Source organism: Rhinichthys klamathensis, unplaced genomic scaffold (assembly GCF_029890125.1).
Source record: "Rhinichthys klamathensis goyatoka isolate OS25496 unplaced genomic scaffold, OSU_Roscu_1.1 h1tg000015l_1, whole genome shotgun sequence".
In the NCBI taxonomy this organism is placed as follows: domain Eukaryota; kingdom Metazoa; phylum Chordata; class Actinopteri; order Cypriniformes; family Leuciscidae; genus Rhinichthys; species Rhinichthys klamathensis.
In genome coordinates, this window is record NW_026606567.1 from 3,394,837 (window position 1) to 3,465,214 (window position 70,378).

The window sequence follows — 70,378 nt, forward strand, 5'->3', positions numbered from 1 at the left end:
TTTCAAGAGCAAACATAATCACCCCATATCATCACAATATTAATGAACCCACTAAGCAAAATTATGTCCAAAAGACATATTTTCAACGTCTTTGTCACAAAGACGTACATTGAAAAGACGTCCACTGAGGAGCCAGAATGAAAGTTTTTACGACTTTTTTTTAGGTGTTCTGTAATGAACGTTCACGGAAGCTCCATTCAAGGTTGAAAACTAGTTCAGATGTGGACAATGTGGACAATTTTCAACATCATTTAAGGTCTCATTTGGACAATTTATACTTATTCTAGACCAAATAAACACTCTCAGGATATATTAAATTAAAACTCACATTTATTTCAATGTAATTGCCATGTGTAATTGCAAAGCAATTCACAGACAGTGAAGTTTATTTGCATGATTTTTGGACAAACACGCACTGACACCTTTAGACAGTTTAGCATCTGTAATTTATACATATTTGGATCGTGAGAGAAATCAGATTCGAACCAGGGACCTTAAGCTGCTGCCCTAAGTAGACAGTAATGATTTCATGATTTTTGGACAAACACACACTGTCTGTGAGTTGCTTTGCAATTAGAAATTACGTTGAAATAAACATGAGTTTTAATTTAATGCATCCTGAAAGTGTTTATTTGGTCCAGAAACAGTTTAAATTGTCTAAATGAGACATTAAATTACATAAAATATGTCCACATCTGAACTAGTTTTTAACCTTGTATGGAGGTTCCCTGAACGTCTATTGGACTTACAGAACACGTATAATCTGATCAAATTGTAATTGAATCTATTCTGAAGTTTGTCTTACCTGGATGTGAAGCTCGAAGACCCCAGGTAACAAAAGTGCTTGGGTATCTAAAGACCGGGAAAATATTAGATGTTAGAAATAAGGTTAAAAAATCAGTTGTAAATGTAACTTCTTTAAGTAATAGGTTAGAAATAGTTAAAAAATCTAGACCAAAAATCTGTCATTAATTGACTATGCAGCATTAAAATAACGTGGATCAAATCTCTAAAATCAGACAGACTACTAAACATACATCTCTACAGTCTAATCTGTGCATCTGCTTTAGCAATGCAAAAGTATAATAACATAATCTCTGAGTCCTGTCAGACACACAACACACAAAACAAAGTGTTGTCCATAAAACATCACATCTTACTTTCCCTTATTTGCCCGCACAACTATTGCCTGAAGGCTCGAAATTGCGACCGTTCGCAATACGATCCCGAAGTTTAATCTGTGGAATCTCTAACTATATAACTGAGGGCATTTGTGCAACTAATTATTACATACGTAACTTGTATGTGTACAACACTGCTTTAAACACTGCTGTTGTCTGCCGATCGACCACACTGTGCAGCCATCTTAGCTTACCATGTGTGCAGGATAGCTAGCTATACAATTTGCAAACCTAACCTCAGCTCCCTAGTGGAGTAAGCGATTTTGCGTGACTTTAGTTTACATCACCAGTCATTCGGCTAAATTTGCTCAACTTACCGTGTTAATCAGACCTTGAAATTCAGATCCGCTGCAGCGACCAAACAGTTGAAGTCCAGAGGAAGATATTGCATCTGCCTGGAGTCCCCGCCAGTGAAAAAGGGATAATGCCAACTTATAAAATTTAAAATATTTACGTTTGATGAACACACCTGTCACATCAACAGCTGCTCAAATAAATTGTGCATTGTCAACTCACTTTTATAACATTTATTGTACACAACAACCACATTCAAATAACTACCCAAATAAATTGCATGGGTTTTATTTAAAATATATTGTTATATAAAAACTGATATATTTTAAGTAAAGAGGAAGTATTTTGATACTTTTTTGTATAAAACCAATAAAATAAACTAGATTATAAATATTTAAAATATATAAAACCTACTTTGTGGGTGTAGCACTTTTTACAGTGTGCTTGCTTTGATATTTCGTTATCAAATGATAATCTGACGTTTTTAATTGTGGCAAACTGTCCAAACTCGTTTTGGGGCCTGTGCGTGTAAGACCGACGGGCCACATCCTCTGCTCAGCATCTAAATGACTGTCAGTCACACTCAACTGCAAAGTCTCGTCTTGCAAAGGGAAAAACCTGAAGAAAAAAAACTGCAGCACAAACAGTCAGTGCTCTATAAGCACTGGAAGTCTTTGTTTAGAGCCGGTGGGTTTACTCACAGCATTATCTGGGATATTTTATGCAAAGACATAAACATAATGCTCCAGGTTTACGTAAGCTAGGAGTTCCCCTCCGTCTGGACATAAGTCCTTTTTTTTTCCCTCTCAAGACTGACATTTGCATTGACAACTGCGAGACGCTGTAAGGAACTGGAACGATTCTGTTGACTGGTTACGATGCTGTAAATGTTCCTTCATAAATGTTTAGAGGGCAAAGAGTTTGAAGAGAATGCAAAGTGACATGTTACAACTGGAAAATATGTTTCTGCTTTTAAAAACTCCAAACCGATGAAGAGCTGTAGGAAAGATCGCCGTAATAGACTGCCATGAGGTGAAATGAAGAGCAAGACTGATTTTTATTTTATTTTTTGGTAGAGAAACATAACTTATTCTCGGATGCATCTCCACTAGAACGGATCTCAATAATGTCTCAAACAGAGTTTACATTTGCCAAGAATCTGAATTAAAAAGATATTAAACATTTCAATTCTTCCAAGGCCAAATTATCCAAAATAAATGCAGTCTACAACTCTTGCTCCGTGTCAATAAGCGTCTCACTTGTGTGTATTTTAGGAAAAACATCTGAGATGAAGCTTATATTGAAATAAAACTAGTTTTTAAATAGTTTTTCCTCTAAAAAATAAAGCAAACCCTTAAAACAGTAAGAATATCCAACTGAGCAAACGAGAGAAACTAGATCTCCACAGGTTCTGCCTGATTTTTGTCACTCCTAAAATTTTACTCTAGATGAGACACAAGATTTTGAACAGAGCAACATACTTAGCTTTGGCACTCGGCGGGGACTGCACGTCTTTCTGACCTCATTTCAAGCTGTCATTGAAAAGCTATTTTTATAAGTCCACAGGAAGCCCAGTCACCCAGACGCTTGCAGAAGGAGGGGCCGTCGCACTGACCACGGACTTCATGACAAAATATTAGGTGCCCTTGGAAGAGATACACACACACACACACACACACACGCACAAGCACTTAACATGTTAAGTTCAGTCAAAACTTGAAATGTCATCATTTACTCACTTTCAAACCTGCTTGACTTTCTCTCTTCGTTGGAAAACCAAAGAATAACTTTATAAGTTTCAAAAAGAACAAAAAAGTCTCTGCAGTTTCTAGCTGAAATTACCACTAGTGGCAGTAAAACACCAGCAACTGCTATTCCTTTTCGCACAAATTATGCATAGGCCTACACAAGCAGATTATTGATTAATAAAGACTTATTTTCATGCAGTTTCTTGCATAATAGCTACTGTTATGACCTCAAAACACTTTTACCATAGTGGATGATTTGTAAATAATACATTTTAATGTTTCAATCACATAACTAGAACCGTATGACTTTTTTGATGTAATAAACTTGCTCGGTAGCTTACCTGATAGGCTACAGCATTTCACTTCTAAACGGCTCAAAGACTTGTAGCAGCAAGCTAAAATGGCACTGTTGCTTCAGCAAATGTGTTTTTTAAACCGATGTTTGCGTTTGATAATACTTCCGGTTAGATTTATGATAGGTTAGTCCAGATGGTATGTTATTTTAACCGCTAAGCGCCACTCACCAGACATTTGATTTACCAACTGACGTGATATGTAACGTTAGGCTACAACAAACGTACGTTCGCCAGACGCAAATTCACGGACGTGCATTACATTTTTTTTCAGGGGGGTACAAATGAGATAAACCTAATTTCCTAATTGCTTAATATGATCTATTATGAATTATGATTATCAATTATGAATTGAATATGTATGATACAAATGATAATGATCGATAGTAGCCTACATAATGTACTGACGCTTACAATTTGTGCTATTTATTAACTGTTATTAATTAACAGTTTAATTATATTCACGTTCATCTGTTTTGGATAATTCTTAACTTGCTTTTAGCGCCACTCACTGGGAATTTCACCAAACAACGTGGTAAAGCATTGCACGATTCAGCTACATCGGTTTCGGATGAATTTAACGAGTTTTTAGCGACACTCACTGGCCATTTCATTTTTAAAGCCGCGAAACGTGCGAGAAGCAATGTAATAAAGCAATGTAATATCATTTTGCAGAAGTGTCGCCACATACATGTGTTTGGCTTCAGGACGCTTGCGCACACTTCTCTTGTGCTTTTCTGTTCTTTTGAGAGTTAGGCATCATGTAGGCCTACAATGCGTTCACTGTGGAAAAGAACAGCGCTGACATTCTCCTTAAAGGTCCACAGAAGAAGAAAAAGAAAGTCCTAAGGGTCTGGATTGAACAACATAAGGGTGAGTAGGTAAAATTGTGAGAAAACTTTCATTTTTGGCCGAACTCTCCCTCTTTTCTTTTCTTTTCTTTTTTTTTTTTTTTTTTCCCTGGCTGTTTGCAATCTGTCTGCTGTGTTGTTTGCCGTTCTCACAGAGCCTGGCTCGTGCATGATGTGTTAGGACAGATATAGAAGTGTAGGACCCAACCTCAGACAGAATGACATAATCCCGGACCCTCCTCTTCTGCTGGCCAGGGGAATTCCTGGCAGGGTGATTTTTAAACTTAATGACTGAATCACATTGCCAGGGATTTCCAATGGCTCGTGTGAGGGACTCGACTGGGAGACTGCAGGCACGCCAGATATATATATATGCAACGCAAACACACACACACACACACACCTGAACACATGAGATGCTAATCCTGAAGGAATGTGGACCGTCTCGCAAAGACACACACGTTCACGGGTTAGAGGTGACAAAAGTGCAAATTCACGTGCATTTCTACGCAGGTTGAGTGGTGTCAGGACTTAACTCACTTGTGAACACTGCATTGAACTTCTATGTTCACAGTGGTTAAGTTCTGCCATCCTGGAACCGACATCAGCAAGGAAGGACGAGACCTTGAGTGCTGGCAATGCCTTGGTTTATAGCCACTAGTGTCATCAAACTAAATGTATTCACCCTGAGTATTGTGACATCTCATTCACTGCATGTATATAATGTTCCTTAAAGAACTGCATTAAAGATGCACTTAGACTTGATCTTATGAGGTTCATCCCAGAATGACCTGTAACCGGAGTGCCGGTGAATGATAGGCCTAAATCAATCCCACACTGTTGTGACGGACGGGATGTTTTTATCATGTTGGTTGGTATCTTAATCTCAGATGAGATTAAGCAAACGAGCCATAGCCTGAAAATAAAAATACTTGGATAAACATCTTTGTTGGTCTTGGAACAAACTCCCATCAAACTGGGTTTTTTCTTATTTTCATGTGTCGGACCACCTAGCAACGCAACCTATCAAAGCACACAAATGTTCACATTATATCCCATATTTTGACACTTTTTTTCTTTCTTTTTTTCACCAATCCATATTTTTCTAAAGTGCTTTTTTGTTCATATTTCGTTCAAATTAACTAGATTTTTTTTTATAATATAAAAAAATATATATTTTATATACTAACAGGCCTGTGAAGCTTTTTGACCTTTACTTATTTATTATTTTACAAAGACACAAATAATTTACTAATTATTTAATAAAGACATAAATTATCAAATAAATGTATTTAAATAAAAATATGTTAAAATAAATAAAAATAATTCTGATAAATTTAATGTTGGTGCTTTTTGACAGTTATTATTATGTTATTTATGTAGGTCCTTTTTTAAATCAGCCAGTCAACTTGTGGACCACCAGTGGTAAACTACTGTCCTATCTCTTAGCCTTAACCATTAACTACCCCTCAGAAAGAAAAGGTACAATGCTATCACTGGGGCAGTACCTTACCTAAGGTACAAAAGCGACATTTTTCACCCCTAAATAGTGCCTTATTAGTACTTTAAAAGCACATATTAGTACTTTCAAGTGTGCACCTTTAGTTGTTGTACCTTAGGGTACTGCCCCAGTGACGGCTTTGTACCTTTTCTTCTGAGAGGTAGTTAATGGTTAAGTAAATTTTCTGAGAGTGATAAAGTGAAAAGATTGGCTGAAATGAACATTGTTCCAGGACCAATAAAAGATATTAACCCATGACACGTCTTAATAAAATAACTTTTTTATCGGTGTAGGTGTTTTTATTTTATTTTATATGTGTTTTGTAAGTTTGCACCTGTAAATCCTGTTAGCGGAGCTGAAAAATGTGTGCATTAAATAAAAGAACTCTGAAAATCATCTCTTCAGTATGTGAGTTTTCAAAGCGAAATGGGGCAACTTGTTGCAAGACCCCACATTATTGGCACCAGAATTCGAACTGTCTCATAAATAACACAAGGAATAAACAGCAAAGACATGCTTAATGTCAAAGTTTACCAACAGGGATGTTTAGGGCAGTTGCTAAGTGACCACACATGTCCGAACTGAATCTGAACTCTGGAGGCCCAGTTTCAACTCTTCAAATGTGGCAGAGCAGCCATTTGGAAACTGTTTGTATCCAAGGCCTGAGCGATGCATTAAACGCAAAACAATGGGAAAGAATGGTACAGTGAGTCAACTGTTACCGTATTTCCCGCATCCAGGCCAAAGGATGCCTGCAGCTGTGAAACATGGTGGGGGATCTGTAATCGGCTCACAGAAATCCTTGAGGAATATTCCTGTAGCGACCGATGTTCATGAACGCCATCCTCTCATAATGTTCCCACACACAGCCAGAATTCAAGAGTGATTTGAAGAGCTATGAAAGCAAAGTGTGCATGATATCATTATGTTTTTAGATATTTTCGTAATTGTATCCCCCTCATGTTGAAGCAGATCAATGAGACTGGTTTCATACAATTTCTGCTTGTTTTTCTCCACGGTAAATAATATTGTTGGCACCTTTATGCTAAAATGTTTTTGCTTTTTATATTGGTTTCCCTCATTTGTAAGCCGCTTTGAATAAATGCATCTGCTAACTTATCTCATTACCAATTAAAATACCATAATTACCATAATATGAAAGAATCTTAGTGTGTGTGTATGTATATATAAATGTACAAGTATATACATATTATATATAAACACAAGTACATATAAGTATAAGTATATATTTGATTGTACATTTATATATACATACATACACACACACTAAGATTTTTTCATATTATGGTAATTATGGTATTTTAATATACTTATATTGCTTATATACTTATATATATATATATATATATATATATATATATATATATATATATGGAAAGAGAAACACAAGAACTACATGTAATTATGAATATATTTATGATTAAACATTATATATATATATATATATATATATATATATACAAACTATATAAATAACCATATATATGTATATGTACATGTAGTTCTTGTGTTTCTCTTTCCTTCAGTGATTTTCTGCTTATCATCAGGTGTCTTCAATAATGCTCAATCATCACTCATAAATATTGTTTAATTTATTTTGTTTAATTATATTTAATATTATTTTATGCATACAATTATTAACATAAATGTACATCATGAAAATAGTCGTATACAGCATTTTACTTGCGTTTATTTAAATACACAAACATTACTGAATTGCAGTACTGAGAATCTAATGGGACTCAAAAGTAAAATGTTTGGATACATTATTGTAACGAGAATTTGGGGGTAAAATGTGGTTAATTGTCATTCAAATAGTTTATGTAATATCATTTATCTCGATCCAAAATATCATTTTTATTCTTATTTTGGGGTAATGTGACGTGTTGTCGCGCCCTTCATCCTGCATGAGTCATAAATACTATTAATAAGGTTGTTGTGAAGGTTTCATTCTCCATTTCTTTATCTTAGTTTCGAATGATGTGTGTGCGCTGGTCTCTCTCTCTCTCTCTCTCTCTCTCTCTCTCTCTCTCTCTCTCTCTCTCTCTCTCTCTCTCTCTCTCTCTCTCTCTCTCTCTCTCTCTCTCTCTCTCTCTCTCTCTCTCTCTCTCTCTCTCTCTCTCTTTCTCTCTGTGTCTCTCTCTCTCTCAGTCTCTGTGTCTCAGTATCTGTCCGTCAGTGGTCTGGTCTCCTGTGCCTGCTGTGCTGATAATCAGTGTATGGCTGCAGCTGGCTCAGTTCAGCAGGAACAGGAGCCTGGTCTTCTCTCTGTGGCCTTCTCCAACACACACACACACACACACACACACACACACACACACACACACACACACACACACACACACACACACACACACACACACACACACACACACACACACACACACAGAGGACTGTTCTCCACAGCACAACAGGTATGACCATGCAAAATACATATCCACACAAATTTACTGTTCATAGTGATAAAAACATTTAATATCCACATTTTGCCTAGCCGGGTATGATAATAATTAAATAATGTTAAACAATATACATTCATTCATTGCTGATATGTACTGTATTGTCTATTTCAACACTATAAAATAAAATACTTTTCAAAAATCTGTCTAGTACGTGTCTTTTTTCGCTGAAATAAGAAATTGTAATTTATATTTTATAATATTAAAATAATTATTAGAAAAGATTGATTTGTTATAAATATAATATATAAAAATGTATTTATATAGGCTAGTAATTTATGTAAAATATTTCAATTATGAGACAAATGTGGCTGCCATGGTTCAACTTTTTTATTTTTTGTGAAATAAGAAATGATAATAAAGTTATTAATTATATTAAAAATATGCATTTATATTTTATCAGGTAAAAAAAATTCAGATGTAGCCTATTATATTAGCTATAATAATAGAAAACTTTCATTTTTTCAACGTTAAAATAAAACAAATATTTTAAGGTTGAGAGAAATTAAGTTTTCTATATATATAATGTAAAATGTATAAACTGTAAATATTGTTCAATATAATTATTGTACAACCAATTATGAGATTACTTTTTTTAAAATAACTAAGAAATTGTAACACAGTTAATAATATAGGCCTATGATTAAATTATTGAATTGGAAATACATTTGTATTTAATCTGATGTAGTTAACAAAAGGAGTTAAATCGGCTAAATAACGCAAATATATATTAAAAAAATATATATCAAGATTAATTGAGGAAAAATATATAGGCTACCATAAAGAGAAAATGAACACCTTTGATGCTCCAGTCCATGCAGTCCCTGTACTAGAAGTGACAAAAATATCAGCTAAAAGACTTAGCATTAGCCAGCAGAATATGATATAAACACTGCTCTAACACGCAGAGCCAGTCAGCTCGTTCTCAGGGACACACCTTGTGATCACGTGATCTTCCAGAATATCCCATAACGGCTCTATGGATGTACAATAACTGCGGCTCTGTCCCAACACCAAGTGAGCTGCCTACGGAGGCGGTATTTTAAGGCATCATAAGTGCACTCCCGACATGAATATTGTTCCAGAAATCGACATATGTCTTGTAAAGGCAAACGGCTGCATCACATAGGCTATTGCAAAATCCATGTTTGCTTTTTTCAGAGGTCTGAAGAAAAAACCCAGACAACTGTTTGTGAAACTAGTTTTGGCAGGCTATTTGCATTGCAGGGTATGTCATGTTTCCTTTTAGTCTATACTAAGAAGAGAATGTCGTAAGTGTTATTTTTCAGATAACTTGGTTCTCAGCACCTGTCCCTTTCGTTTGCTCATCGTTTATCTTATGCTTCTGTCATGTTATGATTCTCTGTCAAAATCCCCAAACGGTAAACAGTGAAATAATGTGAACGACTTTATGTCTTTTTTTTTTTTTTTTTCTAATCTAGCTGCGACCGAAGGGCAAAAACAATTGGAAAACTACAGCAAGTGACCATGGAAACCAAAATACATCCCATACAATACAAATATACAGACATTTCAATGTTTGATCGCCAAACCACAAGAGGAACTTGGTCTGAGTTGGTTTAGAAATCAATTCTGAGAATAATCCTTATAGAGAGCAGATGCAGAGATGACGTTAACGGACAGTACCTGATGTGTCTTCCTTTTATACAGTACAAACAAAAAAGCTGTTACAACCATTCATTTATTGAGTACATATAAGATTTTGTGAAATTATTAAAATTAATTAAAAAATCTAATAAAAAACCCATTCATAATATATGAATAGCTTATATATATATACTGTGTATATATATTATACTTATTATATATTTTTTGCTATATTGATTAATAAAAATAAATAAATAAAAAACAATAAATTTTAATTACATAGATACATTACATACATTACAAAAAAATATTTTTACATGTATATATATATATATATATAATCTTTTTAATGAAAGATAGATAGATAGATAGATAGATAGATAGATAGATAGATAGATAGATAGATATCTGTATATAATATTTTTTTAAATAAATAAAACAATGATATGTAGCCTATAGCCTATATTTATGTTTTTCATCTTTTTAATGAATACATTTGTATGTGTTAAAATGTATACACACATATTTTTAAGAATACTTAACTAGTTTGTGTTTATTTAAAAAATATATATTTAAAAAATATTTTACCTTTTTGCAGGTGGTAATAAATAAAAGGAAAAATAATATTGTTTTCTATTATGCATTCTGTTATGGGTTGTATGTGGCCATATGGTGTTTTCATGTTTTCCTTTAAGTTTAGTGTTTGTGCATGTAGGCTATGAGATCTGCAAAGTTACAAAGCTCAAAGTCACCCACAAAAATATATTCTAATATCTAAAAGAGAAGATCCAGATCTAAAACGCCTCGATTTAATTCTCCAACACCGACCTAGGGGGGAAATATTAGCATAATGCCGTCCAAATATGCAAATAAAGAAGGCGTGGCTTCCGCTGTATTGTTGTTGAGCTGTGTTTCTATGCGGAAGCAAAAGCACTTTATTTGGCCTTCCAAAAGTGGACGCAATTAGGAATCTGATGTTAAGATGTATTTACAACACTGTTCCAGAACAATAGGTACAAGTACAACCCAAATGTTAAAATGTTTTATGGAGGACAGTTTCCTGAACCTGGGGGAGTATGCCTACATCGTATCTGGAAGGTATGAGTTTCAAATTAAAAACTTACACTGTGAAACATTCTGCTGAAGTAACGCTTGAAAAGTTTCGATCATCAGCATTTTCAGAATCTGACTCGGGTTTGAACTGATATGACAAAACTGATGACATTATTAACTGTCTTTATAATTACTTTGAAAGCTGAAGCTCGCGATTATGGTAAGAGTTGTTAAATTTATGACCAACATTTTTGTCCAATCACAACGCACCGGGTCAGCTGGCCAATCAGAGCACACTGCGCTTTCCGGAAGGAGGAGCTTTGTAGAAACCGGCACGTTTTAGAAAGACTGTGAATAGAGGAGCTGCAATAAAGTACAGTAAGTGACAAATAATGTAATTTTGAGCATTAACTCATGTTAATTCTATTACACCCAACACACAAAATAATAATCTTTGAAAATATCACAATATGACCCCGCCTTTACCTATTCCATTAGGCGTTGTTTAGTGATCAAATATAGCTGAATAAGCGAGGCCACGCATTCACGAGAGTCTGTAGTCCAGGTGTGGACACAGTTCTGATGTAAGTCATGTAACGTTAGATCTGCTCCTGCTCATGTGGAGAACAAGAGCGCCGGATGTTTGCTCACACTAAAGCTGTCGCCATGGCTACGAAGATACCCGTCCGTCAGCGCGAGCAGATGCGCGTCATTGTTCGCACTGACATCATCGCACTTCCTGTTTCTAAGATGACAACCAGGGGAACTTCTCTCGTTATTTGCAAGTTAACTAAAGTAGCCTCGCGGTCTCTGCACCACGCGTTCCCATTGAACGCATTTCAGCAGCGTCTTTTTGCTCTCATATTAGGCGAAATGACACCTTTGCAGGTTTGTGATGATGATGAAAGACATGAAGTAATGGGGGGGGGCGGATCACCATGGGAACATAACAGGTAAACAGAGGAGCGTCAGATAAGAGAATGATCTTTGATCAAACCAGCATATTCTCACACTTCATAAACCCACCTAGCTAGGGTATACTCATTGATAATAACCCTGCACTTTATACCTTCCTTCGGTTTATCTACACATTCAGAGTTCAAATAGAATTAGCTGGAAGTGCAGAAAGACGGGTGTCGATTGTTAAATTGGAAGAAATAAATCAATTGTGATATGAATGACATTTAATTAATTAACTTTTACGTGTATTTATTTATTAACTTTATTTATAATAATAATAATATGCAAGAATCCATTCAATCTAAAAAATGTAGGCCTTTCTGCTAAGATAAACTTCAAAAAGGCAAAAGGACTACTAAGGTGGACTTAATATTAAGACAGCTGGTTCACATACTTTTCCATTCAGCCTTTGTGTAAATTTTTCTCCTGATAAATCCTTCCGCACTATAATAAATTGTATAGGGTTAGGAAAAAGCCATGTCTCTAGTGCAACACACAACTCATCTTCTGCTGGACTTTAATAAACACTCATCCAAGTAAAGCAAACACTTAGAGCAGGAGAGCATTTCCAAATGGGTCAATAATGAGGGAAAAAAATGGAAATCCATAACAAGAAGGAACGTTTTACTGGAATTTATTTAGCCTAATGCTGGATAAGATCAGATAAAATTCAGTGTCCTGGCTAGCATACTGAAACAAACAGGAACAAATGAAATATAGGCTTAATATATTGGATCAGGGTCGCATTCGGCGTGAGACTCACGCAGTTGACACTGTTCTCAGGCTCTCACGACACTATTTCAATAAAACAGCTTTTAAACAATATGTCACGTAACATTGTATATTTACCGCAGAAAAGCCATTCTGTGTCCATAAACTCTATATGTGACAGACGTAGGCCAGTAAGAGCTGTGTGTGTGTGTGTGTGTAAACCTCACTCCCCTGGCCTCAAGAAGTGCGCAAGCGACTGATGCTAGAGTTTTAGCATCCTTGTTAGCATGCCCGCCTCCGCCGCCAGAGACACCGGATTGGGTCGAGTAGGACCAGTGACATAAACAGGGTTTGTAGAAGGTGCTTGAAGTACTTGAATTTGACTTTTTAAAATTGAAGTCCTGGAAAACCCTTGAAAACAGCCATATATTTGAAAAGTGCTTGAATTATTGAAAGACAATGTGAAATTAGTGCTTCATTTTATTGATAAAACAATCTTTTCATGCAAAATTGCTCATATAAATATCCAAGTATATGTTAGAGCTTTCGTTCTTCAGAAGAAAAATTAATCATATTGAGAGAAAAAAATCAGTTTGAATAAGAATATCTTTGACTAGTTGAAATGACCAGTCATTGCATTTGCTGCACTTTATTTTTTTTTTACCGTTTTTATTAATTTATTTGTATCTATTTACCTTATTTAGACTTTGAAGGATAATAAAGATATTGTTTGTTAAGTGATATCTCTGATTGTAGTCATTGAAAACCAAAAAAGTAATGCTTGAAAAGTCCTTGAATTTCATTTTACAGTATCTGTACAAAACCTGCATATAGATATCAAGAAATATGCTGTCTAGTTTTTTTTTTACACTATATTATATATATTTTTTACTCTTGTATAATTAAAAAAAATGGTCTTATATGCAGTTGTATACAAATCAGTTGATTTTTAACCTTTATTAACAAGAGAACGATATCACCTTCAGAAAAAGTAACATGTAGCCTACTAGGTTCATGCATATATCCAAATGAATCATATTGAATTTCAAGCTTATGAATCATTATTCCCCTGCAGCAATAATTGTCACTCCAAGCTGAACTCAAGTCGGCAGACCTGTATTGAATTCTGTCTCGAAATTTGTCACTTTGGAATAAAGCGTTTGCTAAATGCATAACTGTGAAAATGAAATGAAAACCATTCTGTCAAACAATATAGATATAAAAACAAGTTCCAGTTTCATGTCGCATCTATTTAGGTACACCTATAAAATTGACTTCCATAAAAACAAGAAACGAAAACATTTGAAAATGACAGGCTTTGCAGGTTTCAGATAGGCACTATTTAGGTCAAGACACAGATTGCTTATATAGTTCAAATGTGCAAAAAGGAATTTAAAACTATGCTAACAAAACCAAGACATTCATTAGGTCATTGACATTTAGGTCAAAACACTTGATTTGCACTTACAACAGCCGAGCAAATACACGCCATTAACATCTCGACTACCGGTTTCCACAGAACAGCTAAAAACAGTATAAATCTCTACAGTTTCTCACTGTAATTACATAAACTGTTTATAAGTGAAATAAATCAAAAGAGCCTCGTGGAAATAAAAATGTACAGAAGTGGATATAGAGAGAGACAGTTGGACTACAGGTAGTGAATCACAACTGCCCTCTGGTGGCAGAACAATAAAGATGCATACATTTCTTAAAGAGATAAATACATGCACAGAATCTTTCTTAAATTATTTAATGTCTTTCAACTTCTCTTCATTCATGTCCATGCATTCTAGCAGCTACATTATAATAACGTAATGTAGATTATGGAATAAATGTACTCTCCAAATCTGAAAATGAAGAGAGGATAAACTTCCAGATAAAATGCAGTACTCAAACAGCACACACAAATGTTGCATGCAAACAACAATGAGGGATGACATACAATAAAACGAACATTGTATCTAGCTACATAATTAAATTAAATAAAAAACTAGAACTAAAAAAAGAAACCACATTTGAACATATTTTACCCTATGATTTAACCAGACTCAACGACAGAAAAGGAGAGAAAACCGTGACATATACAAAATAAACAATGATGCTGTGCTTGTTTAAATGGACAATTAGCCGAGATGTTATTATTTTAAATTGAGCATTCAATCTATCTGTACAGGAACACAAGCTAACAGGAAGACAGTGATGAGGGGTATCGCATTTAAATAGGGTTTTTAAGAGAACAGCACCATCAATCACGCTTCTTTTCCTTGATCAGCCTGTCGGCGTTGTGTGCAAAAGTTTCAGCCACTAAAAGTGGAAAGACTATAGAAGCATCAGCATAAACCTGCACAGAAACACAACAGCACAGTTAACCAGATCAGCATATGTGGCGAGTGTAATAGCTGCATGTATGTGATATTTATAACAAGAGCATGCCAACATATGAGCCTTACCTTTACAGGAGTGGCATCCATGCGGATCTTTCCCCAAGAGACGGCTTCATCGGGCCTGGCGCCGGAATCAGAGCCGTCAAACTCCTGCCCAGTGTTGACAAACACCGCAAAATCTGCTCCATTCCTCTGAGAGACACCAAAAACAGATGAGAGATTTTTATTTCCAATGAGTCGAGATCATTGTGCTTTTTGAGGTTCATATGATTACCATGAGATTAGCGTTGGAGACGTGATGCTTGACGAGGCCTCCTCCGAGAATGATCATCCCCGTGGTCTTGGCAAACACGGCCTTGCTGTTCAACCTCCGAATATCTGACGTACACGACATGAAAATGACAAGTAAGATTTGTAAAATAATCTCCAGATTGCGTTCGCATCACATCTTGGGCGACTCACCCTCCACAATGTCAAGCACTAGTCCGGGGTTCTTATAGGAGTGGAAGTAGATCATATCACCCAATGAGCCGTCAGTGAGGGCGGGGCTAAACACTGGGATGTCATTCTGAAAAAACAATCGTCCAATCAGTAAGATGTCCATTTGAGGAAGGACTGATACAGGTGACTGATGTGTCTGTAATTCAAACATTACCTTATAGGCCCAGTAGTACACCGATTCTGGGTTGTTGATTTCTTTGCCAAGTCTGTGGATCATTTTGGAGGGTGTCCAGTGTGTGCCCTGATGTAAAAACATTTAACAATATTGCATATTCTCACTTACAAGAAAAACTTCAATATGCAAGCCAAATGCAACTAAAATCAATGTATCACCTCTGTTATCAGATCTTTTCCAGCATCATTTGGTCAAAAATGGGCATTTTTACAAATATTTAACCACTCAATTAAATAAAATAAAGTAAAGGAACGTAAAATACAATTATATTAAATTAAATTCACCTTTTGTTCCAGCATAATTTGGTCAAAAATAGCCATTTTTACAAATATTTAACCTCCCAAATATAATAAAATAAAACAAAACCTTTTGTTCCAGCATAATTTGGTCAAAAATAGGCATCTTTACAAATATTTAACCTCCCAATTTAATACTAATAAAAAAAGTAAAGTACGGTAATATAAAATAAAAAATAAAACTTCACCTCTGTTTTTTGTTCCAGCACCATTAGGTCAAAAATAGGTATTTTTACAAATATTTAACCACCCAAATAAAATAAAATAATAAAATAAAATATTTTGTTCCAGCACCATTTGGTCCAAAATAGGCTTTTTAAACAAACACTTAACCACCCAATTTAATACTAATAAATTTTTTTTTCAAAAGTAAAATAAAATAAAAAAAACTTCTCACCTCTGTTTTTTGTTCCAGCACCATTTGGTCCAGAATAGGTACCAGCCAGTCTTCAAACTTACAGTAATTATCATTTGGTACCAGGAGATTACCTATTCTGTGACAAAGTATAATTAAATGTATTAATAATTACATATAAACACCACAATGATCTAATCAGGAGCCGTTTACTCACCTATTAATGCCTTGCTGTCGTAGCTCTTTGCCTTTTAGACTGAAGTCTCCAAGGTAAGTGGGTCCTAAACATTTTATAATGTCTTCTTCAATCCCTCCTGCTGTGCTCACGATCACATCAACCTACAAACACATCAAATAATTCAACATAAAATAGATTATTTTCATTGCATAACAACAGAATAGATGGTGAATACTGAACGAGAAGCGTAATAGTGCTTGTTCACCGGGACGGTCGTACCATTCTGTGCTGTGCGAGGTAGCGAATGGTCTCTCGTACACCGGAGCTTATCAGGTTTGACGTGTAGCCCAGGAAAATAGTGCATCCTGAACGAGTCTGATCCTCGTAGCCCTCGATCTCGTCCTCCACCGGCTCCAGTCTCTTCTCTATCTACTCCGACCACAGACATGAGAAAGAAAAACACTTGGAGTCATGTGTGATTTTAAGAGCTACAATATGAGTTAACAGACACAGGTAGTATACGACATCACACGATGCTCCTTTCAATTACAAAAGCAATTTGTAATTGATAAAACAAGCCCAACAAACAAATTGCATGTTTCTGTAATACTTGAACATTTATTATTAAAGGAGAACTCCGGCGCAAAATGAACCTTTGGTCTAATTACACATTGTTACCTAGTCAACCGTTATCTGAGATTTGTTTTCATGATTATCGAATGTAAATAGTTTTATCTCTAAAAACAGTTTAGCCTATAAAGCTAGTATAACGCAAAGGTTCATTTTGCGCCGGAGTTCTCCTTTAAGTCACACTTATTGGGTTATTATATAGAGGGAATGCATTAACGTCACTTTCCCGCCAGAACACGCCCCCCTCAGCCGGACTGAGTGGCAGAAGAGCTGCTGCATGACTGGAGTTAATAGGGGAAACTGCGAAAACGCGAGTAAAACAAACTATTATCAGTTTAAACTAAAAGTTGGACTCGATATAGTGTTCCTTACAACTTATCAAAGATCCAGGGATCCATGGATATAGACATGCAGCCAGGAATCGTGTTTCCTGACATTTATATGTGCCTGATTTCAACGCCGGGGAAATAAATTAAGAAAATTTGCCTGTAAACGTTTTATATTTATACAATATAGATAGGTCTAAATCCGAGTGATCACTTACATTAATGTTATACTGTATATCATCATATCGTCCAGCCCTAAAACTCAGTGTTTATTTAAAAACATCCAATTATGCAGAATATAGTCTGTTCTGTAGCTTTTTGCAGTCTGTAAAAATATACAGTACCTCAGATTTCTGGTCAAATCTAGTTGTACAGTCAATCGCAAAGCTCTTTCCCGTTTTAGATGTGTTTTGTGTGATTTTCACGGCATTCACGCTGAAAACAAATGCTGCCGCTCAGTCTTTTTGCCACTTGTGGGCGTGACCGCATTCACTCCGGCCGACGGTGACGTCATGCGCATACCCTCTATAATGTTATTTATACCACATTGATAAGCTATTAGTATTTGATGTTCCTTCAAATACGAATATACAGTGGCCCCCGAAAAAGTATTTGGACACTCAGGCAAGTTTATTATTATTCTGAATGTCTTTGTGTAAGATAAACCATTTCACATAGGTTTGAAAAGTTTTAATAAATATTATTAAAATACATACTGTATGTTCTCGTATGCTCAATGCAGAAGTCTCTGATGCTCACCAAGGCTGCATTTATTTGATCAAAAATGCTGTGAAAACAGCAATATTGTGAAATATTACTGCAATTTAAAAATAGCTGATTTTTTTTTTTAAATGTTATTTATTCCTGTGATCAAAGCTGAATTTTCAGCATCATTACTCCAGTCTTCAGTGTCACATGATCCTTCAGAAATCATTCTAATATGATGATTCGATGCTCAAGAAACATTTTAATAAGTGCTTAATATTTTTGTTGAAACTGTGATACATTTTTTTTTTCAGGATTCTTTGATAAATAGACGGTTAAAAAGAACAGCATTTATTTTATATTGAAATCTTTGTAACATTATAAATTTACTGACTAAAATTATGAATTTATTTCTTTCGTTTGAAAACAAACACCAAACTTCTGAATGATAGTGCATCACAGTTTCCACAACAATATTAAGCAGCAATAACGGTTTTCAAAATTGAAAATAATAAGTAAAAACGCCAAATCAGCATATTAGATCTCGGTGTTGTTGTTGTTTTTGGATAAAGTGTTTGAGAGGGGAGCAGCACTGAGCACTCACTCACCATCCTGTTGATCTCCTGCACGGCCTGGCCGAAGCTGCTGGCCTGGAAGCCCGTGGTGAGGAAGGACTGCAGCAGGGCCTGATGGTCCACCCCCTGGTTGAAGTCATAGCCTTTAATCTGGAGCATGTCCTGCGGGAGAGGGATGCTCTCCTTCAACACTGCGTCCCTCGCCACGGAGGGAGCCAGGTGAGCCATGACGAGCAGCCTGGCTGGTAATGATACACAACCAGCTTATATTACTTATACACACTATTACAGAACAGCACAGTTTCACCAGGGTACAGCTAATAACAGCATGTGGTACTGAATGACTACAATAATCATTTACTATGGTATTTATATGGCACTTCAAAGAATACCATGGTACAATTTATATTCTACCACAGAACTTTTCAACAACTCATGCACATGTTATCTACTAAAAACAGTTATAGACCCCTGCAGTGCTAGATCATTGATTTTAACCGGTCAATAATTGACTGTGTTATATAACGCAAATATAAATACATATTCTATTTGTTTCTGTTTATTTGTATGTCTAAAATAATGTTACACTCACCCCAGTGGTTAAGTATGTAACACCCGGTATGTTAATGTAGTTTATCGCTGATCGCACTCACAGCACCGCACATTTGATCAGCCACATGTTCCAAACTACGGCAAGCGCAGCGGTACAAACTAAATGCAAAACGCGAAGTGACTCCATCGAAGTCACATACTTCCCCACTAGTAGGCGAAAAACAGTATGTGACAAACGAAGTATTGCTGAATTCGAAATTTAATATAACTTTACTGTAATATATAACTAACATTTCAATTGAGACATTTGAAATATGCACTATTTTTAATCGATTGCGTAAATGTGAAATTACAGAGTAATTGATAAAATGCAAATGATTGCTCTGCATAGGAGCACACTATTCTACAAACACAATTCACATTTAATATTCTCATACATATCAGGAGGATAAAGCTATGTGCACACAGTTACACACATTTAAGATTTCATGACCACCGAAGTGAAATCAAATACTACTGAACTTTCGTGACATTTCTGGCACTGTTGATGTGACCTCAGAACTCAACCACATCACAGGACCTTTGAAGCTTCCAGCAGAGAGAGAGAGAGAGAGAGAGAGTGTGTGTGTGTGTGTGTTGGAGGATGGAGGGTTTTCATCATCCCACTGAGTTATAAATGCCTCCAAAAACTGGACACCGGCTCTTCCTCACTGAAACAAGAACATTTGAACTACACAACAAGCCAAATGGACTCTTGAGGTAAAATTACAGCTTCGGCCACGATCTCTCAGACAGATATACATTCATAGATGGTTCAAATAATATATGTTATGCTCAGAGATTTTACATGCTTTCCAGCTGGTGCAAGTCTAAGGTTGAGCAGCAGTGATGGACGTATACTGCAGTAATAACGTTCTTCAGGCCAGGAGAACCGTGGAGCAGCTGCGACTGGAGACAGAACTGCAGAGAGTCAAGGTGAGACGCATTCATCACTGATATAAACTACCACACTTCTTACATTCTAGAGTCTATCTTTTATGGTACATGGCTGAAATTACAACATCTTCAAAGCACTATAATATAAAAAATATAATAAACACTTAAAAATAAATGTTCTTTAAGAGCATCTATGGTTTCATGAAGTTTTGCATTGCACCAAAGGTTCTTTACAGTGGAAAACGGTTATTCAGATTCTAAAAATGTATTTAATTATTTACATTAGGGGAAAAAATGGCTCTTCTAAGGCATCACTGTAAAACACCTCCTTTGGAACTTTTAAGAGTGTATAATATAACATTATTATAATATAATAGTAACGTCTGATCTGGGTTTGAGCAGTGATCTTGTTTGATTTGCACTGTTTTCTGTTAGTTCATGTTTCCTTTGTCATAGTTCATTAGTTGCCTTGGTTTTTGATTTGCCCTCATGTGTTACGTCTGTGTCTAGTTAATTATTGTTTAGTGCTTGTGTGTGTGTGTATATATTTATCCTTCATTTTCAGTTCATATTTAGAGTGGTTGTTCTTTTGAGAGTGTATAATATAATCAGTGTTGGGTAAGTTACTCTAAAAAAGTAATTAATTACATTCCTAATTACATCTTCAACAGTGTAACTGTAATTAGATTACTGTACTTATTGCTCTCTCTAAAGTATTTGCATTGCTTATTAAATTAATAATAAATTCCTAAATCCCACATCAACCTTGACCAGTTGAACAACACGACAGACATGAAACGGCTCCTTTAATTTTTTCAAATAATATATACTTGCATAAATTATTCTTCTCCCTATTTAAAGGGGTTACATTAAAAACATACATTTTGAAATTCGACATTAAATTTTGATGTTAAATCCACTAGTTTTAAATAGAATTGTTCTATAGTCTATCCACTATTCAATGCAATCACATCAAAAGAAACTAATTAAATGACAGAACATAAGAGTAATCCATTACTTTACTTTTTCAAGGGAAAGTAATTAAATGACAGTAATTAATGACTTTGTAATGCATTAAACCCAACACTGAATATCACATGATGTAATATAACTGTCTGTGATGTGTAACATATGTTGGCATGTGTGTGTCAGATTTCGGCAGCAGCGGAGCAGATCGTCCAGTACTGTCAGGAACACAGGAGAGCCGATCCACTGCTCACCGGGATCGCAGCGTCCTCCAACCCGTTCAAAGACAAGAAGACATGCGTGCTGCTGTAATCAACAATCTTACTTTTTATTTGCAGTCTTGAAACGACACCTTGAAAAATCAAACTGAATTATACATTTATAAAGCTTTTGGGAAAAAAATAAGCAATCAAACAAAAAAGAGATTTTGATCACAGGACATTCAGTCAGTCACAGAGCAACTTATAACTCTGCAATTATAAATAATTCATAAATATGGACTTTTTTTTAATTAACTCTATTTATTAGTTTGTTATGGTGTTAAAAGTGTTCACTGACAGTGCATTCATTTTAAAGCACAGTGCCTCATTTTTAAGCTGTGCACTGTATACTTGTATAAGTGCGCTGACAAGTATACAAAAACAAATTGAATCACATCTGGTTTTAATAACCGATTTCCTTGTTTGTGCATTACACATCTAGGGAGCTAAACTGATTTATAATGATTCTTGTTTGTACTAATTTAACTTCACTGTATTATACTATGTTGTTAACATCAATTTTGTTGAAATTTCAAGTAATGATCATCACACAAGCAAACTGGAAACAAATATAGTTGTAAGGAAAACAGAGGTGGTGTTCCTGAAATGTTTAGTGTGCTAACGTAGTCCGACCTCTTCACGGAGAACCATGGACAGCTGGGAATGTCAAGTGTTTGTTTCTATAGACATGTATCAGACACCTAAAACATTGGTTTTCATCTTTTTTCCCAATAAAAGCAGCACATGAATGTTGTTCCCTGCATTGAAATGCTTTTTAAACTCTCAGTTTCTGAGCCTCCAAACCTCCACATTCATGTCACCAGAAGCGATGGCCAGCGTTCCTCCTTCAACACTTAACTGGGAAGAGAAAAACGATGAGCCTTTATTTATGCATGGAAGTATAGACATCTGCTAGATAAGAGTAATGGGAATAATCCAACAGAAATATTTGTGACATAAAGGTTGAGATTTACTTCCATTCAAATCATTCAGCTCAGACATATAGAAATGAGTCAACCTTATTCTACAGTATATCTATGTTATAAAGTGGTGTATCTTTGAAAGTGGCTCATCCAATCAGATTTAAAATGCATTTGTGTTTTGAGTCTTTTTTTAAAATTCAAGTGTTACATAATGTGAAGGTTATTTTGCATTGATTCATTCGTATTTTTTGAATAATCAAATTTTTGATGGTTTGCATCCATCAAATTTCAAATAATAACAATCTAATATAATGAGATTAAGTATCATTCATTTGATAAAAATACTTAATTCACTGGATAAGTCACTGGATAACTAAAAATAGGCGAGATCATATCTACTGTAATGTAATAAATAATGAGATCACGAAATCGGAATATTGTGAAAATTGATGAAAATCTCAATATCGAGGTGCAAATTACTAACAAATTGTATTAATGCAGAATAACTGCACAACTCAGGATAATACGCTTAGTGTTTACACGACAACGGCGTACTGAAAAAGGTTTTCCACTGCTTTTGTCACGTGCAGACGGCAACGTTGTCAAAATGATCCTCGTTCACAAGGATCCGCGAGAACGATTAAAAACGCTGTATTATTCATGCCAGGCCACTAGTTGGCGATGTCACTTTGTAAAGAAACACTATGCGCTGATAGACTGAACACGTGATACGCATGTGAAACCGTTTTCAAAAGTTTGTGTTTTCAGGCCCACAAAACGTGTAAATAAACGGCCAAAACGCATTAAAAAGTTTTATGATTTTAGTTGAAAACGGTGTAGCATAAACAGCCCCTAATTTATGTTCTCTATTAGGAACTAAACGTGTGACCTAAATATCCACCAAAAATATGAACAGTATGTACAATAATGTAGAGATAAATAGCATTACCAAGGTTTTTTAATTTTTTTTTTATGTATGCTTTTGAAAGAAGTCTCTTGTTCTAACGAAGGCTGTAAATGTTTGATCAAAAATACAGTAAAAACAGTAAAATTGTGAAATATTTTTGCAATTTACAATAACTGTTATCAATGCGAGTATATTTTAAAATGTAATTTATTCCTGTGATCAAAGCTGAATTTTCAGCATCATTACTCCAGTCTTCAGTGTCACATGATCCCTCAGAAAACATTCTGATATGATTTTTATTATTATTATCAATGTAACATTATAAAAAGTCTTCATTGTCACTTTTGATAATGCATCCTTGCTGAATAAAAGTATTAACAGTAGTGTATAAGATATATGATTTTGGTCAAACTGCCCACCCATATGACCGCTTGAAAGGAATGTACAAAAAAATACAAATAAAATCATGGTTAAATTAGTCATCGTACCCCATTAACTCCTGCCTGATGGTGAAGTGTGCACAGCGTCTGTGGTGGAGCACATGGGAGGTGGATCTGCACAGAATAAGAGATGTGAGCTGCCGATAACCTTAGATAAATGCCAACATGTTGAGCTGTGGGATGCCTCACCTTGATAGTGCGGTCAGAGGAGCACGTGTAGAGAGTGCCAGGAGAAGAGTGGACACCTGTGACCAGTGACCGGTGGATGTTAAAGTGTGATATGGGCGTCAGGCAGCTGTTGTGCAGGGAGAAGGTGTGCACGAGTCCACGGTTATCCCCGGCCCACACCTCACGACCGCGGTGGCACAGCGACAACAGGTAAGTGCTCAGCTGTGGACATGCGAACAGGAACAAGACTGAAACAGCTGCTTGTAGGAGCACGTCATCTTTTATTATTTTATGTTTAGCTTGTGTGTGAATACCTAAGAAAGCTTGTTCCCACCACAGAATAAAAAATAAAAAAGGTAATTGCGACTGTTTTTCTCAGTATATATCTCGCATTTCTGACTTTTTATCTTACAGTTCAGAGAAATAAATTCATAATTGCGAGATAAAAAGTCGCAATTATCTTTTATAATGTTTTATTCTGTGGGGGAAACAAGCGATTCTGAGAAATTATACAATTGCGAGTTTTTATCTCACAATTCTGAGAAAAGATGTCAGACCTGCGTGATATAAACTCGCAATTGCGAGAAAAAAGTCACAATTGTGAGTTTATTTCTCACAATTTTGACCTTATAACACGCAATTGCGACTTTATTTCAAGCAATTCGGACTTTATATCTCGCAATTCTGAGAAATAAAGTCAGAATTGCACGACGTAAACTCGTAATTGCCAGATAAAAAGTCGCAATTATCTTTTATAATGTTTTATTCTGTGGGGGAAACAAGCGATTCTGAGAAATTATACAATTGCGAGTTTTTATCTCACAATTCTGAGAAAAGATGTCAGACCTGCGTGATATAAACTCGCAATTGCGAGAAAAAAGTCACAATTGTGAGTTTATTTCTCACAATTTTGACCTTATAACACGCAATTGCGACTTTATTTCAAGCAATTCGGACTTTATATCTCGCAATTCTGAGAAATAAAGTCAGAATTGCACGACGTAAACTCGTAATTGTGAGATAAAATGTCGCAATTATCTTTTAAAATGTTTTATTCTGTGGCGGAAACAAGCGATTCTGAGAAATTATACAATTGCGAGTTTTTATCTCACAATTCTGAGAAAAGATGTCAGACCTGCGTGATATAAACTCGCAATTGCGAGAAAAAAGTCACAATTGTGAGTTTATTTCTCACAATTTTGACCTTATAACACGCAATTGCGACTTTATTTCAAGCAATTCGGACTTTATATCTCGCAATTCTGAGAAATAAAGTCAGAATTGCACGACGTAAACTCGTAATTGCCAGATAAAAAGTCGCAATTATCTTTTATAATGTTTTATTCTGTGGGGGAAACAAGCGATTCTGAGAAATTATACAATTGCGAGTTTTTATCTCACAATTCTGAGAAAAGATGTCAGACCTGCGTGATATAAACTCGCAATTGCGAGAAAAAAGTCACAATTGTGAGTTTATTTCTCACAATTTTGACCTTATAACACGCAATTGCGACTTTATTTCAAGCAATTCGGACTTTATATCTCGCAATTCTGAGAAATAAAGTCAGAATTGCACGACGTAAACTCGTAATTGTGAGATAAAATGTCGCAATTATCTTTTAAAATGTTTTATTCTGTGGCGGAAACAAGCGATTCTGAGAAATTATACAATTGCGAGTTTTTATCTCACAATTCTGAGAAAAGATGTCAGACCTGCGTGATATAAACTCGCAATTGCGAGAAAAAAGTCACAATTGTGAGTTTATTTCTCACAATTTTGACCTTATAACACGCAATTGCGACTTTATTTCAAGCAATTCGGACTTTATATCTCGCAATTCTGAGAAATAAAGTCAGAATTGCACGACGTAAACTCGTAATTGTGAGATAAAATGTCGCAATTATCTTTTAAAATGTTTTATTCTGTGGCGGAAACAAGCGATTCTGAGAAATTATACAATTGCGAGTTTTTATCTCACAATTCTGAGAAAAGATGTCAGACCTGCGTGATATAAACTCGCAATTGCGAGAAAAAAGTCACAATTGTGAGTTTATTTCTCACAATTTTGACCTTATAACACGCAATTGCGACTTTATTTCAAGCAATTCGGACTTTATATCTCGCAATTCTGAGAAATAAAGTCAGAATTGCACGACGTAAACTCGTAATTGCCAGATAAAAAGTCGCAATTATCTTTTATAATGTTTTATTCTGTGGGGGAAACAAGCGATTCTGAGAAATTATACAATTGCGAGTTTTTATCTCACAATTCTGAGAAAAGATGTCAGACCTGCGTGATATAAACTCGCAATTGCGAGAAAAAAGTCACAATTGTGAGTTTATTTCTCACAATTTTGACCTTATAACACGCAATTGCGACTTTATTTCAAGCAATTCGGACTTTATATCTCGCAATTCTGAGAAATAAAGTCAGAATTGCACGACGTAAACTCGTAATTGTGAGATAAAATGTCGCAATTATCTTTTAAAATGTTTTATTCTGTGGCGGAAACAAGCGATTCTGAGAAATTATACAATTGCGAGTTTTTATCTCACAATTCTGAGAAAAGATGTCAGACCTGCGTGATATAAACTCGCAATTGCGAGAAAAAAGTCACAATTGTGAGTTTATTTCTCACAATTTTGACCTTATAACACGCAATTGCGACTTTATTTCAAGCAATTCGGACTTTATATCTTGCAATTCTGAGAAATAAAGTCAGAATTGCACGACGTAAACTCGTAATTGTGAGATAAAATGTCGCAATTATCTTTTAAAATGTTTTATTCTGTGGCGGAAACAAGCGATTCTGAGAAATTATACAATTGCGAGTTTTTATCTCACAATTCTGAGAAAAGATGTCAGACCTGCGTGATATAAACTCGCAATTGCGAGAAAAAAGTCACAATTGTGAGTTTATTTCTCACAATTTTGACCTTATAACACGGAATTGCGACTTTATTTCAAGCAATTCGGACTTTATATCTCGCAATTCTGAGAAATAAAGTCAGAATTGCACGACGTAAACTCGTAATTGCCAGATAAAAAGTCGCAATTATCTTTTATAATGTTTTATTCTGTGGGGGAAACAAGCGATTCTGAGAAATTATACAATTGCGAGTTTTTATCTCACAATTCTGAGAAAAGATGTCAGACCTGCGTGATATAAACTCGCAATTGCGAGAAAAAAGTCACAATTGTGAGTTTATTTCTCACAATTTTGACCTTATAACACGCAATTGCGACTTTATTTCAAGCAAATCGGACTTTATATCTCGCAATTCTGAGAAATAAAGTCAGAATTGCACGACGTAAACTCGTAATTGTGAGATAAAATGTCGCAATTATCTTTTAAAATGTTTTATTCTGTGGCGGAAACAAGCGATTCTGAGAAATTATACAATTGCGAGTTTTTATCTCACAATTCTGAGAAAAGATGTCAGACCTGCGTGATATAAACTCGCAATTGCGAGAAAAAAGTCACAATTGTGAGTTTATTTCTCACAATTTTGACCTTATAACACGCAATTGCGACTTTATTTCAAGCAATTCGGACTTTATATCTCGCAATTCTGAGAAATAAAGTCAGAATTGCACGACGTAAACTCGTAATTGTGAGATAAAATGTCGCAATTATCTTTTAAAATGTTTTATTCTGTGGCGGAAACAAGCGATTCTGAGAAATTATACAATTGCGAGTTTTTATCTCACAATTCTGAGAAAAGATGTCAGACCTGCGTGATATAAACTCGCAATTGCGAGAAAAAAGTCACAATTGTGAGTTTATTTCTCACAATTTTGACCTTATAACACGCAATTGCGACTTTATTTCAAGCAATTCGGACTTTATATCTCGCAATTCTGAGAAATAAAGTCAGAATTGCACGATGTAAACTCGTAATTGTGAGATAAAATGTCGCAATTATCTTTTAAAATGTTTTATTCTTTGGCGGAAAACCAGTGTCCATAAATACCTGAACCTTCTGCAGGAGCTTGCCCGCCCTGCGGTCGAACAGGGCGACCGTTTTGTCTTTACTGCCTGATAAGATGTACTGGTCATCCGACACCAGGCACAACACAGCATCACTGTGGAGATGAAGACTCTGGACCAATGGATCTGCAGCTGTTACACATAAATAACAGTTGCCAACTAATACAGCTCCAACGGGCACGTGCCGATCACATCACAGTGATTTCACTGGCTTCACAGGAGTCTACGTTTTTGGATAAAGTTTCGTCTGGAACATTTATTATTATTATCAATGTTGAAACTGGTTTGTTAAAACATTTGTTGTAACCTTTTTTTTTTAGAATTCTTTAATGAACAGAAAATTGGAAAAACTTTTTTTTTTTGTATTTTATAAATGTCTTAAGTGTCACTTTTACTTACTAACGCCAAACTTTTGAATGGTAGTTTGATTTTACAGGAAGTGGTTCTTGGAAACGTACCTACCAGTTCATTAAAGTTTGGCCTATATGGTGAACTGGAGTTTTTATTCTGTCATTTGTGAGTATAAAGCGCACAAGCTTTGATTTATTTTTTTAAATAATGCGAATACATTTATACATTTCTAATTGTGGCTTAGTTGTCCAAACATTGCAACAGTAATTTATCACTAAATTCAGGGTTTTAAGCATGAATAATAATTGAAATAAATATTACAAATGTATTTACATCATGTAATGTTGTTATTGTTAACTGAAACTATTCCAAATCATTGTTGGTTACTGAAATAAAGCTAAAATAAAATCTAAATATTAAATGAAAAACTTAATTAAAATATAGAAATATTCCCATGGCAATTAATGAAGCTGAAAAAAAATAAATAAGTCGAAGTACTACAATTACTAAAACGAATAAAAATAAGCTACTTAATATTCAACAATATTATTGATTTGACTTTACTGACGCTGTTGAATGAGAAATGAACTGAGCTGGACGATGACATCACTGTTTTCTCCAAAAGCTGCTTTATAGATGAAATGAACTAATTTAATAATTGATAATCTTTACAACGGAACTGAACAAACGCTGAACAACAGCCGAAATGCATTATTTTCCTGTTATCATCACTGTAAAAATGCTTTGAAAAAAATCTGTATTGTATAAAGCGCTATATAAATAAAGGTGACTTGCCTTAATGAAAATATAAAAAATAAAAGCTAATATCATAAATACAAATAATTTATAAATAGTACTAAAATTCATATGCGATTCATTCCCAGCTAATAAACCATTCACAATAAGACCATGAATGTGCATTAAGAAAACAAAGGGGCTGAACTTTGACTCACCTCGGGTGTCAAAGATGTTCAGTCTCTGATCATGTGACCCGGCCAGCACCGTGTCCCTCTCGCAGGACAGACACAACACAGCCGCTTTGCACTGGATGAGTCCCCGTTCTGCTCCTCCGGCTTCAAGATCCCAGAGCCTCACGGTGCTGTCGAACGAGCCTGACGCCAGCAGAGGTCCGCTGGATGCCAGGCACCACACCCAGCCCCGGTGGGTGCTAATGGTACCCCGTCCCGCTAGAGTGTGCGTTAAGGTGCCTCTGGAGCCGTCTCGAAGGTCCCAGAGGTTCACGTTTCGGTCCCGAGAGCCGGAGGCGCACAACGCCCCTGTTCCACCCAGCAGGAGGACACAGTTCACATCCGCAATGTGGCCAGATGGAAGAATGATGTGCTCCAATGGTGAAGAAGTGCTGGACGACTCAATCAGACTGAGACTATCAGGTGCATTCTGGGATTGAACTTGCATATTTTCATCTCCTGCTTCCGCTGCACCGTTTAAATCGACATCCAGCTGCATCTCTTCCAAGTTCCTCTCAGCTGACGGGACTTCGCCGTTCACCCCGACAACCGCCTCTTCCTGTCTCTCTCCCTCTCCCCGATTCTCCAGCCCTGTCCAGCAGCCAATCAGCTGCTCCATTTCCAAGCAGGCCTGGGACCAATCAAAATCCTCCTTTGGCCCGACTGGGAAAAGTGCTTTGGGACCTGAGAGTTTTTGAGCCCTCAGCTGCCACATCAAGCGATCCTCGCCAACCTTTCCCAACGTCTGACATACCTGAACATAGAAAAAGAGGCAAGCGTGATAATGAGATGTACACTATCATTCAAAAGCTTTCAAACAATCTATAAAAAAATTATACTTTTATTCAGCAAGGATGCATTAATTTGATCAAAAGTGGCAGTAAAGACAATTATAATGTTCAAATAGATTTATACTTTTGAACTTTCTATTCATTAAAGAGTCCTAGGGATTTTTTTTTATCACAGTTTCAACAAAAATACTAAGCAATACTGTTTTCAACATTGATGATGATAATAATAATTGTTTCTTGAGCATCAAATCATCATATTAGACTGATATCTAAAGGATCATGTGACACTGAAGACTGGAGTAATGATGCTGAAAATTCAGATTTGATCACAGGAATAAATTACATTCTACAATATATTCACATAGTGTTATTAAATCGTATTATTAATATTTATAAATGCATTCACAATAGTAAAAACGAATAGGCCCAACAACATGCACATGTACTGAGAGAAGCTTGAATAGGGAAAAAAGTCAGTTTTGGTTTGTAAATGTGTCTTGAATGTGGAAAGGATTACCTGTGGCAGCACATCAATGACACACTGCGCTGGGAGATGTGAGGCGATCTGTGTAACGATCTCCCACGGCAACGACAGGAGGTTTGCCCCATTGCTCGACGGGGAGGGGCTCGTCTCCAAAGCCACGACGGACAGCTCCAAATTCAGTCTGTGGGGCAAAATGTCACAATGCAAGAGTTTACAGCAAAAGGCTGGAATACACGACGCGATTTACAGTCTGGACGAGCCGAAAGTCATAGCCAGTCTGCAGATTTGAGTTGTCATATTCCACAGAAAATCATGTAGACTATCACAGACTATCATACACTACATCATCCAGTCGGAGGAAATCGAACATGTTTGATATTTTGAGCCGATGTTAGAACACAAAATGAGTTTGTTTCTGCGTGAGTCTGCTGTGTTTGTAATGACTCGCAAGTCTGCTAGTGTGTGATCATCAGTTGTTAATAATAATAACTCGTTACATTTATATAGCGCTTTTCTCGGCACTCAAAGCGCTTTACATAGAAGGGGGTGAAATCTCCTCAACCACCACCAATGTGCAGCACCACCTGGATGATGCGACGGCAGACATATTGCGCCAGAACGCCCAACACACACCAGCTTACTGGTGGAGAGGAGACAGTGATGAAGCCAATCAGTATATGGGGATGATTAGGAGGCCATGATGGACAGAGGCCACTGGGCAAATTTGGGATTTTTAAAGACCACAGAGAGTCAGGGCCTCGGTTTAACGTCTCATCCGAAGGACGGTGCTCTTTGACAGTATAGTGTCCCCGTCACTACACTGTGGCGTTAGGACCCACACAGACCACAGGGTGAGCGCCCCCTGCTGGCCTCACTAACACCTCTTCCAGCAGCAACCTGGTTTTCTCAGGAGGTCTCCCAACCAAGTTGTTGAGTGTATGATGCCCAGTTTTTAATCTGTAACTATTTAAAAAGTCAGCCAAGTGTATGATGCCTAGTGATTTAAAATGTCATGAAGTGTATTCCAGCCTTAACTGGTACAGCTCTTTAGAACAAATGTGTGTTTTTATTTTATTTTAAATAAAGTGCTTTGAAAATAAATACATTGAAAGTGCAAACATGCAAAGGCATGAGTATTTTTTCACAATTACACATGCAAACCACAGTAAATTACAATGTATTGTTTATATGTAGCTGAAATATCATTTCATACAGACCTCTGAGATAAGGGGTGTGGGGTGTCATTGGCAGTGGCGGCAGTGGCGGCAGCAGCAGGGCATCTCTCTTTCTTCTTCTCCATCTCTTTCTCCTCATCCTTCTCCTTCTCTTTCTCCTCCAGGGTGTCGTTTAGCCTTGACATCACCTGAAACACAAGAGCATTAAGTGAAGCTGACATCACTTTCTGTTATTCACATTATAATAAACAACTTGATCTGAAAAGATACGTTCTTTAGGCCCATTAATGCTAAATTATTTACTCTGGTTGCCTCTTAAGTTAAAAAATAAATGGTACGGCAAACATGACAACATTACGTTTTTAAGCAATTAACGTATAATTAAAAAAACAGGCTGCTGAAGATAGTGGTATATAAGTTAAAATATATATCGGAAGCAGATTTTTCAAGCAGAAATAAATTAGATGCCAGTTGTGTAATTCGTAAATACTTGCATGTCTAATAAAATAAAAATAGAGAACCGATCGTAATAAATAAATATATAACCTATGGATTGTAATAATCCATATGATTTACTTAAACGTGAGATATAACGGGCACATACCTTATTTTTTAATCAAAAATCTGATTGAAAGGGCAAACGATCAACATTTCTCATCCATCAGGTGTTGTCACGAACTATTGATCATTTTGATATGACTCTGCACAATCATCCGAGTTCAGTCTGCTTTATATCTATGTCCCTTAACGACGTTGTAAGATTTGTGTTAATGAAGAGCATTTATGTTAGAAAAAAAATAAAAAATATAGATGATTGAAACGGCCTTTGGATTAACATTAGATAATATATGACTGACCATAGCTATAACCTGTATGTGACTGGCACATAGACAGTAGGACAGGCACCAGCAGACGCATGTAAACAACACTACCCTCCTCTGGCGCACATCATTTACGTCATCAGTGTTTCCGCGTCGTGCTTCAAAATACATTAAATTATTTCGTTTTTAATAGTAGGCTCTTTCATTTGTATTTTTATTTAATTTTTTTATGTTTTATTAGTATTTATTTTTCGTTCTATTTAATTATTTTGTAATATTCGACAAAAACAAATCCATTAGGCTATTGATTTAAACATTTAATAATATTCAAATTATCCTTAAAAATGTTTTCTGATAAAATACGGAGGAACATGTAGTTTGTTTATTTGTTTAGGGGAGACCGGGGTCACGTAACACTGGGTCAGTTTAACAAGTCAGAAAAGGAGAAAAGAAATTATTCAACATACTCTAACACTTATAATATTGAGGATGAAATATACTGCTTAACAACAATTAAAATGAGATGAGGCAATTTCTGACCATATGTGTGTAAATAGGTGTGAGCTGACTCTGTACACAATGACAGTATGGTCAAAGTCCAGATTCTAACACACACACACACACACACCTGTAGAGACACATACTTCTCATTTCAGAGCCTCTTTTGTTTGCTATTCTTCTGCAATTTTAATTGGCCAATAACTAAGGCACAGAGGTGAAAGCATACTTGAAAATGAAAAATGTATGTTACATTCACTATATGTCACGATCTAAACAAACTACTGAGATATTACAGAAATGTTGTCCCCAATATCAATTGTTACAAACTTGTTGCAGCTGACGATGAATAATTAGTTGGATATTTGGACCACAAAGATGACTTTGTGTAATGTAAAGTAAGAGATAATAATATAGCATACAATGATATTTCTAAAAAAAAAAAAAAAAAACCCGCTATAATAAGCAACATGAATGACAAAAAAAACCCCAAAAATAAACATACAATGTTATTTCTATATTATCTTTTATACATAAGATGCAGCTCAAAGGTCAAAATATAAACAATATTTAGTTTTAAAAGCAAAAAAATAAATATACAGTGTTATATAGCACCTTTTCAAAATGCAACTCAAGGGAAAAAGTATACACAATATTAGAGGAAAAAACATTAAAACAATAACAAGCAACAAGAACGACAACAAATAGTGCTATCAAATCGATTAATCGCGATTAATCACATCTAACATAAAAGTTTGTAAATATATAATATGTGTGTGTATACATATATACACATTTTTTACAAACTTTTATGTTAGATGTGATTAATGAATCACATTAGTGATCAATGATTAGTGATCAATGAATTAATCGATGTGGCAGAACTAATAAAAATGAAAACTAATCAAAACTGATTTCTTCAGGATAACAGAAGCATCAGAAGACCTTCATTTCTCATCTTCAGGGTTTTCTCTCGATCTTTTTATAGCCCTGTTTCACAAATGAGAACTGTAGCAATTTACAGAACGTAACTCAAACCCATAATCTGTCTCCACCTTTAGTATTCAGATGCTTATCATCTTACTTTCCGATGATATTTCAGGGTCCACCCAGTTTCTTATCTTCACATCCTACTCATTTGTACTTCACACTAACTGACACTTCCAAACCAGGGTCAATCTGCTGAGGTGCTACTGATTAGGCAATGAGTAATCAGAAGATGTGGGCGAAAACATGCGGCCCCTCCCTGAACCGCTTCCCTTCCGGGTGAGGTTAGTGTGTGAAGACTAACCAAGAGTTGACACGGACGACGGTAGGGCTGAGAAAAGAGTGGAAAAGCCAAGAATTAAGCAGGTGAGGAGGATCAATTATAGTCCTGCTAGAAAATGCGAGTGTGAGAGATCTGTCGATGACATTTTAAAGGCTGACGCATTGAAATCAAGGTGTAAATCTATATATAATTGACATTTAAGGATCATCATGGTAACCCTGAACACTCAATCTCTGACCGTACCGGTGGGAATAATCCGACTGTTTGAATTTGTGCTGACGCTCATCACCTTCAGCCTGGTGGCTTCGGTGGGCCACAGCAGCTCTTCATTCTGGGCCTGGTGCATGTTCACCTGGTGCTTCTGCTGTTTCATGACCCTCCTCATCATCATCCTGGAGCTCACCAGCCTGAACACCAAGGTGCCCATTTCTTGGGACGACTTCACCACGGCTTTTGCGATGCTGTCCACGCTTATGCTGTTGGCCGCATCGGTCATCTACCCCAAGTTCTTCGTATGCTCCACGTGTGCGACCCAGATCGCAGCCACAGTGATATCCTGCGTGTGTTTCGTCCTGTACGCGGCCGAGGTGGGTCTGACCCGGGCCAAGCCCGGGGAGATCAGCGGGTTCCTGTCCACCGTGCCGGGCTTACTGAAGGTCCTGGAGGCGTTCGTGGCCTGCATCATCTTCATCTCTCTGGAATCGAGCTTCTACCGCATATATCCCGGGCTGCAGTGGTGCGTGGCCGTCTACTCAATCTGCTTCATCGTCTCGCTCCTCATCATCCTCCTGACAATCGGACGCTTGCTGGCTCGATGCCCCTTCCCATTGGACAAGTGTCTGACGGGGTTCAACATACTGGCGGTCCTAATGTACATCACGGCTGTGGTGATATGGCCAATCTACTGTTTTGAGGGCAAGCCAAGATCAATGTTCTGTTTGCCAAACCAAAAATACTGTTTCTGGGACAGCCTGGTTGTTGTGTCCTGCATGACTTGCATCAATCTGATCGTCTACATTGTGGATACGGTTTACTCTGTGCGCCTGGTGTTCTTCGTTTCACCTGCCTAGGGAAACCACGATGGGTGTGTGATACATTGTTATTGCATTGCATCAGATTGGATGAGTCGTTATACAGGAAGTTTTTAGCATGACTGACTGACAGTTTATTGATATTAATGTATTTTGAAACAATGTCGAAATATTTGAGAATATTTAGAAATGTATGATTTGTAACAGTGTCTTTTATCAGTAATCTGATTAACACTGCTGTCAGTGCTGTCAAATCGATTAATCACGATTAATCGCATCTAACATAAAAGTTTGTTTATATAATAGATCTGTGTGTGTGTATGTGTGTGTGTGTGTGTGTTTATATATATATATAGTATAATAGAATCAATTAATCACGATTAATCGCATCTAACAAATATCTAACAAAAGTGTGTAAATAATTAATATATGTGGGTATAAATAAAAATATATACAACACGTATATTTGTATATATATATATATATATATATATATATCAAATTGTTTAATCGCAAATTGTGCATAATTGTATCTAATATAAAAGTTTCTAAATATATAATAGTACACACACACACACACACACACACAGGTATATATATTTACAAACTTTTATGTAAGATGGGATTAATTGGGATTAATAGATATGACAGCACATAGATATACACTGTTACATTTTTTAACAATAAAAAGGCATCTGATTTCTTTTAACTTTGAGTAAATTGGTAATGTATTTTTTATGATACAAAATTTTATTAAGATTATAACATTTGAAATAAATCCCCTTTGCCCTAAGTTTTTCTTTATGTGGTATCTGGTCATTGAAGAGATTCACAGCAATTCTCCTTTGCTATCAGTGTTTTCAAATAAACTGTCCAGTAAAGAAAGATAGAGATAAAACATAGGCTATCAGTTGGTCTTCATCATTATATAATGGCATCATAATTGTCATCATAAAAACGGCGCGGGTGCTCTCTACGTGATGTCAATCCTGGTAAAACTTCACGGTTTTATGGACACCGCCATGTTTGACACTGTCGCTATGCTTACCGCTATGGTTAGTTGGCTAGTTATAATGCGGTTGTGACTTCAGCTGTTTGATCATAAAGCTGAATGAACATATTCTTTAATCTCCTGACTGAACAAAAATAAGGATACTCACTTGTAAGCAGTTGGATGGGTGTATTTCTACCCCAATAGGGTGGTTGTGTAGCCTACACATACTGTGGACATTATTATGTTCAAACAATTTAAAAGTGAATTTTGCATAATATGGGCCCCTTTAAATGACGTATTATCTATTGGATTTTTTTATTTATTACCCAAAACAATTCTTATAGCTACTCTTGTTCAAGTCAACAATACCAGTCTCTATCTATACACATTAACCTTTCAGCTCTATTTCAAATGCCATTAGTTTATCAGCTAGTGCTTCGAATCAAACGTCAATAAAACTTCAGTTTAAACATATCATATTTCAACAGATTAATGCCGTAAGTATGCTAAAGGGGAAATGATGTCATTATGACCTGCTGACTGCTTTAAAAGGTTAGTTTAAATTCAGTTGTTAAGTTTTTAAGTTCTTATTTAGGTTTTTAGTTGTTTTATCTATCAACTATTATATTTGAACTTGGATTTCAGCATGAAAAAATTGCAATAAAAACTGGCATTTAAAACACAACACACATACATAGCTACTATTCACAATGAAATCAAGAAGTATAATGCGACACCTTCTGGTTTTCAAATGTTAGTGGAACATATTGTTATGATCTACAACTGTGATGATAGTTATGATTCGGAGTATCTCAAGCCCATTTCTGCCAAGTAATATAAGAAATATTATTTGGTAAATCATAAGAGATGAGATGAAAAGTCGAATTTATGACAAACTCATAGTTATGACATTAAAAGGAGAGAAATGAGAAAATGTTTGTCATAATTACGACTTTTCATCTCATCATTTTGACTTTTAATACCATAACTTAGACTTTTTATCTCCTAAGTTTACATTTTTGTCTCAACTATGACGGTTTATAACTTATTATATAATCATTTTGAATTTTTACCAAAGCATAATTTATTTTTCTTACGTTGTGGAGATTCTGTATCAAATAAAACTGAAGATGTAACGAAGAGAAAAGCTCATTAAATTATTTTACTAGGTGTAGACAAAGGAAGAGTTATGCCATATAGTTTGCTTTATCTGTAAAACATTCTTGGCCTAAATATAACCCCATACTCTACATCATACTGTTATCAGCACAAGTCAAATAATAACCCAAATGAAACCGTCATGTACACTTCCCCCTGATTAAACCAGTAGATATGTTGAGGAGGGACTGAAGCTCATAGGAGAAGATTAGAAAGAGCCCGGCTCTAGACCAGAGATCAGGGGTTTGGACTCAGCTCATGTGACAACAGCAGACCAGCGACCAATGAGAACCTGCAGAAGGGTCATAAAAGAGATAAGCTCAAAACGGCTCGATTGATGCTTTCTGGTCTAGTGTCAACATGAAACTTGTTTGCTGCCACATCAGAATAAACTGAAGCTTTACCACGAGGAAGAACCTGTCTATTGGTGTTTCAAGAATCCCGCAATGCTTGTGGAATACAAAAACCAGAGGATTAATATTGGATTTGTCATGGATTTGTTGACATTCGTGGCACAATGAAACTGCACCAAGAAGCTCAGAAGAATGTAACGAGCGTCGGGAAAAGGGCGACCTAAAGAAACGAAACATCAAGACTTTTGGGATTTGTGAAACAGTTTCGTCATGTTGCACGTGGATTTCAGGACACTGATTCAGCCTATTGGCATTGTGCGGATACTGGAGGTGGTTCTGACTTGCATCTGCTTTGCATTGGTGGCGTCAACAGGAGTCCCGAACCAGAGTGTGTCCCATTGGGCCTGGTGCATGTTCTGCTGGTGCTTCTGCTGTTTCACAACCCTCCTTATCCTCGTCCTGGAGTTCACCAGCCTCAACACCAAAGTGCTCATATCCTGGGAGGACTTCACCATGGCCTTTGCTATGCTGGCCACGCTTATGATGGTCACCATTTCAATCATCTTTCCCACGTTCTTCGCCTCCTCCTCCTCCAGCTCCAGGCAGATCGGGGCATCCGTGGTGTCCTGGTTGTGTTTCGGACTGTACGCCGGCGAGGTCTGGCTGATCCACAAAAAACCTGGTGAAATCAGCGGCTTTCTGTCCACTGTCCCTGGTCTCCTCAAAATCCTGGAGACCTTTGTCTCCTGCATCATATTCACGTCTTTGAGTCCGGCCGAATATACGAGGTCTCCGGGAACGCAGTGGTGCGTGGCCGTCTACTCCATATGCTTCATTTTTTCACTGCTGATTATTCTCCTCACCATTGCCAAGCTGTTGCACGTCTTTCCGTTTTCTTTCGACAAGGCGGTCATCACCTTCAACATCCTGGCCGTGGCGATGTACGCAACCACTGTTGTTATCTGGCCGCTGTATGCATTTGACCAACGCTCACGTCCAAATATCTGTAACCACTGTCCATGGGATGATCTGGTGGTGGTGACCTTCATGACCGTCATCAACTTCTTGGTATACACTGGAGACATGGCCTACTCGGTTAAAATAGTATTCTTTACCCATCATGAAGAGGGTGGTTAACCCTTCTTTGTTTTCACGTGAGAAAAAACACAATTATTGGATACATCAACTGTAAATTGGGATACTTTTTGCCATTGAGAGGACCCACTGCAGGAAAAATGTCCCAATTATTCGGAATTAACCTTAAGGAGTGGTCAAAACTTAATTTCGAGGCCAAAGAATGCCTGTTGTCCATTTTAAACAGCGACGTTTTAAGGACAGATTATTCATTGGCCACTTTCAACCTGAGCATTGTTATATTGGCCTAGGCTTCAATTCGTGTGTTCAAAGTTGAAAAACTTTGAATCATGTGTGATAGGTTTCGCTTCTTGCGACATATCAGATTGCGCACTGAATTTCGCCATACAAGAGTTATGTGGCCACACCTTAATTAGTAATTCACGACATCAAAAGTTTAGTACAACCGAGTTATTAATTCGCAGACAGTCGAACATGGTTAATATTTATTCATGGTAGGCTATGTTTCATGGGTTAATCATTATATAGCCTAACCTCCAATTTATATCACTCCAGGGCAGGCTTTATAACTTTGTAAAGTGGTTTTTATTTTTGTTACCAGGTTTTTTAAATCTATTGTTGTAGATCCGAAAGGTTGTAATGTATTATGTGAGAAATATTCAGAGATGCTTAGAAGTGTATGAGATTTAGTTGTGTTTTCAATTCGGTTCAAGTCACAGCAGTGTCATAAAAATATGAAGAAATAGTTATGGTTTACCCTGCTGATTTAATCTGAAAGATAAATAATTAAAATAAAAAATGTATAGTTTTACAGTGAGTATGTGTGTTTTATGTTAAAATGACATTTTAAGTAAATGTAATGCTTTTAATACACCTCAATTCACATTGACAAGGTATGTTTTTTTGGCATATTACCCATTACCAAAAATCTGAATATAACTAAATATTAGGAAAGATTATTTTTCTCCAAAAATAATTCAATAAAAGCAGGACAGGAAACAAAGAGAATCAGAATAAAATATTTTTTTATTACAAAAAAATTCCCCCCTAAATATGTGTGTTTTTATACATGAGTACACAGATGTAAAGTATAACCACTATGAACCTCAGATTAGTTTGTTTTTCTTATTGTCAGAAAGGAAGTAGGCCTACAGTAAAAAATATATAAATATGGGGATAAATACAGCCAGAGGACACATGGATGTTCAAACTGTTCTTCATCCATCTGTTAAATGATCTAAAAAAATCTAAATGGATACATTGTGTTTAATTCATCCAAAACATTTTTTGACCATTCACCATTTGAAAACCTTAACAATGACATAAAACACACAAAATGAAACTTTTTGTAAACCAGATGATTGAATATTCTATGCACTATACTTGCTATACTTGGTTTAAATGTTTTGAAATGCAAAACAGAAAAAAAACTATAAAGTTCAAACATTCTAATTTCCAGTGTTATGTATGTGTATATATATATAAAAAATAGACCCTCATGCAGTGCAAACAAAATACCCAGACATTATGACAAAACTTAATGTCTGTAATAATGGTTTTCAAGTCTCCAGGCGAGAGTGACAGTTCAGGTTAGTTTAGGCTTAGGCAAGTCAGAGGTAAACAATATATTTCTGGTCCTAATACATCTACACTCCATAAAGCGCACGTTAAGTTACATCGTCTGTACGTTTGCTCACTAACTGCTCTTGAGGCTCACAATGGCATTGATGAAGAACTCGTACCAGAAGAAAGTGAAGCCTGTGGATACAGCGGCCTTCAGGAGACTCGGGGAGAGTCCCTTAAAATAACCCCGGAGCCCTTCCTCTCTGCCGATCCTCACAACACAGTCTACAAACCCATGATATGTGCGCACCTACACAGAAAATACAAGAAACAAAATTATTCCTTTTGGGGTTTCAAAATCAATAGTTTTGGGTCAGTAACATTTTTAATGTTTTTGAAAGAAGTTTCTTCTGCTCACCAAGGCTACATTTATTTGATCAAAAATAGATCATGATATTGTGAAATATTATTACAATTTAAAATAACAATTTTCTATTTGAATCTTTTAAAAACCTATTTATTCCTGTGATCAAAGCTGAATTTTCAGCATCATTACTCCAGACTTCAGTGTCACATGATCCTTCAGAAATCATTCTGATATGATGATTTGATGCTCAAGAAACATTTCTGATTATCATCAATTCTTATGGAAACCATGAAATATTTCAAGTTCAAAAGAACAGCATTTATTTGCATTGACATTATAAATGTCTTTACTGTCACGTTTGATCAGTTTGATGCATCCATGATGAATACAAATATTAATTTCTTTAAAGAAAAATGTCCATCTTAAGGACCCCATCTAAAGACTTTTGAATGATATTATTCAATATTATTGAACAGTATTTAGCTCAGAAAGGTCTAAAATCTACATAAAACAACAGCAGGTTTAGATAGGATGATGCTAGCGAGCAGAACTAGTTATGTGATAGGGACAGTGATGAACCCCTGTTGGGTTTGAACATACCAAAGTTGGTAAGCAGCTCAGATCTTTAACTACTACCAACCTGTCCAAACTTCATCCTGGCCTGTTCAAATCCACCCACTTGAAGTCTCTTTTTAATCAGGTCGAAAGGATACGTGAGAGTTTTACTGACGACTCCAGCACAACTGCCACTGACCAGACTGTGCAAACCTCCTTAAAACAGACAAAACACCACAGCAACATTTACATCGGGACAGAAAAGCACAAGGTTTAAATCTGCTTTTATAGATATGTACTTTAAGATCATTGTTGTTATAGCCAACTAAATCTATTAAAAATAGCTTCTGGTACTTGAAACATATGGAAGGCATTTTCTGCCAATTTTAAATAAATCAATTAAATGATAAAAATTAAAACTTCCCTCTCTCCCTTACTTGAATAAGCCCTGCCCACTCATTAACATAATTTGCATACACATTGACTGCATTTTATTCTTCAATTCAACAGGGATGACACATTGTCATTGTGGTAATGAAAATGAAATCGTTTAATTTAATTTTGTCACATATTTTGCGTACAGTTAATGAAATGGTTAATCTGGTTTTAGTTTTCAATTTAATTGATTTATTTAAAATTGGCAGAGAAAGCTTTCCATAGAAACACAGGTGAAATAAAATAAAAAATAAATATTAGAAAAAAACTTAATAAATAGTTTAAAGCTAAATAAAAATACAAAAAAATAAAAACTGAAAATATAAAAATAAAAGCTCATTTCATTTTAAATATGAACAAATACAATAATAGTATATAAATGATGCTAAAAGGTTAAAGAAGCATGATCTGACCTCTAGATTTGGAGTCCTGGTGCGCCAGAAGTTTCTTCAGGATATTATAAAAGAAAAACTGCAGGCCTGCGTATGGAAACACGGCCACAAGCGTGGGTGTGAGGCCCCTGTAGAAGGCGAAGGGCCCCTCTGAGCAGAACATGGTGCCGACGGCATGCCTGAGGTTACGATAGATCTGTACATATGAGAAAACCTTTGAATCATGGGAAGTGTCTCATTAAAGCCCATCACAAAGTGAAATGTAGGCACTTCGCACTGGTAACTGACTAGTAATTTATGATTATTACACATTTTATTTATAGGCGCCTTACATGATACTCAAGTGCATCTTACAAACACTCATAAAACAATCAACATTAAACACCAAATAATCATTATTACAGCCTGGACAGATTGGATAAAACTGCCTAAAAAGATGGGTCTTAAAGCAAGATTTAAAAAAATGAAGACTTTAACGGTTTCGCTCATTCTGCGGCAACAAGTTCCATAATTAAGGAGCTGCATGACTAAAGGCTCGGGACGCCACAGAAGCAGTGCGAGTTCAAAGGAGAACAAGTTCTTAAAGGACGAGTAGGAGTGTAGATATGAAGAAGGTTAGATAAGTATGAAGGGGCAAGATTATTGTGCGCCTTGTGAGTAAAAGGAAGGATTTTAAAATCAATACGATATTTAACCGGGAGCCAGTGCAAGTGTTGTAATATGGGAGTAATGTGATCAGCTTGTGCAGATAATTCGAGCAGCTTAATTCAGTAGAGAAGCTTTGAAGGCAGGTCATAATAAAGAGCGTTACAGTTATCAATACGGGAAGTGACTAAAGCATGGACAAGAATCAGTTACCGAGAGAGCCGGACAAGGTTGATTAATATTACGCATGTGGAAATATTCAGAGAGCGCTTGACACTGTTTATATGTGCTTCGATTGATAAAATACTGTCAAAGATGACACCCAAACTTTTAACGTGTTTAGAAATTGATGAATGAAACAGAAAATGATGAATAAAAAAAATAAAAGAGGACCCAAAACTGAGCCCTGCAGAACACCTGTATTGATGAAAGCTTTGATCTAAACTGCTCCAGCTGTACAAACCGAGTACGGCCCGTAAAAGAAGATCAAAACCCAGTCAAAGGTCTACCAATGATTCAAATAGACTCCAATCTGTTTATTTATTTATTCTCTTCATGAGGTAGTGGAATAAATTGGCATAAACTATTTTTCATTCAGATATTTATCATGTATTTCTTTTAATTTTTCACCCTTTCAGATGCATTGTGACATGATTTAGCAGCATTAAAGCTGCAGTCCGCAGTTTTTCCTCTGTCGCCATCTCTGTTCGAAATCTGCCATTGCAGTTATTTGCGGAATTATCAACTTTACGTGAGTTGTACTTCAACACGGCACAGAACGTATGAACACACTGAGGAGAGTGTGAGGCTGTCAGTCGCCACGCCCGTGTGGATACTGGCATTCACAATCATAGATTATTCTTTTTGGAAGTATGACCAGCATAATAATTTTCACCGGAAAATGTCATCTGAACTAGTAAGTAACATCCACTTTTGTTCTGGTTCTGACATTGCAGTAAATCTTTGTAAGTCTTTTGCATTTTACAGCGGGTGAATCTGTTGTCACTGGTGATTGTCGTTTGAACCTTTCTGGATCTGCCATCAAATTGGTAAGTTTAATTATATCAAGTGCTGTGAGAAAAGGCTATAAATCTCCACCTCCCGCATCGTCACACGCAATATAGCCTACTAGCCGAGACTCCTTCTTTATGTGTACAGATGTGACGTAATGACGCAAAGACATGCTCGAATCTTCCGCGGAAATCCACCAGTACCACTGGAATTAAAAACATTATTACAAGCTTACCACTTTGAATCGAGCTAAGGCAAGCAGAAAGTTTTGAACACTGGCTGGTTATGTTTTTTCTCAAAAATGTATTTCGGATCATTTTTTACCCAAAAAAGCTACGGACTGCAGCTTTAAGTAACACATAAAATCCCGGTCCTGAGGTTTGACCCCTGACCTTGGGTTCGCCCTGGGCAGCGAAGCGTGTGCGCAGGGTATCCAGCGGCTGGCAGGTGAAGGTGGCGGAGCAGGCGGCCAAACCGCCACAGAGGAAATGGACTCCTGGGGTCTGGCTGTTATAGGGGGTTTTCCTATGGACCAGCTCTGTCAAGGCCTCGAAACTCGCAAACTAGGACAAAACAGACAAACAGACACAGTGAGTTTCAAGGGAAGGGTCTTGTGAAGGGTTACCGCAAATGATTGATCTATCAAAATCTAAAATACCAAATAGGATAATAATTTTTGCTGCAATTTAAAGGGATAGTTCACCCAAAAATGAAAACGTGTCATCATTTACTCATCCTCATGTTGTTCCAAACCCTGTATGAATTTCTTTCTTCTCTTGAACAATTGTCGGAAATCAAACCGTTGATTTCCATTATATATTTTTTCCATACTATAGAAGTCAATGGTGCCCCACAACTGTTTGATTTCCGTCAATCTTCAAATTCAAAATATCTTCTTTTGTGTTCAGCAGAAGAAAGAAACTCATACAGGTTTGGAACAACATGAGGATGTGTAAATGATGACACGTTTTAATTTTTGGGTGAACTATCCCTTTAAATTGTAGGGAAAAAAAACATTTATTAATTTATTGCTACAACATCAGAATCAGCATTGCCAATGTTAACTAAAAGTAAAACTATTAAAAAAAAGTTTTTGTAATTGAAATAAAATATAAATATTAGATGAAAAGGTTTAGAATTAGAAATGCTGCCTTGGCACTAACTGAAACAAATATCTAAGTTGAAGGAGCCTACTAAAATTACTAAAACAAATTAATTAATGCTACTGTATTTAGAAATATATGTATATACTATAAATAAATAAAAATGACAAAATCAGATATCAAATTTACTAAATATAGTAAAACGAAAACTGAAAATCTAAAAACAAAAGCTCAAAATATTAATAAATATTAAAACTGTAAATAAATAATACTAAAATAACACTGATGAGGATAAAATGTATCTTTATTTACGGCAACAAAACCCTACTGGAACAGAACAGAACAGAACAGAATAGAATAGAATAGAATAGAATAGAATAGAATAGAATAGAATCTTTTTGCTACAAAATCCTGACAGAATAGAGCAAAACAGGATCTTCATTTCTACCCTTACAATAAAAAATTTTTAATAAAAAAAAGTTCAACTCAAGGTCAAAAAACATTTTTATTTGGCTTAACTATTAAACAGGAAGATGATTTAGGCCACATCAGAAGTGTAAATATCCGATTGTATTTTATGCATCTCCAAGTACCTGAACTGCCCCGTAACACACAGACAGCAGCTGGGCAGGAACGTGCCCTTTCCAGAACGCAGGAAGACCTTCTTCGGTCAGAATGCAGCGCGTGGCCTGCCATAAACCCCAGTACTTCCCCTGACGATTCCTCCAGGACACCTGCTCGATCTGCAACTGCGGGAGCGATGCACAAAAGCTCAAAATTATCCTCTTATAGCAGAATCAAAAAGCAGTTTGAGGACTGTAGTTTGAATGTGAAGATTTGAAATGCCTAAAAAAGTGAGACACTGCCACCTTGAGGCCTGTCCATCAGTTGCTAACTACAAAACAAATAAATTCAAGCTTGTTTGTCTGCTTTAAACTGGTTATAAACGCACACCAGACCAGAAGATGCAGTCAATGTGCGGTTTTGAACTTCTTTTCAACTGAGCTCAGTGCCGCTGTGGATTTGGGAGTGGTACTGAAATTCCACAGGAAAAAGTGACTCATGTTCTAGGCATGATGCTGCTGCTTATACACATCAGATGTGCTAGGGAAAGACAGCTTTAGTTGAATGTGTTCATATTTATGCTTTCATTTCATTACTGTGTACAAAATAACAATTGTGAAACTCAACACCCCTTTGGCTCAGTGAAATGAAGCCTCACCTGAAACCTGATTTTGATGACATCCAGAGGGCTGATGAGGGCACGGGTGACCATGCCGGCCGCTGACCCGGCCAGGGCAGCTTCCTCCGGGGATAGAGCCGAACCGGGGGCGCTAGGATCATATCCCACCATTCCTGCTCAGATCATGTGTTAAAAGCACAGCTGGTGCATAGGAGAGAAAAGCATGTGACGTTGATGTGCATGGATGACAACTTCAGAGGAATAAAATGAAATAAAACAAATAATAAAAAATATCATCAATATGACTGGTGGTGTGGATGGATGACAACTACTGTAGAATACAATTAAATACTACAAACAATAAAGAATGCAACAAAAATAATATAGCCTACATTTTTTACATTTAAAGAATTGCCCACCCATTTAACATGACAGCACAGACACAATGGCTGCGTTTCAAAACGTACTGAGCTGCATATCTAGACAGTGTTTAGATGGGCAACGTTAGATGCTGTCGTCTGGTACGTGCCTAAAAATGTTGTCTTGATAAACAGCTCGTTATGGTTTGAGACACAGCCAGTGTTGCCCTACCACTAAATATTCTGAGCGCATGCTTACAAATGTAAACTGGTGAAAACGTAAACCGACCTTTCTTGTGAGCACCTGGTGTGCATCAAGTTCCTCGGTAAAATCTGCTCTTTCTGATGCTCTGTTGTTAGAGGACACCTCATGTTCCCTTCATAGTTACTGCTGAACAGCACACAGATCAATGACAGAGCCGCGCGCGACTGTATTTACTGACCGTGTTTAGTTTCGCACCGAGCACATTGGTTCCTACCTTCATACGTTTCATTTTAGTGTTAATTAAGACTTTTGACTTCATTTTGAATGTATTCATAACGAATTTGACAAAACTTTTATTGATATTAATTTTCAATATACACATCCAACCTCCAATAAATAAAATAAAATATAATTTAATATACAATACAACATTGTTTATCTTTTCAGTCAAGAATTTTATATATATATATATATATATATATGAATTAGTCGTGTGAAGTAATTATAACCAAACTTATTACAATAATTTTTCAAAGATTTCCTTTATTTCATGTTCAGTAGTTCATCAAAACTTGTAAAGGGTGAGATGAAAACATTATTTACCCCAAAATCAAACTTTATTCTCATTATTGAGTACATAATAAAAAAAAAAAATAGAATAGTTAACAAGTGTTGAATATCATAAAAAAAAATAAAGTCTGTCTCGAGGTCAGTATTTTGAGATCCCGCCCACATCCTAGTGTGGTCTGCGCTGATTGGTCACTGACGCGCTGAAAGCACCGCTCCCGGAACTGAGACTAGTGTGATTTTGAAACTAGTGAATGGCGGTGTTTAAACAGGTGGTATAATGTTTATGTTCTCATGACAGGGGGTGAAAAAACATGGATCAGATTGTCAGGGCTCTGTTACTGCTCCTGTTAGTACAGTTACCGGCGTCATTTCATTGCTCAGATACCTTCAGTAGAGATGATGGAGGATGGTGAGAGATAACTTAACTGTTACATGGACAAACATTTCCTATCAATCTCGGGCCGTGTCTCAAAACTTCAGTATGTTTTGTCTTTCAGGGGAATGGATTCCAGTATGGAGGATGAAGGCGAGTGCAACATTGAGATCAGAGATGGGAAGTCAATAACACGCACAGAGTTTATTAAAGAGTAAGAATAACACACATAAACATTTGCAGTTAGTTATTAGCATTTATACATTTAAGTCACGTGTAAGAACCTGATTTTCATTGCTTTTTTTGTATTTTATCCTTATAATGATAATTGTAACATAATATATTATAATATATAATATAACTTTCATATAAAAAATTGTAATGTTGGCTTAGATAGATAGATAGATAGATAGATAGATAGATAGATAGATAGATAGATCATTAAAAGATATAATAAATCAAATAAAATTGTTGTTTTTCTTGTTTGACAGGTATGCTTATGCAAAACCAGTTATACTCAGAGGACTAACAGATAACACCGTAAGAATTGTAGCTATACTGTGCATATGGTGTTTATTGCTCTTATTGATTAATTCCTAACAGTGTTGTGTTGTGATTGGTTGTTTCAGAAGTTCCGCTTCCTGTGTTCCAAATCCAATCTGGTGAGAGAGTACGGAGAGAAAACGGTCCGTCTCAGCACAGCCAATACACACTCATACAGGAAAGGTAGACATATACACACTTTCACATACTTCTGTCTTTTCATGTGCAAACGGTAAGGTTTCGGACGGCGACTTTTGATAATTACTGAGATTTTACAAACATTTGACAGTCTCATGACCCACATTTAGAATAATGGAAACATCCATCCATCCAGTGCATATAGTGTTCATACTATATGGTGCATACAGCACTAACATTTATCAAAATCACAGGAAAACCATAGTTTTGGAAATATTATTACTTTTTAAAATGACTGTTTTGAATGCATGTTAAAATGTAATTTATTCCTGTGATCAAAGCTGTATTTTCAGCATCATTACTCCAGTCTTCAGTGTCACATGATTCTTCAGAAATCATTCTAATATGATGATTTGATCCTCAAGAAACATTTCTTATAATTATCATTGTTGAAAACATTGTTGTGCTGCTTAATGTTTTTGTGCACTGTGTTGCATTCAATATTTTTGAACATTAATTTGAAATATAAATATTTTGTTAACGTCTTTACTGTCGCTTTCGATCACTTTCATGTATCCGTGTAGAATAAAAGTATTATTTTCTTAAAAAAAAAAGAAATTGTGTTGTGTAACCTGTGTTTTCAGACCTATTTCTTTGTCACTTTACAGTGGACGTGCGGTTTGAAGAGTTCGTAAAGGTCCTTTTGACCCCTCAGTCTGAAGACACCCTGGGCAGCGGTCGGTTCTCTCTCATTCTCTGCATCCACGCTCTAAACGTTTTTCACACTGTACATGATCATTTCACACTGTGCGTGCGCATGTTTATTTCAGATACGCTGTACTTCTTTGGGGACAATAACTTCACGGAGTGGCATTCTCTGTTCGAAGAGTATGAAGCGCCACCCTTTTCTCTTCCACTCATGCGTCCTGCATATAGCTTCGGGATTGCTGGTATAGACACATACAGACTCTTCAATCCAGCCAATTTGGGTTTTAGAGTGCACAAACACAAATTTTCACCCCAAAACCACTTCTCTCGCCTGCAGGACCAGGTACTGGTGTCCCGTTTCATTGGCACGGCCCTGGATACTCTGAAGTTATCTATGGCAGGAAGGTCTGTGGAGCTCTACACTTCTTACAGCTAAAGTGCAGATATCATTTTCACTAGACATATATTGATATGCTTCTGTACACAAACAATAGTCTATCCTTGTGTTCTCCAGCGTTGGTTCCTGTACCCCCCTGAAGAGGCACCTGAGTTCCACCCCAACCACACCCATCTGTCCTGGGTCTCTCGGTCCTACCCAAACCTGGAGCTCCACCAGAGGCCCCTGGAGTGCACCATACGACCCGGAGAGGTGAGGTTAACAAACTTTGCAGTCAATTTGACTTTTTGAGCCATGTGCTCTATGTAAAAATTTTTTTTAATGTACTAATTAAAGCATAAAAAATAGCATAATATGTTTGCAGAGATTTAGGAAATGTTAAGTCCACATACTTGCTGTTTTTGCTCTGAAAAACACTACAGCAAGTTATTCCACTTTGAAATGTGCGTGCGGTCTCGATGTGTTTTTGTTTTGTTCCGTGTGACTCCGCCCACCGCCAATTTACCCAATAGTATTTCGACACACCAGGTTGCCAGTTTGCGGAAAACACAGCGTATTTCAGATATAGAAGTCCGCAAGCGAACTGGGTCAGAGATCGCAGATTCTACCTGACCTAAAAACCTCGGCATCCATCTAAAAAAGCACTTTGATCAGATGCATAATTAAAACGTGGATAAATCAACTCATCAACTTACAGGTTAAGGCTCGTCGCCTTCCATTGTCAGTTGCACTGGCTCCTGATGCATGTCCTCAATCTGGCAACCCGTGTGTTTGTGGAGTCTGAGGACGAGGAGTGGGGGAAACCACTCTCTCCAATATTGTGAATTTGGACTGCAGTAACCCATTTCAACCACTAGCTGTCAAATTACTTGCTGCACCTTTAAGGCCTTTATACTTCAAGCGTAAACGAACAAGTAAATGGTGTGATGTCATTTTAAACAAAATCAGCCCAAAACGGGAGTTCGAAACGGCTTGCCAAAGCTTTTCTGGAAAATTGTCTCTGGCTGGTTAATGCATTCGAGCCTCTATTGGTCCATAGTGATTATGTAATTGGTGGGTGTGGCTCTGAGGCTCCGCCTTCTTTGACATCTGTGAGTAAACCTGAACACACTAGAGAGCCGCTTTATAGTAGAAATTTAAGTTGTAAGTCTAAATGAAAGAGACAGTGACACTGTTTTTTTTTTTTTAATACTGTAAAGCTGCTTGATTTTAAGCAATTTATTATTGTATAAAGTGCTATATAAATAAATGTGACTGACTTTACTGGAGTGACGATGCAAAAATCCACAATGCTATGATCAGAAGCTTTCTTAACTGCTGTTTTCTCATTGGCGCTGTCACTTAGTTTTGTTTATTTTGTTATTGAGAGGAAAGAGTGCAGCACATATTTACATATTCATCTAAACGCCGCTGTCAGCAGTGCGGATGGCGTCGGGATGTTCGTTTACGGTATATTGCTCCTCGGGTATTCTGGTATCTAACTTTTATACTTATGTGAAGAATGAAAAAGAACTTCGCTATGTGTTATCGGGCCTTTACACACTTCACTACTAAGCACTAAGTAGTATGGAGGGATTATTGGGTCAGATTGAAAACTAAAAGTCTAAATCGAAAATGAATTTGGTATTTAGGATTGGGCATTTGAAATTTAGGATTGGATATTTGGTCATTTAGCCATTTAGGATTTAGTATTGGGCATTTGAGGATTGAGGAGTGTATGCAAATAAGGAGGCGTGGCCCAAATACTGGAGGCCGGGTTTGAAATGACTGGTGTGCAGAGGCACCTTATGGACAGCAGAGGGAGCTCCCAGTGCTAAGGAGCACACTAATGAAACCAAACTGCAGCGAGGACTGTACCTTATAAGCTGTGCCTGTGTCCCAATTTGAAGGCTACATCCTTCGAAGGCCGCGGACTTCGAAGGATGCAGCCTATTCGTCCTTCGAAGGACGCACCATGTAGCCTTCGTGGGATTTCCTAATTGCGTAACCAGGTGTTCCCAATTACCGCTCCTGGCGCCAAGCAACGGTGCGAGAGTACAGCTGCCATCCTGATCATTCATTTGATAAAACTGAGTAAACTAGCCTGGTTAAAACCAGACCATTCTCAGTTGTAACTGAGTTATGGTCTGGCAAAGCGTCATAGACAAATCATTTCCAGAGGGGCGTCACCAACGGACGTCACGGATAGACCTAAACCCAATCAGAGCGATGAAGGAGATGACGTATGCAGAGCGGCGGAGATACATCTCCGAGTGTTGTTCTTTGCTCGGTTTTTAACAAAAGGGAAACGTTCAAATCGCTTAAAACAGACGCGATAGCTGATTCGAACGAGTGATGTTCGACGGCGGCATCCATCTTTGTAATGTAGGCTACAAAATCTGCTTCAAAATCCCAGCGCTGTCGTCATCGTGTAAAGCCCGCCCCAACGTTTCTGATTGGTGCCTTGATTTCGGCGGATTGGAAATGAGTTTGAATGAGCTCTTTGCCAGACTAACTTTCAGAGCAAATCTAAATTTGCCGGAAGTTGTCTGGGTTTTCCCAGGCTATGAGTAAACAGCTATGGAGCCAGAATTGGCTATTGTCATTTTTTTATTTTTTTTATTTTACTGGAGGACATGGGAGCAGGGGCGTAGCACACACTCCAGCATTGCAATCTTGACATCGCAGCCTGTTATTAGCTGCGTTCACACCAAACGCGAATAGAGCGAAATGTATCGCTATTTAGAGTTTTACTTATTTTTATATCGTGTATTCTCCGTGTAAATTCGTGCACCGAACCGTGACGCCCGTACCGTTTCTGTTCAATACGAATACGTAGCCTACGGTTCATTAAGTTGAAGTTATCACATTATAAAGTACAGTCCTCGCTGCAGCCCTGCTCACTCGCTCTGTTTGGTTTCATTAGTGTGCTCCTTAGCACTGGGAGCGCCCTCTGCTGTCCATAAGGTGCCTCTGCGCACCAGCCATTTCAAACCCAGCCTCCAGTATTTGGGCCACGCCTCCTTATTTGCATACACTCCTCAATCCTCAAATGCCCAATACTAAATCCTAAATGGCTAAATTATTAAATGCCCAATCCTAAATACGAAATTCCCAATCCTAAATGGATAAATGACCAAATGCCCAATCCTAAATACCAAATTCATTTTCGATTTAGACTTTTAGTTTTTGACCTAGACTTTTAGTTTCAAATTTAGACTTTTAGTTTTCAATCTGACCCAATAATCCCTCCATAAAGTAGGGGTTGAAGTCAAAATCACCTATTGTAGAGATTAAACAGTGTTTTTGTGCAGGTGCTGTATTTTCCGGATCGCTGGTGGCATGCAACTCTAAATCTGGACACCAGTGTCTTCATTTCAACTTTTCTGGGTTAAAGACTGATGTGGCGCGGACTTACACACACATATATACACACACACACACACACACACACCATGTCTGTTTGACTTGAAGGCCCGATCAAGGACTGTTGCTCAGAGGACCAGCAGTTTGACTGTCAAATCATCCATCTGTTGATTTTATGAAAAATGTATTTATAAAAGCTAATTTCAATGTGAAATTATTTAAGTAATTTTTGTAAGTACTTTTAAAAAAAGTTGTTTTTAGAGACCTATGATTTGGGGAAGTTGTATTGAAATAAACAGGAAATTGATTGTGGTAGTAAGATGTCTTTAATACATCTATCACAGATGCATCTTCCACATTCAGACTCACAAAAAATACAAATCAGTAAAGAAACAATACACTGAAAAAAATAAGACCTTAAAAATGTTGACAAATGAGAAGCACAAAACATTGGAATCAGTTGATTAAATTAGATTGGAGGCATTGAAATATGTAGGTTATTACTGAAATAGTTGAACCCTTGATATTATTTTTATTTTTCACATTTTAACAAGTTAGATTTGTGTTTGACATCTGCACTTTACAGCAACACACATCTTCAGACTCTATATAAATGATTCTGGCTCTTTTTTAATGCCCCAAAGATGCATTCAGCGACAGTACATGAGCATGAAGATTGCCATATAATAGTGCTTATATAAATGCAGTAGTTTTTATATTCAGGGATTAATCAAGGAAATTAAATGAAAGAATAAAGATGTTTTTGCATTCTGTAGTCTTTTTGCTGATCCAAGTCCAAAGAGAGAGAAAAAAAAACTCTTCCGGCAGAAGACAGTCCTCCAGATGATGTCACTTCCTCCAGACTTGCTGTCCAGCAATGTAGGTTTCCCTGACAGTCAGTGTGTCATCAAGTACTACAAAATCTACAAAACAACCAACATGACTGCAGGCATTTCTTACTAAAGACACCATGAAATCAAAATTGAAAATTCTTGTTGTTTAAGGGAATATTACAGGGTTTATTATAAATGATTTATCCACACACATCTTTTTTTTAATTCATCTGCCTCATAATCTTTAATTAAAATAACTTCCTCTCCCTCTTGCAGCTCGTCTCTTCTCTAATGATGTGTTTACTGGCGTGAGGACGGGATCAACCCGTCACACTCATGAGATCCACCAATAGCAAACCACAACCATCCAATCAATTCCACATGGACAAAATCAAGTCCCGCCCCACATTTACTCTTGTTCGAGAAGCGGTTTCACTCGGATATACGTCACAATAGGGAAGAAAACACATTTATCCAGTGGCCACTATAATGCATTTACCTCTAATAACCACTAAAGTGTGCAACTAGATCTTTATATATTCTAGAATATGTTTCTCTATCAAAGATGATCGCATTCGATGACATAACTTTTGCTGTGATTGCCCTGAGACGCACTAAACAACAAACTGAATGTCAAAAAAGCTTTTTTTCTTAATGCCTACACAAGCTTAATGATTGACTGAAAATCAATCCTGAAAGACGCGGTCATACCTGCATCTGTGCCGTACTCCAGCGTTCCCTTCCTGTGACTGACGCCCAGCATCTGAGCAGGATGAAGAGATGCCGCCTCTAATGCCGCTTCAACAGTGCAACCTACACACACACGTCAGAAAAACAAAACCTCTACGACACGCACACACTACGATTAATGAACACGCCACACTCCATACCCACAAACACACTGACCTGACACCTCTCTGAAGTGTCTCACACACATGTCCATGGTCGCAATGCTGCCGCTTAAAGTTGTAGTGCCTGAAATCATGATGAATGAATGAATAAAACACACTTTACTATCCCCAAAGGGACATTTGTCTTGAACTTGGTGCTGTACAAGTCAGCAAAACACCACAATTATTATATGAATAATACCTTGTAAAGCATTTCACAATAAAAATAATATTCAATAAAAAATAAATGATAAAACATCAGTAAATAATACCTTAAAAAGCATTACATAGTTTAATACAGACAGACACATCAAATACTTAAAATAAAAATGTATATCTTCCGAAGTACTTAAGCAAGGATGCATTAAACTGATCAAAAGTGATAGTAAAGACATTAATAATGTTACAAATGTTTTCTATTATAAATAAAGGCTGTTCTTTTGGTTTTTCTACTCATCAAAAAAATCCTGAAATAAAAAATGTGACAGTTTACACAAAAATACAGCAAATTCCTGAAGGATCATGTGACACTGAAGACTGGAGTAATGATGCTGAAAATACAGCTTTGATCACAGGAATAAATTAGTTTAAAATATATTAAAATAGAAAACAGCTATTTTAAATTGTAATAACATTTCTAGGGCTGTCAAATGATTAATCACGATTAATCACATCCAAAATAAAAGTTTTTTTTACATAATATATGTGGGTGCACTGTGTATAATTATTTTGTATATATATATATAAATACACACATATGCATGTATATTTGAGAAAAAAATATTATTTATATATAAAATATTTATATTTATATATAATATAAATTATATATAAATCTATATACAGAATATACATGAAAATATTTCTTAAATATATACAAGCATGTGTGTGTATTTATATATATAAAATAATTATACACAGTGCACCCACATATATTATGTAAAAAAAACTTTTATTTTGGATGTGATTAATCACGATTAATCATTTGACAGCCCTTAGAGTAGCATTACAGTTTTTTTAATTCAATAAATGGTGCCTTGATGAGCACTCATGAGACTCATGAAAAAAATCTTACAGACACTAAACTTTAGAACTGTACTGTATATCAATATATCGAGTAAATGTATTTAAATAATTCCAGCAAATAGTTACACCCTTATCAAAAATACCCAGATCAACGGCTGTATTTTACAAAGAATTTTTCACAAACTGTTCTGTTGGGAATGCCTTCACCTGCTGAATTGAATTTATCTCAAATAATTGGTGAACAGAACATCCATTTTAACAGTCAAACTAACAGTCAACCTACAATGCCCAAACGAACTCCTAACAATGTATCGCTTAACAGAAATAGAGGCGTTTTGGTTCATTTGCTGCTTAGAATGAAAGCAGGAGGAATATGATGCAGACCTGCGACGTATGCGTGAAGCCCTTGGATGTCGATCTGCTGCTGTCCGAGTGTGTGTCGGCCAGGAGGGAGACCCATCGCTGTCACAGCGTCAGTGACCAACACCAACCCTGACACACACACAAACATACTCTATTCTTACACACAGATTAACTTCATTAGCAATGTATCATAGGTTCCGTATTCTACACACGGATTTGTGGTTGCGTGTTGTGTGTGTATAATACCTGCGGGATGAGCTCTGTGGGCGATGCGCAGCGCTGCGGGATGTGTGTGTATCCCGTCTGAGATCATACCGTAGTAAACAGTCCGACCTGGTGGAATACGATCACTTGTAAGCAATCCCACAATGCCCGGGTCCCGGTGATGAAACTATAACAAAACAAAATGTTAAATACCTGGTGTGTTGCTATGCATAATCATTCATGGTATGCATGTTTGCGTTTAAAAAATATTTATAGATTTTTAAATCGATTTGTTTGCATGGTAGGATAATGTATTAGGAATATGGTGTTATTTTAAACGTTTATGTGTGCACCAACATACAGTATGTTTTCTAATGCGAATAACTGTTAATTAATGCGTGTGTGTGTGTGATACTAACAGGCAACATGGCATTGAATAAGTGTGTGATGAACGTGGCTCCATTCTGCACAGCCTCTTCAGCCTGAGAGAGATCAGCCATAGAGTGACCTGGACAGAGAAGCACTTTGGACATGCTCAACCTGGAGGAAATTTAATAGCAAAAATAAAGCCTGTGTAAACATATGTACGCACCTACTGACACGGCTATGCCCCTTCCTGCCAGTTCACGGATTGCAGCCGCGCTGTTGGCCAGTTCTGGTGCGAGTGTTACCATTGCGACATTGTCCAGGGGGCCGTAGGTCTCCAACAGGTCGGCCACGCCGCCGGCTTTAAACGTGCGGAGGAACTTCGGAGGGTGAGCGCCTCTCTTCTCTTCACTGATGAACGGCCCCTCCAGGTGAATACCTGAAACAAACAGGAGGAAAAACATTAAACAAAAAATTATTTGGCATCATTTAGTTAAAGGTGCAGTATGTATGCTTTCCACCAACTGGCAACCCGGGTGTTGAAATACTATTGGGTGAATTGGCAGTGGGCGGAGTCACTCAGACCAAAACAAAAACAGACATTCTGACATGAAACACATATTTCAAAGTGACATAACTGGCTGTTATATTGTTTTTCTGAGAAACAAGTATTTGAATTTAGCGTGTTTCCTAGATTTCTGCAAACATATTTTTATGATTTAGTACATTCAAAAGAATTACACACAGCAGCTTTAAAGTTTTAGAAATTTGACTAGGTCTGTCTGTGTGCATCTTACCTAAAACTCCTGCCCCTTCAGGGCCTCCATCTTGTTCTCTGAGCTCAGGAATGACCTGTGGAGAGAAAGACAGCAACATTAGTAATGCTAAATATAGGTGATATATGTGAATATATACATGACACTGTTCCTTTATAAGTGTGATGCAAAACAAGTGTGTGAGCATTGAACTGAAATTGAACAAGAAGCATGAAAGGTGCTTCATGGAAACTACAAACACTACCGCTCAAAAGTTTGGGTTTGGGGTCAGCAAGATTTTTCTTTTGAAAGAAGTTAAAAGTTTTATTCAGAAAGCATGCATTCAATTGATCAAAAGTGACAGTAAATACATTTATTATGTTACAAAAAGATTTCTATTTCAAATAAATGCTGTTCTTTTACTTTCTATTCATCAAAGAATCCTGAAAAAAATACATCACGGTTTCCATAAAAATATTAAGCAGGACAACTGTTTTAAACATTGAATAATAATCATCAACTCAGCATATTAGAATGATTTCTGATCATATTAGAATGATCCTTCATGTGACGCTGAAGAGTTATGATGCTGAAAATTCAGCTTTGATCACAGGAATAAATGACATTTTGCAATCTATTCAAATAGAAAACTGTTTTTTTTAATTGTAATATTTCATAATATTACAGCTTTTACTGTATATTTGATCAAATAAATGCAGCCTTGTTGAGCATAAGTGACTTCTTTCAAAAACATAAAAAAAATACCATTATTACCAAAATTACCAACCCCGAACTTTTAAACAATAGTGTATGCTACATTGTTTAATTATTCCAGGAGGTACCTGATGATGCAAGAGATGAAAACATTAAAGTGCCAATAAAAACACAGTACCAACACATGTCAATCCTAGGCTTAGCCTAAAGGAAAATATCAACAGCGATGTATTTGTGGGTGCGATTGAGCATCTGAGAGACAAATGAAGGGCAGTGATTGGTGCATAGGTTGAACCTTATGGTATATGTCTGGTGGAGACGTGACGAGAGTGGGGCAAAAGGAAGTGACGCCCTGTTCAAGAATCTTTTTGGCCACCACAGCCACGCCCCCTCTGATGTCACTGCTGGCCTGGGAGAAGTCAATGCCATATCCACCTATGAGTGAGAAGAGGGGAGGAGCTTGGCATGATATGATATCAGTTACAAAAAGAACGACACAGTGATTTTTACACTAACTGGTGAATGTAACAATGGCAATGTGTACTGTATGTGTAGTTTACCATTTATCTGTACATCTATGAATCCAGGTGCAATTATCTTTTTCTCGCAGTCAACTTTGTGATCGGCAAACCCCTCCTCATCGAAGAACAGCTTCTCTGGGTTCAAAATCTTGCCCGCACGAACCCACAGGTCTTCCCTACAAAATCAGATTTCCCCTCAAAATTGCTGTCAAAAATGTGCAATAAGATTCCATCTAGGCTCAACTAAAAGTCTATGCTTGAGATGGTATAATCAGGTTTAGAAACAAATTATTACATCAAGTATAATATAATACATTATCCAAAATCTATCAGTATTTATGGAGACTGTAAAGGCCTGTTAGGTTCAAATATGTGAGAATGCACGTGAATCTAGGCTTGGTTGCAACACATTTTTATATAATTTTATACAATTGTCAGGAAATTAGGGGTTTGTACACAATAATTAGAATCTGTGTGATATGTTACCATTGCAGCTTGTGGTCCTTCAGTATCCTACAGTTCACAAACTGTGTGATCGGGGCATCTGAGACACTCTTATTGGACGGCATCTCTCCTGAAATCCCACCCATACACTTAAAAACACCCTATGAAAAGAGTCAGAATATGTGTCAGGTCTTCAAAGTGGATCATATTAGTTATTAAATGTACATACATTTACATATATAATTAATTAAGAACCTATTCAATTATGTATGTTTATGACAACTGTGATGTGGACTTTCTTAAGGTACTTTTTTCGTATTAAAAGTGCTATAGAAATAAACTGAGTTGACCTCCATAAAACACAATGAACTAAAGATCGTTGCCCTTTTGAACGCATTTTTTGTTTTTATGACAGAATATTTAACTTTGAACGGTCAAACCAATTTTCCTGTTAAAGAAACCTGCCATGTTTATATGGACTACCAGATCTGTCGAAAATTGCATTGTGATTATTATTTCTGATTATTTAATACATAATGGCAGTATGGCACCGATTTTAAAACATCACACAAGCGGAGCTTTTGATCACTATGTTAATGATGCAGCATACAGTAAACAAACACACCGGAAGAAATGATCGAGCTCTTCATTTATTCATCTTAAGGATACCGGAAGATGACACGCATATGATCATAGGTTGTAGTTTCATAAACACTTACCGTTAATTCACATACTTTTACTATGATTCGGTCCGCGCGCTAGTTTTCTGTAGGAAGTCAGTGAGCCCAGTGTGTCACGCGCGCTGTGTCAGCTGATGAGGAGGCGTGGCCACAGTGCACGCGCCTAGAACGTGTTTAAAACCGCAAATTAATATTGATCAATAAAGTTGACATATCTGTTTAATATATGTTACATAACGTTTCATAATTTACTTAATAACAACATTTAAATTTAGCGCAAATCAATTAAATTGCTGAATACATGTTGTAAAACTTGGCATGTTTACTGTTTTCAAAAAAAAAAAAAAAAGGGTAGGCTATTCTTTTTAAAACAGTGTCAATAAACAGCAGGTTTTCTTTCTGACAACTTACCCCATATAGGTCAATGTGTGTTCAATGAACAGTAGCCTATTTTTGGACAATAAAGGTGAACATTTTAAATAGATTTTGTATGCAAGATAGATTCTGATGTAACTGGATTTGTCTGTAGCAACAGAAATGTAAACAATAGCTCAATTTAACATAATAAGCAAATCAAATAAAGGCAAATGCAGTATGAGCCAAACTTATCCAAATGACAACAGAGATCTTTTCATTCAACCTGTGTGGGTTTGTAAACCACTGACACTAATAATGTCAAGCACAGTAATAAGGTTACTGGATCTCACCCACTCTGTGTGCAGTGAGGCTACACATTGTTTATTTTTTGTGCTTATTAATATCAAAGGACAGATTTGAGTTGCCGGCTTAACCCTCGGGACAGAAACCGCTCACACCTGCGTCATTACTGTTGGGAACAGCACTGTAGGGCGAAACACACGCTTTCATTTCCCTTGAACCTCTAACCTATGTCAGACAGCGTGCTTCTCACATTCACAACATCACACATTAAGAAAAAACAGAGCAAACAAACTCTCTTCATTACTAAAACAACATGTCAGAGTATGGAAGGTTATGTTGTTGTTGTCTTGAAGTTTGTTAAAAGCTTTGAACAGTCAATTATGAAATCCATTTTCCATTTTAGAGTGATATAGTTAATGTACATGCAGTCCTATAGACACAGATGCTTGAAACACTAAACAAACAAATTTATGAGCAGTATTCGTGAACGCAACAATATTTTGAGCATTGTTTGTGAATGTAATTATAACCAAAGGGTTCAAATAAACCAAGGGTTAAATTGAGAGGGGAAATTATCCAAGGGTTAAAATTAATAGGAAAATAAGGACATATCATGTTAAATGACACATTTTTCATACTATTAATGATTGTTAATTATATTTATGAAATACTTAGTTTATTAAACCGTTCAGTTAAAACTCATATAAATAAACCTGTCCAATGTTGTATTTTAATAAAACCGCAATAAACAGGAAAATATAGTGATATTAATAAGACAGTATGTTAGAAGACATGCAATTATGACAGCGCTGATTTTGAATTTTATTTATTGGAAACACGCACAAATCCTTAAGCATGTCCTAAATAATTTTCTAAATTACTATTATTCAAATCTAATTCATTTTGAGAGTAAAGGGATGATCTATGGTTAAAATCCTTAGAAGTCAGTATGTTATGATCTCTCTCTCAGCATTGGTTATGGGCTTTTCCATATATTTGTCTTCATATACTGTAATTATGCATGTGTGTGTTGTCTTCGTCTGTCTAGGAGATCAAGCGTCACCTCACTGAAGGCTGGCTTGGCATGCTTGACCTGATGATTAGATTTATTAAAAAGCGTGGGTGAGGTGTGTGTTTGTTGTTCATTGTGTGTGTGTGTGTGTGTGTGTGGATGTTTTAAGGGGGTGTCACTGACGTAGATCCTTCAGGCATAAACTCAGTGTTCGTTATAGGTCAGAGGTTGAGCAGTGAGCTAATTGATTAATTTAAAGTGATAAAATGCGTCATTCATTCAATGTGTGACAAAGTGTCAACTTCAAGGCCGCGCATCACAATCGCTGTCACGTAGATGGTCACATTCAAACCTTTTAGTATCTCATGGTCAAGATTATAGGGAATCTGAGGTATGTGTGTGTGTGTGTGTGTGTGTGTGTGTGTCAGGCCTGTTTAACATCAGCAAACTATAAATGTGCTTCAATGAGCCTGGAAATCTGTGTAATTAATTAACCTGAAGTTACGTCATTCTCTGCTCATTGTAGTAGAGCATCAACCAACAGCTTATGAAGTTGCAGGTTTTTATCTTCAACTAAAAAAATAAATGTAAAAAACTGGTCTCATTTGATAACATTAGTTATTTATTAAAAAGTTAGCATTAACCAAATGTTGATAACATTAGTTATTTATTAAAAAGTTAGCATTAACCAAACTAACAATGTGGAACATATTCTTACAGCATTTATTAACAAAAATGTTAAAGGGATACAACCAAAATGAAAATTATCCTGTAATTTACTCACACTCAAGCCATTCTAGACTTTCTCTTTCAGACGAACACAATGGGAGTGATATGAAAAAATATCCTTGCTCTTCCACGCTTTATAATGGAGTGAATGTACCTTGTTTTTTTAAGCAAAAAAAGCACATCCATCCATCATCATAAAAGTAATCATTTGACACCAGGGGGTTAATGAAGGCCTTCCAAGCCATGCATTTCTGTAAGACAAATATCCATATGTCAAGTTCCGGAGGCCGTTGCCAGAAGCCAGTGATTAAAGTTTATAAAGTTATAAATGGATTATTTTTCTATATTTTTTCTCTCTCTCTCTCTCTCTCTCTCTCTCTCTCTCTCTCTCTCTCTCTCTCTCTCTCTCTCTCTCTCTCTCTCTCTCTCTCTCTCTCTCTCTCTCTCTCTCTCTCTCTCTCTCTCTCTCTCTCTCTCTCTCTCTCTCTCTCTCTCTCTCTCTCTCTCTCTCTCTCTCTCTCTCTCTCTCCTCTCTCTCTCTCTCTCTCTCTCTCTCTCTCTCTCTCTCTCTCTCTCTCTCTCTCTCTCTCTCTCTCTCTATATATATATATATATATATATTCAATTCAATTAAATTCAAATTTTTTTGTATAGCGCTTTTCACAATACATATTGTTTCAAAGCAGCTTTACAGAAAGTGCATTTCAGAAATGTACATCGAAAAATACAGTTAGTTAATCATGTATTAATTTAGGGCATAACATATCGCCGGCATTGAGTCGTCTCTTCACAGGCGTTTAGTCGTCTCATCGCAGGTGTTGGGGTACCTGAAGTCTCCATGAGAGGCTGGATACAAACTGGAGCTGACGAATGCTATTTACCAAACAGATGGGAAATAATTAGCGTAGCTGCTGTTCATAATATTAATGCATTTGATCTGATTCAACAGTGGAATAAAAGGTAAGCATTATGTGAATGCTTGGCTAAAGAGATGCGTCTTTAATAGTTTTAAACTGGGACAGCGAGTCTGAGCCTCGAACAATATCAGGAAGGCTATTCCAGAGTTTAGGAGCTAAATGTGAGAACGCTGAAAAATCTTGTGAGTATTCACTCTAATTGCTAGTTCAGGTTTGGCTGAAGGCTGCAGTTTGTCCGGTCAGAACAATGATGTCTCACTCAGGTTATATTCCAAATCGTAGGTTTATTAAATGTGCATAGATGTGTGGTTCTGTGAATACAAAATAAAGATATAAATATATATAAATGTATATAAATCACAAACAACTTATTTGGTAAAATACTGACAAATAGCGGTGAAATATAACACAATACAATCTCTATGATGATATACTTGAAAAAGTGGGAATGGATGTGTGTGCGCTAACGCTGTACACGAGCTGTGCACGAGCTGTGCATGAGCTGTGCATGCGAGCATGGCTACTGCTACATGTGCGGTCGAACCGAGATGTAAACAACTGAGCGCATACGCGCGACCTGAGATACAACCGTGCATTGGTGATAAGGAATAAATATAACTAGAATACGTATAACATCAATATACATGGAATGGCAGTAATGTCACAGCAGTAGAATATAATTAAGTAAACAACCTTAAATGTAAACACAGCTACAGGCGGATTAGCATGCGCTGAGAACGTTCAACAATTATGTGATTACTTACAGTGTGATGCACGCACACGCACAATCGATAAATCTCCTTCGATTTGGGCTAATGCACTCTATTTCACTCTACAAACTATATACAGTATTCAGCCGATCTCCATTTCCCTTTATTATCCGTCTACTCTCTTCCCCTTCACTTCGCGAACTCCGGTGGAAAGTTTGGAACAGTCCATTTCTCGCTGAATGACAGGGGTGACTGGGAGAGTCCATGTGCCCAAGGGGAGCACTTTCTACAGCCGCCCCCAAATTCACAGTGTGAATTTGCCAACTTTAAGTGACTTTGCTACATTAAATCTAAAGCTAGTCGGGAAGAGAGGGCAGACAAATAATTTTGGCTACAGGTCGGGTGTAAGTTTTGCCGTTAACCTGTATTTCCGCAGATCTGACTCTCTTGTCCAACCCAGGAAAGACCTGAACAATTATCCCTACGGGCCAAAGAGCGCGGGGCAGTTGTTGGTCCACGATCATGACTGTGTCACCGACTTGCAGGTCAGCTTCTTCAGTCCTCCATTTCTGTCTGATTTGGAGGTTGGGTAGGTAGTGCTGAATAAAGTGCCTCCAAAAGTGGTCAGCCAAGAGCTGGCTATGTCTCCATCTCTTACGGCTCAGGAGTTCAGAGTTTTGGTATACCACTTGCGGTAATGAGGCATCTCGCCGCCCCATCAACAAGATGTTTGGAGTAACTGGATCTGGATCCGCGATGTCCGAAGAAGTGTAGCCAATGGGTTTGGAGTTGAGGATTCCTTCTATTTCTATGAAGACAGTTCTCAGCACTTCTTCTGTGACTGTCTGGCTGCCAATGGTGACGTGAAGTGCAGCCTTTAAAGAACGAATTTCTCTCTCCCAACATCCACCGAAATGGGGTGAACTGGGTGGATTAAAGATGAATCTTATTTGTTGGCTGGCGAGTTGGGCTTGAAGCTCAGGGTGAAGGGCGATGAATGACTCTTTCAGTTCCCTTTCTCCTCCTTTAAAGTTGGTGCCTTGGTCAGACAGGAGCTCAAATGGTTTACCACGCCTGGAGATGAATCGTCGTAAAGCCATCAAGAAGGAATCTGTGTCAATGCTGGTGAGTATGTCAATGTGGACTGCACGGGAAGTCATGCATTTGAAGATGATTCCCCATCTTTTCTCATTCCTGCGTCCCACCTTTATAGTGTAAGGTCCAAAGCAGTCCACACCTGTTGAATAGAAGACAGGTTGATGGATCCTCAATCTGGCAGGTGGGAGGTCCGCCATTCTTGGTGGATGTGGTTGACCCCGCCATCTCTGACACTCTGCACATTGTCGTTGATGGTTTCTGACTGCAGCCCGTCCCCGTATCACCCAGTATTTCCTCCGAAGTTCAGCAAACACCCTATCTGGTCCTGGGTGATGTAGCCGATCATCATAGTCCTTGATTACCAGTTTGGTAGTTGGATGAGACGAGTCGAGGACAATAGGATGTATTGTATCTTCCTCTAGCTGGCTGATCTGACGGAGACGACCGCCAACGCGCATGAGTTTGGTGTCCTCATCAAATTCCGGGGCTAAGCACAGCAAGCGACTATTTTTTGGCAAGGATTTACCTGCTCTGAGGAAGGACAGTTCGTCTGGAAATGAGTCAGTTTGGCTCTGATGGAGTACTGCAATTTCTGCCTCTTTGTAGTCATCTGCTGTTGGGATATCGGTGGCCGCCCCGTTGGCATGCTGGATGTAAGCCTTCAGTAACTCTGGAAGTGTATGGTATTTCTGTGGATCGGGAGTAGGTGGAGTCGAGATTGATAGGCCAATGAAGATTGGCTTTCTCAGTTCACTGTCCTGATCAATGGTCGTAAATGGTGGCAGCTCCGGCCAGTGGTCAGTTGTCTGTCTGAGGAATTTTGGCCCCTTATTCCATCTGCTTTCCTGGCCTATGTCACACAGCAGTTTTCCCTTTGTGATGTCATCGGCAGGGTTCTCCTTTGATGGCACGTATCTCCAGTTATCAGACTCCGTGAGTTCTTGGATTTCTGCCACTCTGGTGCCTACGAACACTTTAAAACGACATGAGTGTGACAGCAGCCAGGTAAGGACAGTTGTGGAGTCAGACCACAGAGTAACACTGTGGATGGGCAAAGTTAGCTCTGTCTTCAGAACTTTTGCGAGTTGTGCACCTGTGAGTGCTGCACATAACTCCAACCGTGGAATGGTTTGCTGCTTTTTTGGGGCTACCCGAGATCTACTGGTTACAAAGGCTACTTCCACTCTACCTTCCAGGTTTTCAGTTCGTAAGTAGGCCACGGAACCGTAGGCTCGCTCTGAGGCGTCACAGAAAATGTGGATCTGCCTCATGCTGGTAAGCTGATCCAGTTCTTTACTGCAGTAAGCCCTCGGCAAAACAACGTGCTGTAAGCCATCCAGCTCACTCTCCCATGCTTTCCACAAGTTCAACAGATTCTCAGGCAGACGGGGATCGTCCCACTCTCTTTTCTTGTCCCATAAATTCTGTACGATCACCTTGGCCCGTGTTGTGAATGGCACAATATAGCCTATGGGGTCATACTGGCTAGCGAGGATATGATATATGCTCCGCATAGTTGGAAGTGGGTGGTCTGTCCGCCGCTGCTTATAGGAGAGTGTGTCTGATGAGCAATGCCAGTGTAACCCAAGAGTTGACTCTTGTGCATCTTGGTGACCTTCGCTGAGCCACTGGATGCTGCTTTGAGATCGAGCCTCAACTGGCAGGTGGCTGATGACCGATGGATCATTGCTCGCCCACTGTCTTAGGTCAAAGCCTCCGGAAGATAAGAGACTGCGGAGTCTGTCTACAAGACCTTTCGCTGTCTCACTTGAGGTGAAGCTCTGAAGGCAGTTGTCAACATAGAAAGATTTCTCTACTGAGAACTGTGTGTCTTCAGACTCACTGTGATCCAGGACGTGCTTCTGTAACGCGTATGTTGCGCAGCAAGGACTGCACGTTGTTCCGAATGGAAGTACTTGCCATTCATACACGTCTGGTGCCTTGTCTCTCTGAAGATTTCTCCAAATAAATCTCAGTAGTGGTTTGTCCTCAGGCAAAAGGCGCACCTGGTGGAACATCCCACGAATGTCACTACTAATGGCGATGGAATGTTCTCTGAATCGCAGAAGAACTGACAGAAGAGAAGGACTGAGTGGTGGACCAGGGAGCAAGTACTCGTTCAGGTTGTGGCCTTGGTAAGCAAACGAACAGTTGAAGACAACCCTTTTCTTTCCATTATGCTCCACCAAATGATGTGGAATGTACCAGCTCTCTTTGGAACAGTCCACCTGCTCAGGAGTGAGTTTTGTAATGTAGCCAGCTTGCTGTAACCTGACTATCTCCTCTTGGTAGGCCGCCGCTTGATCAGGATTCTTGTTCAGCCGATTCTCTATTCCCCTTAATTGTGGCAGGACAGCTTCTTTGGGTGCATGTAGACATGGCATATCTTTGGCACGTAGAAGAGGGGTCGCATAGCGCTGGATTCTGTTAACATCCACCCTCACGGTTTTGTCCTGGAGAAGTTGGATGGACTCTTTGTCTTGTCTAGACCTTGTCAGTACCTTCTCATTTTGATATGGAAGAATGTCCATTTTCCACAGTTTCTCCACATTCGCATAAAGGTCGTTAGTGGGCCGTAAGCTGGTGAAAAGACATTGCTGTGGGGAAAGTCTGCTGGTTAGTTCTTGTGCTGGTCCCTGTAGTGTCCATCCTAGGCGTGTTCTCACAGCAGCAGGGCCACCAGGTGGACCCAGTCTGACTGGTTCTATGGGTGTGATGAGGTGAGGGCAGTCAGAACCGATGAGAACTACTGGTTTCACTTTGTGAAGGTGCTGTAGTGGCAGGCCTGCAAGATGCTTGTACTTCTTCTGGAGTACCTTGACGGGATGCGTGTGCTCTGCTAAACCCAGGCTGTTGGCTGTGAATGCGCTCCGTATCATGAAAGCCTTACGAGGATTAGCCACTGAAGACACAGTAAAGGTCACAGCCGCCCCGTGAAGGGTCTGTGTATCTTGCCTGACTGTACGGAGAACTAAGTCCTCTGGCTGACCCTTCAGATTCAACTTCTGCACAGCTTCATGTAGGATGATGGTCCGCTCTGACCCATCATCGAGGATTGCATATGCCTCCATGGATTTGTTGCCGTTTCGGAGCAGAACTTTAGCCACCTTCAGCAGAATTTTATTGTCACAGGTTGGACGATCCACATACAAGACTGCACTGGCTGGAACCGATTCTTCTGTGGCTCTGCTCTGGTCATTTACATCATGTAAGGCCAGCAAGTGCTTTCTGTTACAAGATGGACAGAGGGCTTTAAGTGTGCAATTGGCAGCATGATGACCACGCCCACAGCGCCAGCATCTATTTTGGCCTTTAATCCAATTCACCTTCTGCTCTTTGTTGAGTAACTTAAAGTTCTCACAGCTGCTCAGGAAATGTCTGTTGTTGTCGCAGTATGGACAGTAAACATTCACCCCCTCTCTCTTAGCAGCAATTGGTTTGGGTGGATAAACTGGTGATGCTGGGCTGGCCTTTGGTTTCTCTGTACCAAGGAGGATGGTAGTGGGTTTGCGGGGCTGTCTAGAGTCTCTCCTCATCTCCCTCCCCGGCACTGTCGAAACTCTAGACTGACTGGTATAGTCAGTGTGGTCATCCTGAACTTGTAGCTCGTACTCAAGCCAGTCCGCAAAGTCCAATAATGTGGGGATAGTGACATGAAGAGGATGAGTGTACCTCTTGAAACTGGACCTGAGATCATGTGGCAGTTTGCTCATCAGTCTGGACACATGTGATCCACACTCCAACTCGACATTGCCTTTCTGACCCAGCTGTTCCAACATACTGACCAGGGAACGCACTTGGAGTCCGAACATGCGAAACGTTTTCACATCTCCACTTCGAATGTTTGGTCCATCCATCAGTTCTGCAATGCGTTGTAAGGCTAGCTGATGTGGCTGGCCATACATTTTATTGAGGGCTCTCATGGTGTTTGTGAAAGGAAAGTTTGAGTTACTGTATGAGTCTGCCACAAGTAGGGCTTCCTCCAACTTAAGATGGTCAGTGAGGATCTGATATTTGAATCGCTCTGTTGCATCCTCAGGCAAAATGTTCTCCAATGCTATTCTCAGTCGAGAGAACTCCCTAGAATCAGGGGATGTTAGGAAGGGAATGGTTGGAGCAGGGCCTCGGTACATTTTCTCCTGCATTGATGAAGGCTGATAAAACTCTTGTCTGTGGCCTGGATGCGGAGGTGGTATACTGTTATATGCTGTGGTCTTGAACTCTGACTGATAAGCTGGAATGTGTTGGGAGGAACGAGCGTACCTGGGTTGAGGTGGGTCGCTGTAACGCACTTGTGATGGTACTCTATCAGGTATTGAGGAGGAAATGTCCATGTTTCTGAAATCCTCAGCTAATCCAAGGCGCTCATCTATTGTAGCTGGGCACAGCTCCCTAATGGCCGTAGGCGGCGTTGGGGGGGTTTTCCGTGGGGCTGGAGTAGGACGGAACCGTTGTGGAGTCTCAGGGCTCACCACAGGAGGAAAGGGACCTGGAGATAGCACTGGTAAAGTCACTGGCCTGGAGGGGGCTCCCCTTTCTGCCTTAAGACTTTGAAGTTCGTGATGTAACATGGCATTCTGTTGTCGCATCTCCTGTAATGCTGAAATAATCTCCGGAAGCTGGCTGGTTTGTAGCCGCAAGTCAGCGTTCTCGCGTTTCATCACCTTCAGCATGGCTGTAAGCTCTACTTCCTCTTCTCCTCGCCCATCGGATCTTTCACTTTGCCATTCATCTCTCAGTGTCCACTTATCCTGATCTAACTCTTGACTGACGGGAGAAGACGATCGGGTCTGTGCTACCATACTTGGTGACTGGAATCTGCTATGGCTGAAGTCTGGGAATGGCTGTCGATGTGGCAATGGCTCACCAAGCTCATAATCCACTAAATGAGTCGGTGGGTTGATCTGTCTTCGTGGACGCACGACAGGCGCTTCTCTCTCGGGTTGAGACATCTCTGTAGCAATTCACCAATCCGGCTCGAAGGACCATGAAAAATCTTGTCTGAGTATTCACTCTAATTGCTAGTTCAGGTTTGGCTGAAGGCTGCAGTTTGTCCGGTCAGAACAATGATGTCTCACTCAGGTTATATTCCAAATCGTAGGTTTATTAAATGTGCATAGATGTGTGGTTCTGTGAATACAAAATAAAGATATAAATATATATAAATGTATATAAATCACAAACAACTTATTTGGTAAAATACTGACAAATAGCGGTGAAATATAACACAATACAATCTCTATGATGATATACTTGAAAAAGTGGGAATGGATGTGTGTGCGCTAACGCTGTACACGAGCTGTGCACGAGCTGTGCATGAGCTGTGCATGCGAGCATGGCTACTGCTACATGTGCGGTCGAACCGAGATGTAAACAACTGAGCGCATACGCGCGACCTGAGATACAACCGTGCATTGGTGATAAGGAATAAATATAACTAGAATACGTATAACATCAATATACATGGAATGGCAGTAATGTCACAGCAGTAGAATATAATTAAGTAAACAACCTTAAATGTAAACACAGCTACAGGCGGATTAGCATGCGCTGAGAACGTTC

The 70,378-nt window shown here is 37.7% G+C and overlaps 8 protein-coding genes across 10 annotated transcripts; 4 read left to right on the forward strand and 4 right to left on the reverse strand.

Moving 5' to 3' along the window:
* Positions 1–14,973: 14,973 nt before the first annotated feature.
* Positions 14,974–19,568, reverse strand: dhps (deoxyhypusine synthase). The gene is made up of 10 exons (XM_056233053.1): positions 19,461–19,568; positions 18,902–19,106; positions 16,912–17,061; positions 16,672–16,793; positions 16,497–16,593; positions 15,783–15,869; positions 15,590–15,695; positions 15,402–15,505; positions 15,194–15,319; positions 14,974–15,084 (listed from the first exon to the last, which is right to left on the reverse strand). The coding sequence occupies exons 2-10, from the start codon at positions 19,094–19,096 to the stop codon at positions 14,989–14,991; spliced, it is 1,083 nt and encodes a 360-aa protein (XP_056089028.1). The 5' UTR covers positions 19,097–19,106; positions 19,461–19,568; the 3' UTR covers positions 14,974–14,988.
* A 487-nt stretch (positions 19,569–20,055) lies between these two features.
* Positions 20,056–21,828, forward strand: gng14 (G protein subunit gamma 14). The gene is made up of 3 exons (XM_056233146.1): positions 20,056–20,179; positions 20,279–20,395; positions 21,509–21,828. Exons 2-3 carry the CDS (start codon positions 20,309–20,311, stop codon positions 21,632–21,634), a joined length of 213 nt encoding a protein of 70 aa, XP_056089121.1. The 5' UTR covers positions 20,056–20,179; positions 20,279–20,308; the 3' UTR covers positions 21,635–21,828.
* A 93-nt stretch (positions 21,829–21,921) lies between these two features.
* On the reverse strand, positions 21,922–32,536 carry fbxw9 (F-box and WD repeat domain containing 9). Its single transcript, XM_056233041.1, has 8 exons — positions 32,387–32,536; positions 31,825–31,970; positions 30,641–30,788; positions 29,318–30,086; positions 27,997–28,145; positions 24,042–24,242; positions 23,901–23,966; positions 21,922–22,440 (listed from the first exon to the last, which is right to left on the reverse strand). The coding sequence occupies exons 2-8, from the start codon at positions 31,965–31,967 to the stop codon at positions 22,366–22,368; spliced, it is 1,551 nt and encodes a 516-aa protein (XP_056089016.1). The 5' UTR covers positions 31,968–31,970; positions 32,387–32,536; the 3' UTR covers positions 21,922–22,365.
* Positions 32,537–34,438: 1,902 nt separating this feature from the next.
* Positions 34,439–35,707, forward strand: zgc:77748 (Myeloid-associated differentiation marker homolog-like). Its single transcript, XM_056233114.1, has one exon. It carries the CDS (start codon positions 34,581–34,583, stop codon positions 35,439–35,441), a length of 861 nt encoding a protein of 286 aa, XP_056089089.1. The 5' UTR covers positions 34,439–34,580; the 3' UTR covers positions 35,442–35,707.
* A 2,335-nt stretch (positions 35,708–38,042) lies between these two features.
* On the forward strand, positions 38,043–39,070 carry LOC130069292 (myeloid-associated differentiation marker homolog). The gene has a single exon (XM_056233103.1). It carries the CDS (start codon positions 38,178–38,180, stop codon positions 39,042–39,044), a length of 867 nt encoding a protein of 288 aa, XP_056089078.1. The 5' UTR covers positions 38,043–38,177; the 3' UTR covers positions 39,045–39,070.
* A 1,625-nt stretch (positions 39,071–40,695) lies between these two features.
* slc25a19 (solute carrier family 25 member 19) lies at positions 40,696–47,050 on the reverse strand. 2 transcript variants are annotated; one of them, XM_056233079.1, is made up of 7 exons: positions 46,905–47,050; positions 46,296–46,457; positions 45,667–45,822; positions 44,363–44,533; positions 42,336–42,510; positions 41,573–41,703; positions 40,696–40,875 (listed from the first exon to the last, which is right to left on the reverse strand). In XM_056233079.1, exons 2-7 carry the CDS (start codon positions 46,425–46,427, stop codon positions 40,699–40,701), a joined length of 942 nt encoding a protein of 313 aa, XP_056089054.1. In that variant the 5' UTR covers positions 46,428–46,457; positions 46,905–47,050; the 3' UTR covers positions 40,696–40,698. The 2 variants fall into 2 exon arrangements, with proteins under 2 accessions (XP_056089054.1, XP_056089065.1); XM_056233090.1 differs by having other exon boundaries at positions 46,296–46,429; positions 46,905–47,036.
* On the forward strand, positions 46,332–52,971 carry jmjd8 (jumonji domain containing 8). 2 transcript variants are annotated; one of them, XM_056233134.1, is made up of 9 exons: positions 46,332–46,385; positions 47,887–47,977; positions 48,255–48,303; positions 48,393–48,489; positions 49,113–49,181; positions 49,275–49,394; positions 49,490–49,557; positions 49,667–49,801; positions 52,843–52,971. In XM_056233134.1, exons 2-9 carry the CDS (start codon positions 47,892–47,894, stop codon positions 52,921–52,923), a joined length of 705 nt encoding a protein of 234 aa, XP_056089109.1. In that variant the 5' UTR covers positions 46,332–46,385; positions 47,887–47,891; the 3' UTR covers positions 52,924–52,971. The 2 variants fall into 2 exon arrangements, with proteins under 2 accessions (XP_056089109.1, XP_056089100.1); XM_056233125.1 differs by lacking the exon at positions 46,332–46,385 and adding an exon at positions 47,618–47,799 and having other exon boundaries at positions 47,888–47,977.
* Positions 52,972–53,667: 696 nt separating this feature from the next.
* On the reverse strand, positions 53,668–59,823 carry amdhd2 (amidohydrolase domain containing 2). Its single transcript, XM_056233159.1, has 12 exons — positions 59,730–59,823; positions 59,053–59,171; positions 58,606–58,742; positions 58,341–58,480; positions 57,374–57,428; positions 56,803–57,015; positions 56,630–56,718; positions 56,253–56,397; positions 56,028–56,135; positions 54,634–54,702; positions 54,439–54,540; positions 53,668–53,817 (listed from the first exon to the last, which is right to left on the reverse strand). The coding sequence occupies exons 2-12, from the start codon at positions 59,154–59,156 to the stop codon at positions 53,744–53,746; spliced, it is 1,236 nt and encodes a 411-aa protein (XP_056089134.1). The 5' UTR covers positions 59,157–59,171; positions 59,730–59,823; the 3' UTR covers positions 53,668–53,743.
* Positions 59,824–70,378: the final 10,555 nt, after the last annotated feature.

What these genes read in the sequence shown, in the direction of transcription:
- jmjd8 (XM_056233125.1), top strand. Translation starts at nt 47,702, where the DNA reads ATGGATCAGATTGTCAGGGCTCTGTTACTGCTCCTGTTAGTACAGTTA. An exon ending in ATATAGCTTCGGGATTGCTG is followed by an intron (nt 49,395 to 49,489) that starts GTATAGACACAT and finishes TCTCGCCTGCAG; the next exon opens with GACCAGGTACTGGTGTCCCG. An exon ending in GCACCATACGACCCGGAGAG is followed by an intron (nt 49,802 to 52,842) that starts GTGAGGTTAACA and finishes GTTTTTGTGCAG; the next exon opens with GTGCTGTATTTTCCGGATCG.
- LOC130069292 (XM_056233103.1), top strand. Translation starts at nt 38,178, where the DNA reads ATGTTGCACGTGGATTTCAGGACACTGATTCAGCCTATTGGCATTGTG.
- slc25a19 (XM_056233079.1), bottom strand. Translation starts at nt 46,427, where the DNA reads ATGGTGGGATATGATCCTAGCGCCCCCGGTTCGGCTCTATCCCCGGAG. An exon ending in TGTGTTACGGGGCAGTTCAG is followed by an intron (nt 44,534 to 45,666) that starts GTACTTGGAGAT and finishes GTTTTGTCCTAG; the next exon opens with TTTGCGAGTTTCGAGGCCTT. An exon ending in CCAGGACTCCAAATCTAGAG is followed by an intron (nt 41,704 to 42,335) that starts GTCAGATCATGC and finishes GTCTGTTTTAAG; the next exon opens with GAGGTTTGCACAGTCTGGTC.
- gng14 (XM_056233146.1), top strand. Translation starts at nt 20,309, where the DNA reads ATGGACGTATACTGCAGTAATAACGTTCTTCAGGCCAGGAGAACCGTG. An exon ending in CAGAACTGCAGAGAGTCAAG is followed by an intron (nt 20,396 to 21,508) that starts GTGAGACGCATT and finishes TGTGTGTGTCAG; the next exon opens with ATTTCGGCAGCAGCGGAGCA.
- zgc:77748 (XM_056233114.1), top strand. Translation starts at nt 34,581, where the DNA reads ATGGTAACCCTGAACACTCAATCTCTGACCGTACCGGTGGGAATAATC.
- dhps (XM_056233053.1), bottom strand. Translation starts at nt 19,096, where the DNA reads ATGGCTCACCTGGCTCCCTCCGTGGCGAGGGACGCAGTGTTGAAGGAG. An exon ending in ACCTCGCACAGCACAGAATG is followed by an intron (nt 16,794 to 16,911) that starts GTACGACCGTCC and finishes ATGTGTTTGTAG; the next exon opens with GTTGATGTGATCGTGAGCAC. An exon ending in AGTGCTTGACATTGTGGAGG is followed by an intron (nt 15,506 to 15,589) that starts GTGAGTCGCCCA and finishes CGTGTACGTCAG; the next exon opens with ATATTCGGAGGTTGAACAGC.
- fbxw9 (XM_056233041.1), bottom strand. Translation starts at nt 31,967, where the DNA reads ATGTCAAGGCTAAACGACACCCTGGAGGAGAAAGAGAAGGAGAAGGAT. An exon ending in TCATTGATGTGCTGCCACAG is followed by an intron (nt 30,087 to 30,640) that starts GTAATCCTTTCC and finishes TTCTATGTTCAG; the next exon opens with GTATGTCAGACGTTGGGAAA. An exon ending in CCTCTGACCGCACTATCAAG is followed by an intron (nt 23,967 to 24,041) that starts GTGAGGCATCCC and finishes TATTCTGTGCAG; the next exon opens with ATCCACCTCCCATGTGCTCC.
- amdhd2 (XM_056233159.1), bottom strand. Translation starts at nt 59,156, where the DNA reads ATGGGTGGGATTTCAGGAGAGATGCCGTCCAATAAGAGTGTCTCAGAT. An exon ending in GCTTCACGCATACGTCGCAG is followed by an intron (nt 54,703 to 56,027) that starts GTCTGCATCATA and finishes TCATGATTTCAG; the next exon opens with GCACTACAACTTTAAGCGGC. An exon ending in ACACTTCAGAGAGGTGTCAG is followed by an intron (nt 54,541 to 54,633) that starts GTCAGTGTGTTT and finishes GTGTGTGTGTAG; the next exon opens with GTTGCACTGTTGAAGCGGCA.